The sequence below is a fragment of the Haemorhous mexicanus genome, chromosome 3 (assembly GCF_027477595.1).
Source record: "Haemorhous mexicanus isolate bHaeMex1 chromosome 3, bHaeMex1.pri, whole genome shotgun sequence".
Lineage (NCBI taxonomy): Eukaryota > Metazoa > Chordata > Aves > Passeriformes > Fringillidae > Haemorhous > Haemorhous mexicanus.
The window spans coordinates 44,064,999-44,130,262 of NC_082343.1; the positions used below are offsets into that span (position 1 = coordinate 44,064,999).

At 41.6% G+C, this 65,264-nt stretch overlaps 3 protein-coding genes across 4 annotated transcripts in view; all 3 read left to right on the forward strand.

Moving 5' to 3' along the window:
• The window catches only part of ABCB10 (ATP binding cassette subfamily B member 10), a 23,293-nt gene extending 11,915 nt beyond the window's left edge, over nt 1–11,378 (forward strand). Inside the window, exons 5-13 of the mRNA XM_059841591.1 lie at nt 1–15; nt 757–892; nt 3,260–3,355; nt 5,793–6,002; nt 6,266–6,345; nt 7,971–8,151; nt 8,393–8,436; nt 9,945–9,979; nt 10,759–11,378. The exon at nt 1–15 is cut by the window's left edge and continues 132 nt beyond it. Of these exons, the coding sequence (XP_059697574.1) occupies nt 1–15; nt 757–892; nt 3,260–3,355; nt 5,793–6,002; nt 6,266–6,345; nt 7,971–8,151; nt 8,393–8,436; nt 9,945–9,979; nt 10,759–11,050 (1,089 nt within the window). The 3' untranslated portion in view covers nt 11,051–11,378. The remainder of the gene's footprint in view (nt 16–756; nt 893–3,259; nt 3,356–5,792; nt 6,003–6,265; nt 6,346–7,970; nt 8,152–8,392; nt 8,437–9,944; nt 9,980–10,758) is intronic.
• Nucleotides 11,379–14,253: 2,875 nt separating this feature from the next.
• Nucleotides 14,254–43,254, forward strand: NUP133 (nucleoporin 133). Of its 2 annotated transcripts, XM_059841590.1 has the most exons (27): nt 14,254–14,438; nt 15,523–15,641; nt 16,456–16,559; nt 17,029–17,136; nt 18,700–18,831; nt 19,230–19,292; nt 19,329–19,400; nt 20,025–20,180; nt 20,276–20,346; nt 20,922–21,069; nt 21,880–22,027; nt 22,683–22,840; nt 23,564–23,655; nt 25,941–26,104; nt 27,508–27,602; nt 27,719–27,943; nt 28,928–29,050; nt 29,521–29,620; nt 30,592–30,834; nt 32,020–32,153; nt 33,149–33,307; nt 34,698–34,833; nt 36,652–36,770; nt 38,251–38,331; nt 39,357–39,421; nt 41,800–41,888; nt 42,905–43,254. In XM_059841590.1, the coding sequence occupies exons 1-27, from the start codon at nt 14,254–14,256 to the stop codon at nt 43,039–43,041; spliced, it is 3,426 nt and encodes a 1,141-aa protein (XP_059697573.1). In that variant the 3' UTR covers nt 43,042–43,254. The 2 variants fall into 2 exon arrangements, with proteins under 2 accessions (XP_059697573.1, XP_059697572.1); XM_059841589.1 differs by having other exon boundaries at nt 19,230–19,400.
• A 3,853-nt stretch (nt 43,255–47,107) lies between these two features.
• Nucleotides 47,108–49,504, forward strand: ACTA1 (actin alpha 1, skeletal muscle). Its single transcript, XM_059841592.1, has 7 exons — nt 47,108–47,254; nt 47,335–47,477; nt 47,639–47,963; nt 48,106–48,267; nt 48,479–48,670; nt 48,790–48,971; nt 49,087–49,504. Exons 2-7 carry the CDS (start codon nt 47,349–47,351, stop codon nt 49,228–49,230), a joined length of 1,134 nt encoding a protein of 377 aa, XP_059697575.1. The 5' UTR covers nt 47,108–47,254; nt 47,335–47,348; the 3' UTR covers nt 49,231–49,504.
• The last annotated feature ends 15,760 nt before the right edge of the window (nt 49,505–65,264 follow it).

A 65,264-nucleotide genomic window follows, 5' to 3' on the forward strand; every position in this document is an offset into this window, starting at 1 on the left:
GGCTTCTTTGGAGCAGTAAGTATATTTAATGAAAGTAAGCAACCATGTTATGCAAAGTGTCAATTATTTTAAAACTCCTGATGATACTTAAAAATCTGTGAGTAAATGACTGAGAATAAATTGAACGTATATAAAACTGTGGGAAGACTGGACTTAAATAAGCCTAAATTGCTGTGAAACTGCATCTCAAGATAAAACAGTATGATAAAGTCATTATAAGCCTCAATTTCTGCACCACACCCCATAGCAGGGGACTACTTATCTGAGGCCACACCTTCTATTCAAGGAATTAAACCAGTGGAAACCTTCCCCTACCCTTAGCATTTAGAGGTTTGGCTCCCCAGTGAGAGGAGCATCAATCATCGGAAGGTGGGGAGTGCGCAGGTAGGGGAGGGAGGCTTGGATTTTTCCATAACTGTTTGTCTAATTGAATTCTAAAACTGGAACATAACTGCAGACTATCAATTCTTCCTTGGTAATGATGGTCAAGAATATTGTTTAGTTTTCCTTTCCAGTGTGGGGAAAAAAAAGCCAAAGAAGAGCTGCTTGCTTTTTGAACACTTGTTGGGTTAGCACAGTGCCATGGATGTCTGGCTGGCTTTACATTAGAATTGTTCAATTTACCTCAGTCCTCCAAAAGTCTAGATACCTATGGTGTGAGAGTTCTTTTCATTGCAAGGAAAGTTTTGAAACAACATTTTAGAAGATGAAATTTAAGATGTATGTGACAAAATCTGCCTTTTCCTTTTTCCTTAGACTGGCCTTTCTGGAAACTTAATTGTCCTCTCAGTGTTATACAAAGGAGGATTACTAATGGGCAGTGCCTACATGACAGTTGGTGAACTCTCCTCTTTCCTAATGTATGCTTTCTGGGTTGGCATAAGCATTGGAGGTATGGAACAGGAAATTAGATTTTCTTCACTTGAAAGCATTGCAGTCATTTTAGGGGTGGGAGGGAAGAAGGTTTTTAAAAATCTGTCTTTCTTAAAAAGTCTTCCAAATGAACTTTTCAAGAAATGTTTTTTTTTTCTGAAGACTTAATGAAAACAATAATCTTTATCTTAATATAAGCCTTCTTTTTCCCCAAAAGAAAGCTAACGATTTTCAATGTGCGCATGTGACAGTATATATTACTTTAATTTTTTTAAGGTCTAAATTAAGATACTTGCTGCATTGTGTAAAGCAGTAAAATATTTGGGTCTATGTTAAGCATATTCTATTTAGAAAGGCATGTAACATTTAGCTGTAATTCAGTATAGAGTCCTCAACTGGAAGAGTAAACAAAGTGCTAGCAGAATACAGCACTCAGTACTAAATTTCTGGTTTTCCTTACTCACTGACTCCTCCCAGAAGCCCATACTCTGTAATCTACTGGCCCAGCAACAAGCTGTTCATCTTTTTGTCAGAGCTGTCTTCATGGCAGCATACAGGCAAAAATGAAGATAAGTTGCTCAGAAGCTCTACAATTTACTGGAGCATTCTTCTTTAAAATGAACCTGTTCATTCTGATAGACTAGGAGGGCAATGCAGCTTTTTCTTTTTTAAGACTAGGCCTGATATCACAGGGAGCACAAAGATGTGCTTGAGGGCAAAATTTAACAAACCTGCTTCTTTGTATATCAAAATTCCAGTGGCACACATTCCAACTACCAGCCCCCTTTCTTCTCTGCTTATATCATTGAAGTTTGGTCAATGGAGAGATACCTGACACTTTGAAAACATGGGGCAAGCTAATATTAAATAAATGAAGATTAGAAGCACTGCTAAAAATATCATTGAATAATTTTCATTTGCTATAAAAAATATTTTTAAATTCTAGATCAGATTATTGTAGAATGTAGTTCTGGACAGAGCTCATTCTCATGGGGACTCTGAAGCAGAGGTGTCTTGCCACAAGAGGCCTGCCTTCCTAGATGCCTACAAGGCATATAAATCTTCCAAGTGCTAAGTCTGCTCTATATATGTCATCAATACGTATAGGAGTCTATGCAACCACTGTGAAGTTCACTGTGTAATCTGTGACTTTGCCCCTCTTTGTTGTAAGTTTGCTGTGTTTTCTTCCAAACACAGAACAAGGGTTATGAAAAATAGAAATGTTTTCTAATTGGTTTTTGCTGTCCATATTATATAATGTTTTGTTTATGAGTGGTTGTGGATTTGGACACTCAAACCTCAGTGTTCGAGTTCGATGTTGCTCTGTGAGGCTTATGCCTTCCCCTGCCATGTCCTGCTCTAGGATATGATTCTTTGGCTCTTTTTTCCAAGCAGACAGCTTCTCGCCATGGCTAGTGTTGCAAACTTTCCGATAGTTCTCAGCAGCAGCATGATGAAACACCCTGCCTACACTTACAGACTTGTGACCTTGAGCTGAGCTTCTTGCTCTGCAAAAGTAAACCAGTAAATCCATTATATAAATGGTTAGATATACATATTTTTATATGCACCTTCATTTTTCTGCCCTCCTGAAATAACTCTTAAGCACTTTCCAGGAATTCAAAGGTCATGAAATCGGTGTCTTTCTTTTGAAAGGTACTCAAAAATTTAAGAAATTGGACATCTTATATCTATGTACTAGTCCGTTTTTAGTTTTCTTAGTTTCTGTGCTTATATCAGCTGGAAAGGCCTTCAACCAAGCTACTTTCAAGATGATTCACACATCTGCTAAGAGCTGGGACCCAGAACTATGTGCAGGTGTTGTCCTTAGCTTTTGCTTTCTCCAGTACTGTTTGAAGTATTCTGGCATGGGAGACACATTTCTTTCCATTGTCCACTTTCCACACACCTTCTCAAGCATCACTTCAGCCTTAGGCTTTGTGCCCTCTCTCTGCTATGGCTGGCTCAGCCAGGCTCCCCTGTATAAGTGTAAACCGATCTGACAAAGAAGAGCATTCAGAATGCTCTGTTCTACTGAATGATCTGGGAATATAGCTGGTTGAATGCAAAGCCATTTTCCTAAAGTTGGATGCTGTTTTTCCTGACAGGTAAATGACAAAGGGCATACACAAGCTGAAGTGTATTAACATTTTCTTTTCTTCAGAGTGATTTGTTTTACAGATATAAAGAAGAATGGTGAGTAAGGGTTATTGGTAGCTCTCAAATGAGACTAGATAGGATTTAACATGTTTAACAGTGTCTGAATAAAAGATCCTCTACACATCTGATCTTTCAATGCTGCTGCTGAAAAGTATAATGCTAACTTTATCTCTTCTATGTCTTCCATTGCATATGTATGCATAATTCTGTTCTGCTCTTTGTTTAGGTCTAAGTTCCTTTTATTCTGAGCTAATGAAAGGACTAGGTGCTGGTGGACGTCTTTGGGAACTTATTGAAAGGAAGCCCCAACTTCCATTTAATGGTGGGTTCTTGTTTAAAGGCTGATTTTGTCTTATGGGTCAGCAATACTTTAGAAGGGTGTGTGTAACACTTAAAGGTAGCACTGACTTACATAATTTTCAAAGAAACTAAATGTAGTCATAATCCTTCTGATTTTACCTAAGTATGAAACAGATGATGAAAAATTTCTTTAATAAAAAATTTTAGAAGCCAAAAGCTTAGCTTAATTAATTACTTTCGTTTTAATTATTTTTTATTTCTTTAATTCAGAATATGATTTTGAATCATATTACTTTCTAATTTATGTGACTGAGGACATGGTCTATTCTAGCTTTTTGGAATTTCTTGTTGATGTCATCACTACTTTCTCTTGATTCAGCTTTAGAGTGAGAAGAGTAGAAAGAAAAATAAAGGAGAGGAGGGAGGAGCTCTTTGAGATGGCTGTATCTCATATTTCCACTGAACAGTTTACCATGCTCATCTCTAATGGCTAAGAAATGATCAGAGAAGCTTTCAAAACCAGGTGGTTTTCATTAAGAGTATTGCAAGCTTAAACATTTCATACTGATCCAGTGAAAATCAGCCCATAGTAAGACATGGTGATATGAATCCTAGCTTGCAAACACACAATTTGAGGCCTTTCAGCAACACATACTAAACTGAGTTTTTGAGTTGTTCTGCCATAGGAATCCGGGACTGAGGCATGACTGGGGAATAAAAGGAAGTAAAGGGTAGGGCTGATAGGGGGACTTCTGCTTCTTGGAATAATATGGATGTGCAGCTACAGCAGGTGTTGCTTTTGGCGTGATTTGCACATTTCTCCTTGCAGTAATACTACCCACATTTCTTCTTTGTTTGAGGGGGCAAGATTTTATTTTTGCAGAACTCCAGTTGTTGCTGATGACAGCAGATACCTTGGGAACAAATAATAATGTCTTTTTTCTTGTGTCTAGAATCCAAACAAGAGACAAGTACATAGCTTTCAGATATTTTTACAATGATATATAGAGGAAGGACTTGTGGTAGCAGACTTCCTGTATTGCAGTAGATTCAGTGTTTCAGGCCATGGATAGACTGTGCAATAACTGCAACTGAGACTTAAGATAAGTGATTGCTTGCTACTGTGGTAATAATAAGGATTATGCTGCTAATACAGGATTTAGCAAACACATTTCTTTTCTGAAAAGGAAGTTTAGAGGCTATTGTGGAAACATTACAGTGTGTATGTCCATCAGTTAAAGTCAAGAAAGGAATCTGGAATTGTATGCTTTTGCCTTTTCCATTCCAATGCTACTATCATGAAACTGAAAGCCTGGAGAAAAATGTAAACCTGGAAAAAAAGAGCAGAACTAGTGAAATCTTGATTGCTACTGATGGGTGTCTTTGTTTCCTATCCACAGTTACTGTTTAACCAAACATTTGCATGTGCTACCCTATGCTATGGCTGGTTGGGAGTTAGTTTGTACTGCATCTGAAAAGAATTAAGGGTTTGAGCTGTGCTTCTCCAGCACAAACAAACATGACTCTCTAGTACTGCCAGGTTTTACAAAGCTGGTGGGAACTTCATCTTTTGGGAATGCAGCCCCACTGTCCAATTAATTTGCTTTGTATGGATATATGTCACTGGGTTTTAACTGGGCTTGAAGAAATTTTGTTTCTTTGTTTAAACTATTTATCAGCTTTTTCTAGTAATGATATTAAGATACTTGTTTAAGTCAAATGGTGTGTTCCAGAAAGAAGCTGGTTTTATTTAACTTTGGTAGTTATTAATTCATGGTGGTTTCATTGATGGAAAATTTCACAAAGTGAAATTTTCGTTTCAGTGGACTGTTGCCCAAGAGTTAGGCCTCTGATTGGTATTTGAATTTATTAAATATGCCTTCTACTGAAAGGAGAAAATAAAACTAAAAATGGTCTGTAAGTGCAACAAACCTAGCAGCAGCTTTATGCCAGTGTCAGGAACTGCTCTTGTTTAGAGGAGGGTGCTTCAGGTGACTTTTGTGGCTTGGTGAAAGGGCAATAAATGATTTGCAATGTTTATCTTTTTGTGTTCTGTGGCAACAGGACTTTGGCCTTCACCAATGCCTTTTTATTTCATTGCTCCTAATTGACTTTAATTGTTTACAGTATGTTCACTAATTCAGATAATTGTATGAGAAGTGATTGTTGTTAGTGGTTAGGTATTAGCAAGATGAAAATTCTCCCTCTTGCTGTAGGTAGCCTACAGGTTTCATGCTGGTGAGCAACCTGAAGTTGCATTCAGGAATGATTGGTATACCACACTGATTCACTCATGGCTGAAATATAACCACCGTGGTCCTGAATTGTGGATTGCAGTTATCCATAGATTGAATGTGGAGACAGATACTTCTATTGAGTGTCTGTAAAGCAAGTTCTAGGAGGGCTGAGCTTATTTTTGTTTCTGTTCACATTTCTGTATTTCATTCTTTGTTATATAGAGGGAATCACATTAGGCAAAGACGTATTCAGAGGCGCTTTGGAATTCAAAGATGTTGAATTTGCATATCCAACACGTCCAGAAGTATCAATTTTCAAAGATTTCAGCCTTTCCATTCCAGCTGGCTCTGTTATGGCTCTCGTTGGCCCAAGTGGTACAGGGAAATCAACCATTGTATCCCTTCTGCTGCGGCTGTATGATCCTATCTCAGGTATGGTTTGTGTGTTGCTCTCATTTGCAACAATTCATGCTTTGCATCTCAGATAAACTTTATAAACAGTTGGGGTTCCTGTGCTTGAGGTCCATGTCTCCTTCTGGGGTGTACAGTTACCTTGTACTGGTGCCTGCATAGCTTTGCATTTCTGATCCACCAGTAGAGTGTGTGATTCCCCAGGGGTTGTCATTCTCAGCTGTTCCTTCAGACTCTTTCAGTATGTGTCAAAAACACGTGACTTCACTGTTTCCTAACTTAAGGTACTATCACCGTTGATGGCTTTGATATCCGTCAGTTAAATCCACTGTGGTTCAGGACAAAGATTGGAACAGTGAGTCAGGTAAGGAAGAAAAAAAAATCCAAGTGGATGAAATAATTTTGTGATCAACTAGCTTTTCCTCGCTTTCCTTCTTTTTAAAAAAGACATAATTTTGCTTCTCAGTGAAATCCCTCCATCTCACCATAACTGCTGTTGCACATGCTTTGTCCTAAAAAGAAGTGTTTAGAGCTAGTTCCAGTATTCTATAGTCTGTTTTTACATAATCACAGAGATCCAAAATGTTAGTTTAGAAGAAAAGTGTGCAGGTGGAGACTGGAAGGTAAATTGCTGTAAATTGTGTAGGTATGACCAACCTAATGCTTGCTATAATTTGTTGAAGAAAGTAACAAAAATCTTAACACTTAATTACCTTTTGTATTGTCACACAATCATGTTTACACAGCCATTTAAAAAACTGACCTTCTGTGCTCTGAGTAGTTTCCAGGAAACTATAATCTCCTTTAGGAAAGCATGAAAATACAGCACATGGTAGAATACATGGTAGAATACAGGTAGAATGCACTTTTATAGTGCCACCTTCCTAGCAACCTCCGGACTCTGGAAGTTAATGGTGTCTTAAAAATAAGCTATTTCATCAATTAATATGTTCATTCCCTCATCTCCCCAGACACTTCACAGTGCAATTAACTGTTAGGCTGATGTTCTGGTTAAAAGCATAAGAGTAAATGAGTATTTGTTGCATTTCAAAACAACTTCTTTATGTAATAATGCCACCAAAAGCTTTTGTGCAAAAATTATTTTCTTGTTGGCACATTATCATTTTCTTTTTGAAAGAGTCTATACCAGTAGCAGGTCAATACTAGTATTCAAAGAACATGACTCTACTTTTTAAACAGAGCTCACTTACTTTGTTTTAGACATTTTCCCATTGTACATCACTTGTCCTATCTCACAGTTCTCTGTTGCAAGCTTGAATACAAATTAAATGCACATAATGCCATAAAGTCTGTGTAGAGACTAAAAAAAGAATCATCATTGTTTCATATCATAGAATAGTTTGGGTTAGAAGGGACCTTTAAATGTTATCTAATCCAATCCCCCTGCATTGAGGAGGGACATCTTCAACTAGATGTGGTTGCTCAGAGCCCCATCCTTGAATGAGCCTGACTTGAATGTTTCCAAGGATGGGGCATCCACTACCTCTCTGGGAAACCTCTTCCAGTGTTTCCCAGAGAGTATTTCCCTTTAAGTCCTGAAACACCACAATCAGGTCCCTCTGGAGCCTTTTCTTCTCCAGGCTGAAGAGCCCCATCTCAGCCTTCCCTCACAGGACAGGTGCTCCATCCTTTCCATTTGATGATATGTGGCGAAGTAGGAAGGAAGGGCTTTTGATATTTGAATGTAGAGCTCTTCCTAAACTCTTCCTAAAATATTAGGAATTGAGAGTTATGTTTTGTCAGTTAAAAAAGCAACTTAATTTTTAATTGGTTTTCACTGTCCATTTTGGTGTTAGGGGAGGAGATTTTTTTATTAGTCTTTTATTCAATTAACTCTGGCTTACATATTATTTTTATGGATATTGTAAGTAGGGTCTTGTAAGTGGAATTTATGTTATTTGACATACTAGATAACACATGCATACAATTACAGATCTACCATATTAGTTATGTGTTTGCATTTGTCAGGAACCAATTCTCTTCTCCTGTTCTATTGCTGAAAATATTGCCTATGGTGCAGAGGATCCTTCTACTGTGACTGCAGAGGAGATTCAGAAAGTTGCCGAAATAGCTAATGCTGCTAGTTTTATCAGAGATTTTCCAAAAGGGTTTGACACTGTAGTTGGAGAAAAAGGAATTTTGCTTTCAGGTATGTCTTTATGTTGCTTATTTTAAAAATCTTGATGCTATTGAATGATGTAAAAATTCCATCATTTTTTGTTACCACTTTTTTCTCCAAGCTGTAGCCTGGCATAAGCATTAAGAGAATCCACCCCTCACCTCCATTCCCCACTAAAGTACATGGACCTAATTCTGCTCAGCCCAGGCATTCAGTTAAAATTACCTGACATCTCTTTTCCTATTTCAATTTACTGATTATTTTTCCCCAGGTGGACAAAAGCAACGAATTGCAATTGCTCGAGCTCTGCTCAAGGTAAGCCAGCACCCAAACAACTATTTAACTGCTTCTTGGGGGGAGGCAGGAAGGATTAACAAGGAAGAGGTATTTCAATGGGATAGGTAGGAAAATATTTTGAAAAGGGAAAACTTTATGGCAATGAAGTTTGAAAGGGCTGAGTGACTTAACTAATGACAACTTACTTAATGTCAGTGCTTCTCCCTATATTTTAGCCATGTTTTTTGATAGTTCTTGCCAAGACTGGTGCTAAATCATTGTAAAATGATCCATTTCCATAAGACGAGGTCAAGGATGAAGGAAGACTTTAAGAATGTGGTGCTATTAAATGCATGTATGACATGTCTCTGTTCAGATCTCTATCATTCATGGGTTAATTTTTCTGGGTTGCAGTTTGCTAGGACTTCAGATGCCTTGTCTTAGCTTTGAGGGGAGGTGGCCTGGATTTGGAACAAGGTGATATTTCAGGCACAATGTAGTGTCTGTAGTGTCGTGTTCCTTGAAGATTGGTGTGGGTCTAGCTTCAGGGCAGGTTCTGTGCTGCACAAATTTGAGGGGGCTTCTGAGGATCAGAACGACAGACAGTTTGGTTCAGGGACAGCCACTGGGCCTTGCAGGGAGGTGCTGATGCTCAGCTGGCAGTTTTGATCCTTGCTGAACACAGTTTACATTCATGTTAAGCCACAAAGGTGTCTGTAACATCCTGGCATGCCCAGTTCTGCTAGATTAATAGGAATTTCATTATACCTGTTCTCTTTTACCACAAATACTGAAAAGCTGACTGTATTTCAAGCCATGCATTTTATACAGTTCATGGGATTAAAGGCAATTTTATGGAAGTAAAAAGGATATAAAAAATAAATGAGTAGTTGATATACTGGATATCTGGGGGTGTAGTAGAGCCCTGTCTGTTCCTTTAAACTGATAAAGTTTAAAGCTGTTGATCAACTTTATAAAGGAAGTTTAGGTTATTTTCTGTAATTCAGTAGTGAATTCTTCTAAGGGATTTGAGTGCTGGCAATTTTATTTTTTTTATAATCTAACTGGGAGAAGTTCTTAAATGCTAGTTCTTAAGGACTATGTGTTTTACCTGCGAGTGAAATACTGCTTGTTGGTAGGGCTTTGTTTTATTCAGTTACTAAGACAGTTTTATATAGCAGACTGACTGCAAGCAGAGGGTAGCTGAGCCTCTGTGGAAGAGGCACATAAGGATGTAGAACTTTTGACCACAGCGCTGCTAAGAATGCCTTAAAAATCATCTCTCTCCTTTAGTTTGTATCTTTCAAATGGTTATCCAGGAATAGTATTCTGCTATTTTAGTTTGGAAAATTTGAAAAAGGAGGAGTCTTGTTTCTGTTTTGTCCTCTTAGCATTTAAATTTCTTAGAAATTATGCTTTGAATGACATTTTGATGAATTAAGTATTGTTACTTGGCATTTTAAGCTGTATTAATCGTATTCTGTATTGATATAAATATTCAGATTTTGTTTAATTGTTATCATAACTAATTCTACTTTCTTTTTCAGAATCCTAAAATTCTTCTGTTGGATGAAGCAACAAGGTAAGAAGAAAAAGAAACTTAGAAAATATGTACCTGTAAAACTCAGATTTGGGAACTCTTCTCTTCTCTTCTCTTCTCTTCTCTTCTCTTCTCTTCTCTTCTCTTCTCTTCTCTTCTCTTCTCTTCTCTTCTCTTCTCTCTTCTCTTCTCTCTTCTCTTCTCTTCTCTTCTCTTCTCTTCTCTTCTCTTCTCTTCTCTTCTCTTCTCTTCTCTTCTCTTCTCTTCTCTTCTCTTCTCTTCTCTTCTCTTCTCTTCTCTTCTCTCATTATACATTATCTAGCCCCTTATTGCTCTCTAGTCACAAAAAGGAATGTGCCTTCTAGAATGCATGACTTGTTTAGGAAACCTATAATAAAAGCTGTTTATGCAAAGTGAAAAGGAAGCCTGGTACATTGTGATTTTTTCATGGAGTTACATTCGTAATATGTAACATGATTTTGAAACATGTGCTTAAGGCTTTTTTGGATCTTTAGTTTAAACTTAGATCTTAGTGTAAAAGAGATAGGATTATTGTGTGGTATAACTGATTTTTTCCACCAACTTAATTTGGTGTTACTTCTCAATGCTTATTTTTGCATATGAGAATATGTCATGCCTTTAACTTGGATATGAGTACTGAGCATGTTTGTTAAATTTTCCTGCAGTTCCAGTGGTTCATCTTCACCACAAATAGAGAGGGTTTGCAGTTTTGGCAAAATAAGCCTCATGGATACAAAACCAACCTGCTTTACAATAACAAATATCCTCCTCTCTCCCATCCCCACCCCATTTGTTACTAGTGCTTTGGATGCTGAAAATGAGTATCTAGTGCAAGAAGCTCTGGACCGGCTGATGGAAGGGAGGACAGTCCTAATCATTGCTCATCGTCTGTCTACTATTCAAAATGCTGATTTTGTTGCAGTCCTTGGCCAGGGTAAAATTCTTGAATGTGGGAAACATGAGGAACTACTTGCAAATCCTAATGGACTTTTCAGGAAACTAATGCAGAAACAAGCTTTTCTTCAGAATAATGATACTTTTGCATTAGATTTACAATCCAGAGAAAAGGATATATTAAAAGAAAATGTATGAGACAATGTATGAATAATTACAAACTTCAAAGACTATAACTTATGTTTCAGTTATGTAAAGTAAATGTTATATTTTTCCAAAATGTACAAAATATTCTTTTGAAATTTAAATGTGTTTAAACTTTTTATTGAAAGCTTTTTAATAACTATTGTAACTTTTAAAAATATCTGTCACACTGAGATAATTTCAGGGCATAGATTTTTCTGCTTGTGTTACTTTGAGGCTGTCTAGAATCTTGTTTGCTGTAATGCACTGTATGAAGATGTGCTCCATTCTCAAGAAAGTTCAATATTTTAAAGGTAATTAAATTACAATCTTATCATTTTCATATCATTGTCTCTCTTTTTCCAAGGAACTTTAATGTTTTGTGCTTGTCATTAGTCTTAAAATGCTGGAATTCAAAAATGCATGACACTAACACACTCTGAAAGTTCTGACTTCCACTGCACTGTCCTTCCAGTTACTGTTTGTTCTGAAATGTGATTATGTGTTCTGAACTTGACTGTGATCCCCATCTACAGTTCCTGTAGAGAATTACATATTAAAACACATTTTAGAGAGGATGAAAGCACAAGTTGGAGGAAAGTTCTTTAATAAAACAAACAACCCAATGGAAAAAAAGGCAACCAAACAAAAAAACTGACTTTACAAAAGGACAAAGGAAGTGTATTACTATATGAAGTCACATAGGAAAATCTAAAATTTGCATGCATTTTCTTCCCTTTTCTATTTTCCCATTTCTTTAGTTTTACTTCCTTTCTAAGATGACATCTGAAAGAACATGCCCTCCCATGTATGTTTTTTCCTTTGTAAAGGCATATGTAAGTTTTGTATTGTTAATTGAAATTTCAGTGATAGAAATCATGAGTTTTGCCTAACCACTTTATTAGAAACAACTAGTAAAGAAACTTCTCAAAGACAACGAGTAAAATAGCAGCATTACGTTAATTTGAATAATTGCAGGAGGATATGTTTGGCAGTGAAGAGTTTTCCTCATGTTTCTGATTGAAGAGTCTCTTTCAATAGAATCTCTGGAGATGCAAAACCCCTCGAGGGGATTTTACAAAGCTAGAAACTTTCCAGGTCACATTAAAACTCATCCATGCTAGGAAAACTTGTTACTGGAAGACTTTATTGGCAATAGCTGAAATACCTAGTGCTGGGCAAGCTTAAAATGGCACCTGTTGGAATATAGTGAAACTATTAGAGAATGAAAATAACATTACATCCAGATGTGATTGTATCTTAAAATAAAATTTTCCTAGAAGTATATTGTACTAAAGATATGCAAAAAATAGTCCTGACCCAATGTTTCATTTCAGTGTCAACTATTAGTTAATGTATTTAGAGAGGTTTGCATCTTTAATCCTCACTCATGTAATTTCTCCTTACGTGAGATCCAACGAGCCCCTTTATCCCTGTATTTACACGGATTACAGGAATTACCTGCAGCTGAACTGAATGAGTGTTTCATGTCTGCTGTTCATTAGTTGTCCTGGCAGGTATTGCAGCCGATAGAGAAGTGGGAAAAGCTACGCAAAAGCTCTAGCCCACAGAAAGGCAAATGTTTGTCATAGCAGGTACATTGGTTAGCAGACTTTATTCGAGTTACAACCACTCAAAAAACTCCTTGGGATATTTATGGGACAGTCAAGAACTGGTTAAGTCTCTAACTGGTATCAGTTATTTCTGAGTAGAAAATGAGATTTGATTGTTGAATTGTGTCTCTCTCCTGGAGATGGAGCACTTTCACAGCTGGGACAGCTAAAGGACTAATTCCCTGAGGAAATGTAGCTGTGTAGGGATAGAGTTCAATCAAAAAACACAACTGCTCATGCTGCATCATTTTAAATATTATAGGAACGAGCTGCGAAGAGGAGCTTTCAGGTTTTCAAATAATTTGAATGTCACCAATAGTGAATGTTGGGAAATGTGGATGTCATCTTGAATTTTCTTCCAGATTTTTCTGTATTTCCTTGTTTGTGCATGCATTTCCTGGTTTGGTTTAGTTTGTTTTTCTTGATGAAGTGACAGTAACCTGATGATTTAGCATCACATGTATAATGAAGGCTATATAGAAGGATACTATCAATATAGTGATGCTCCACTAAATTTTAGTATTTCGCTTTTTGCATAAAAGCAAAGCCAAAGGAGCTTATTTGAATGAAAAAGACAAAGCACTGACACTGACAGGTGCCTCATACTTCAGTCCTGCTAGATGAACCATCTCAAGTTTATCTCATCTGCATTTGGGTTCAGTCATAGGGGACCATAATCCACATAGAAAGCCTAACAGCCTCGAATCTATTATCAAAGAACACATTTTGAAAAGTTATGTGATTTTTTTTTAATATTCCATTTTTACTTAATTTTATCCTGATTTTCTTTGTTGATAATATACATTCAACTAAACTTCTTCCCCAAGAGGGTACATACTTACCTTCTGAAAGCTTTTCCATGCCAACCTATGCCATTGAGCAATTAGTTCCCCTTGAAGGCTAAAATCTATTTTTATACCATAGAATAGCTGTAGTGCATGGTTGTTATTTACCATAGATGTGAAAGGTGCCAAGGTCTGCACGGAATATGGTTTTGTGTATTTATTTATTTAATTAGAAATTTGGGGACAAACACAGTTATGCATAGACTATTTTAAAGACAAGACAACTCCTACTGAAAAATGCGTCCTTCCAAATGGTCTTTGAACAGCTGCTTTTTGATCACATCCACCTGATTAGTACAAGCTAATCGCATGAACTGAGCGAGGAATAGTAGCTAAACCCACTCATGTGAATCCTCATGGGAACGCCCCAAGGACGGAGGATAGCTTCAGGAACACCTGAGCGAGAAGACCGTGGTTTAGTTTGGCGCTGAGGGCCGGCGGCGTTGAGGAGCAACCGCGATCGCCATTCCTCTCCTCACGGCCGGGCCGGGCGCCCTGCAGGCGCAGCCTCACCACCGCCGCGGGGTTTCCGCCGCTCCCTGGCAGGGGACGCGCCGCGCTCGGATCCTCTCGACTCCGTTCGGCTCCACCCGGAGCCGTTCGGCTCTGCCCAGCTCCTCCCGGTCACACTCGGCTCCGTTCGGCTCCTGCCGGTGGCGCGCGGCTCCCGACCGTTCCCGCGCGGCCCCGCCCCGCGGTGACGCGCTCAGCGGGCGCCTGGCGGGAGCGCGGTGCCGGCGCCGCTCTTGCATCCACAGCCATGTTCCCGTCGACTCCCGCCTCTCCGCGGACCCCGGGCGGGTCGGCCCGCAGGCCCCTGGGCAGCGCCGCCCCCAGCCCTCTCTCTCGGCCGGGCGGCAAGAAGGGCCTGCCCGTCGTGGCGGCGGCCGCCTCCCCGGTGCTGTTCTCGCCGGCGGCGCGGAGGAGCGGCTCCCTCTCGGCGCGGTGAGTCCCGCCCCTCGCCGCAGAGCCGGCCTCGCTGTTAGGTGCCCTAGCCAGTGTGAGGTATATTACAGTACTGTACATTAAAGCCGTACACATACGGCACCACGTGTTCGGCGTTATGGATACCCCTTATTATGTTTTGAATTCGCGGGTTCCTCAAATATGCCCATGTGTGATACTAGTATGATATATGAAAATTATAAGAACTTCCTTATTTATAAAGACGATAAAATAGTCAAAGTTCAGGCATTTCACACCCACCCCTCTCCCCAGCTTCTTCCCCTGTCTTCTCCCTTCCATAGGGATCAAAACTGAGATACGGCATAAGCCCCAGAGCAGTTTCAGGCTTCTTAATCTCTTTCTTGGGAGCAGCTATTTGTTGGTAATTGAGATAAAGAGGATTGCCCATGCTCAGTTTTGGGGAACTTTTGCTTCAAGTCTGCTTAGTAATTTTTGCTAACTGGGTGCAGGGTTTGTCCACTAGCTGTGAATCAACTTTTGCCATTTCACGCAGGGAGGTCTGAGACATCATTGTGAGGACAAATGAAAAGAGGGCATTAACTTGTAAAAGCAGAGAAATTTGCCCACCTCATTGTGTTCAAAAGACAACACAGACGTGTGCTCTTCCAGAGAGAGAAGGTGGGGAAAGATGCAAAGCAGCTTTTATAAGTGGTAGGAAATGCAGCCTCCACAGCAAGCTAAGGGTGGCAGAAGTGCTGTTGGATGCGAGCTGCCACAGCTATTTAAAGTGTTGCACAGTGTGTGCTGCCCTGCAGTGCCAGAGCTAGGGATGGAAGTAGTCCTTGCAGTCAAGGGAGAGCTTCCGATGAGCTTTTCCTGACGGAAGAGTTGTTGCTGGTGAAGTAATGCATATTCAAAGTCAGTTCTTTAAAAATAAAGAATTTGATGACAGCTTGATGGCTTGTAAGGAAGCCACCAAGTTACTGCTCTAGGTGGTGTTCCCAGAGAAAACATGTTTATTTTACATAAATCTGTTTCTAAATAAATACTCATGAAGTAAATTTCTGCTGAAACTGATGAATAAGCAATAACAAGTTAACTGTAACTTTTTGTTTTGTTTAAGAGCGACTCCTACCAGAGTTATCCAGCTTCCTACAGCAACTGAGACAATTAACTATGATGTTAAGGCTTTTGGATCCTCTCTGCCTGTTAAGGTTATGGAAGCCCTGAAGAAGGCTGATGGTAAGAATTGACATTATTTTTCCCCATGAAAATTGACAGGTGAGAGAATTCTTAATGTATTGTTCATGCCATTGACATGCTGACATAACAGAGGAAGCTAAAATGTCTGTGCCTTGCTTTGAATACAACCTGGTTATCTATGTAACAGTAATTATAATAATGCCCATGTGGGTGTGAATGCATGGAAATACCCTTCAGGTGCTGCTTATGCAATTTATTGTAAAAAACCAAGGGTATAAGGAAAGCTAATAATAGGTTTTTAGTAGCTTTTACTTATTGGCCCTTTCTTACCTTTTTTACTTTTCTTACCTTTTTTACTTTTTTGATTTTGTTCTGTTCTAGAGTGGATGCTTAATATTTTTCTTTATTTCAGTTCCCATTTGTTATCTCTTCCAAAAGCCCTAATGATACAAACCTTTCCCTGAGTTCAAAAAATTGGTCTCCTGAACAATTTTTTCTCTGTGGATAAGTTTTTCCTTTATAGTAGATACAAGAGGAACCAAATATGTATCTTAAAAATTATGTTAAAATTGTTGAGTGATTTACAAAGCTATTATAATCTGCTATAAATACATGGAAATGGGTTTTGGGGTTGTCTCTTCATTCTTAAAGGTTGAGGGTTTATTAAGTGGGTTTTTTAACTAGATGTAGTAATTTGATATGTTAATCAAATAGATGGAAATTCTAATATGAAAAGTAGTTTAATAGAAAATATTTCTTATTTTCATATAAGAATGAAAGTTTATTGGTTTAAACGTTACTCTGCAGTGTTTTAAAAATCTGAATGCTTTAAAGAAGTTACTTTTTTATGTAGCTGATGACCAGCTGAGTGTTCAAGTGGATGAAAGTGGATGGGCCTGGCTAGTTCATAAGGAGAGGCTGATTATTTGGAAGATTGGTCAATCTGCAGTAGCTAAGGTAACTAAAGAATCAAACTGGAAAGTCTGTATTTTATGCTATTTCAACTATGGTCATGCAGTTATGGGGTTGGAGGTTTTTTCCAGCTGGAGTTTGTCTGTTTTCCCCCAAAAGCAGCAGGATTGATATGAAGTCATGCTAACAACAGTAACTGAAACTCAAGCTTTTGAAAGAGCTTATAATTTTTATATACCTCTCTTCGGTTTTAATTGTCACCTTGGCAGTGTTGTGAGAAACACTCAGAAATAACTAAAGAAAACCAGTAATATGAAAATATGTTTTTAAGCCATTTGCTGGTTGTGACTACCTTGTTGAAATTGTTTCATGACATTTTTTTCCTTCCCTTACACTGTGTCTGGGTTAGTTGAAATGTCGTTTTTAGCAGGGTCAAAAAGTCCAAAGATTTTGTGGCAGAGGAATAAGTTCTTACAGACTCGTATTTATTATGACATCTCTTTCTTTCTTCCAGTTATCTCTGTGCAAGGAATTGCAGCTGCCGCCCAGTGACTTCCAGTGGAGTTCTAGTTTAGCAGCTATATCCTGTCTCAATTCTTCAGGCGAAGCACCTTCTCTTCAGGTGATCAAATTTTAAATTTTAGTGTTTAAAATCACCTTAAGAATAACTTTGAATATATCTTTTCTTGTCAAAAGGATATATTCAAATTATTTGAATACGTTTGGTGGTATGCTATCTATTCAAAAGGTCAGGATTGATAGTTGGCAGTAAATACTTTTGAAGTAAACAAACTTTGCTAGTCCTTTTAAATTGCACCATGTGCATCCTATAGGATCAGATTAAATGATAGTTTTTCTAAGGACTACTTGACATGCTTTCATAGCAAACAAAAAGGCAATAAGCTCAGAGGTGTTGTGTTAACAATCACCAGGGCAATCAAAATGGGGTCAGCCCAAGTGCAGTTTAAGTGCTGGCTGAAAACATGGTTCAGTGGATTAATTCCCAGTATCCATAGATGAGAGGCAAACCCCAACACCCTCCCTTGGCTGGTCTCTGTAAGGAATTTGACGCTGGAAGGACAGACTTAATCTGTCCTGACTGATTGGTTTCCTAAGTGGTTTTTTTTTCCTGAGTTACTGTATTAGAGGGTGAGGTTCGAAGATCAGTTCTTTTCTGAAAGTGTGTTAATGTGTCTGTTACTATCATTCATTAAAAGAACCTCTCATTTTCAGCTTAGATTTCAGTAAATATATGTGATGATCTGATAAAACTGGGTAAGAAGCTGTGCTTGGAAGTAAGCAGCAGCACAGAATATGTAATACAATCTTTTCTTTTGGTTTGTTGTTGTTTTATTCTTCCAGATGATAAAATGCAATCTTAGTATTTTGGGATTATCTCATGAAACCTGACATGTTCTGACTTACTTGAAGAGGAAGTAATACACCTAACTCTAAAACTTTATTGTATTTTTTGATTTCATCATTCTTTAACTTGTGAATTGAAAGTCAGTGTCTAGTAAAAAATTGGTTAGAAAACTCCAAGGAGCTCTATAACAACTCCCATCTACAGTTCTTCTACTGTTCTGTGATTTTTACATTTTTTTAAACAACCAGTAGATTAAGTGCAGTGCTTTTCTCTAAATGTCTACCTGAGCAGTCTCTTGCTTCACACTTTTAATTTGGTGTCTGTGATTTCCTGAGTTATGCTGTAGACCTATGCCTTTGAAGAGAAGAGATGCCATGTGATTTGTTATTTCTCTTAAAGACACTAGAGCAGTTTCTTTGCTAAATTATAATCTGCATTTGAAGCCTTCCATAATAGCTTTCAACTCTTGGCATCTGAAATTCTCCATAGGCCCTTTTCTGTTTTACAACTGTAAGTTTTGTTTGTATTTCAGCAGCAGACTCTGAATTACCAGGGACAAGAACCAGTAGAAAGTGTTCATTAGGAAAATAAATGTGTATAACATTCCCTGCACAAATTAAGTTGTGCTGCAGAATGTTTTTGTGATTCAGTTCCAGGTCTGTCAGTGTGCATCCATGTATATTTGCTACCCTCTTGTGTCTTTGTCACCCGCAGCCTTGATGTGTAAAATAACTTAAGTTAGAGCTGCAGTCTGATTTAATATTATTATTTTCATCATCATCATCTTGCCTGTTCTCTTAATTGCTTTTTCCCTTCAAGTCCCTGGCAATAATGGTTGCTACCAGTGAAGGTTCTGTGCGCTACTGGCCCAATCTTGCACATGAAGGATCCTTTACAGACACTTTCACAGACTTTGGAGGCTCTCTGTGCAGTTTCCTCACAGCAGTAAAGGTAAAACAGTATGATTTATATTAAAATACCAGTTTTATTCCTAATCTAAAAGTGGAAAAGTATGCTCAACTTTATTAGTCTTAAATCTGCAATAAATGTGGTGACGGTAACTATTTTTTGTCATTAGATTCCAAGGATTATGTGAGAGTTCTGTTGTTTAACTGTAATTGAATTTCATGGCTAAAAATGCTATAAAGCTAAGAAAATGAGTCTCTGCCAGTGCTAAGTACCCATGAGATGTTTGTCTTTTTCTGAGGATGTCTTGTGTCTTGTTCAGCGTTTACCCATATGAGCTGTCATAAAGCATTTTAGCTGACAGTAGAGTTTTCTAGAACGAGATTTAAATTTTTTTTAATGTAGTTGTCTTTTTTAATGTAGTTGCTTTCTCTTTTTGTTAGGGGGGAAGCTTTATTTTATCATCTTCCAGAGGTCAGCTAGTCCGGTTGATACCTGATGGTTCTGGCAAGATTCATCAACATGCCCTGCCACAGGGGCAGGGCATGTTTTCTGGAATTGGTAGAAAGGTTTCTTCTTTCCTGGGTATATTGTCTCCTGGAAGTGATGCAGTGGTAAGCTTGAGAAACATTCATCTTCTTTAATTTCTCTTTGTAATTTCTAGCCTGTGTTTAAGAAAGGAAAAAGAAAAGATTGTATAAAGATGTATGATGACAGAAAACACATGACTCACTCAGCTCATTTGTGTTACTTATATTTCTTTGAAATTCGAAATAAAACCAGAAACCAAATAAATCTGTATGTTTCTGAAGGCTAATGCTGGCTTACTCTTTAGCTCTGAATAAAAGGCAACTTTGGAATAGTAGTCCTTTCTGGGGAATACGCAATGGTTGCATGTCCTGCCCCTTTCTAGTGATAGCTCATTACTAATTGAAGAAACCACCCTGTAATTCTTCTTTTCTGATTTAGCACTGCCAATGGTTGATGACTGGCTTGACTTTTGTCAATGAACTCCACAGAAATTGGCCGGAAGTACAGTAAATGTTTTTAGTGTAGGTGTTCTTTTTTCTATAGAATTAGACTTCTCTTGGAAGTTACCATAATACTCTTCTTGAGTGCAACTTTTGTAGATTGCCCAAGGGAGTGACTCTTTGTGGACTGAGGGTGGTTTAGATTATTCTGTCCAAATATTCAGGCTTTTCTTTAACCTTTTTAGCTTTTTCATTTTTTCAATGCAGATTTCTAGTGTTCTTTGGGATAGAGAGAGATCAAGCTTTTACATGCTAACAAGCTCAAATCTAAACAAATGGGAGATTGATGATTCATCAGAACGTTACATTCTCAGCTGGGATATCAACAGGATCCTGAAAGAACATATTACAGATGCAATTTGGGTAAGAGCCAGCCCAGCTGGAAAGGGTTAGTGTGTTTGTTTTAATTGATAGCCTGTTTATATTCAGTTACACAACAGATGAATTTCTTTTTTTAGGGATCTGAAAGTAACTATGAAGATATTAAAGGAGGAGTAAATGTACAATACATGGATTTGCAACAGAATCGGTAAGGAGGTACACTTGCATCTGGTAAGACCTTTATTATTGAGATAAATCTGTTTCCTGCAAAACTTTCATGTAAGTAATTGCAATTTAATTTTACTGGGGTGGAACTGTTGATAAAATAAGCACTTTATATTAGGTAATTAGGTTATCCTATATTTCATGCTATCATCTTCTTAGCATTACAAATCTTTATCTGATAATAATTCCCTTTACTTTTTTTAGTGTCATTTTATCAGGATTGTGTATTTGTTTTGTCTTAATTTTACAAAGACAAAAGATAAGCAACTGTAACTTGTTCCAGCAGATGCAGAGAATTTAGTATCTCTTGCATTTGATTTAATTGCATGAAATTACAGCTGCCTTGGTTCAGTTTTGTACTGCAATATGAATACTGTTAATAAAGTAACTTGAAAGAACAAAAAGCATAGTTTTTCTTTCTAGAAGAATAAAAGATTAACCAATATCTAGTTGAGATTGTAGTTAGAAAACCTTTTTTTTATTTTTGATTGATAATTTTTGGGCAAGTAAAATATGTAATAATCATCTCTCAATGGTGTGATATCTGTTGTTGAATAGTGATGGGCTGGTCATACTCGCTGCAGCATGGCATCCTGGAGATCGTCCGTGTCTTGTCTACTACACTCTGATAACAGTAGAAGATAAAGGCTGTCAGATGTCTGATGATGTAGTTGTGGAGGTCACACAGTATAATCCAACTTTTCAGGTATGCTAGTGGAGGTTCTGATACCAATTTAAGATTAAGTTCAGTGTCAAGTTTTTTTGTCTGAAGGAAAATGAGTTTCCCTTGAAAGTATGTATTTGTAATACTCTGAGGAAAATGTGTACCAGCACCTCTTGATCTTTAATACTAGCTGTATGTAAAGTTTATGCTTTGCATTTTAAGTTATAAGATAAAACCCTCAAAAATAAGTGTAATCTGATTTATTTTAATTTTTATGCAGTCTTTGAAAGTTTCTACAAAGTGATTTTATCGTATGCTCTTGTAATCCATTTAGAACAGATCTCAAACTCTGAGACTCTTGTTGTGGGACAAGGAATTACGAGGTCTATTTTTTGGTCCTTGCTGGGCAGCTGGCTTGCTAGGAGGGGAGGACTCACTGGTTGTGTGTGGAGTACATTGTCTGTGCTGTGTCTTCTGGAAGCATAAACCTGGGCATTAGATTGCTTTGGTAAACTTCTTCCACTCTTCCCTCTCCCTCCACTGCCTGTAATGGCATCTTAAAGCTCAAAGGCGGAGGAAGAGTGTGAAAACTGTTCAATAATTGATCTGTTTCCTTATCTCTCCATGTGAAATTAGCAAAAATATAATGCATATGGAAGGGGGAAAAACCCAGGATCTACAATTTTAGGGCAAATTAGAAGTGATTTTGTTTGGTTTTTTAGGTTGTAAGTTACATCCATACCTCATTGTCTAAAAGTAAAACAAGTTCAGGCAGCATGGATTAGCATTTAAAATTTTATATGTTTAAGGGATTGATTACATATGTGATATTGTTTGTATTCAACATTTCAGTCAGAAGATGAAGTGTTGTGCTGCCTGGTAGTCCCAGATTACTTCAGCCATGCTGCTTACCTTTACAAGGAAGATGAAGTGTTTGCTTGTTCCACTGGAACTGGCAGAATTTCCTTACCACAGGAAAAAATCATATTTGGCATACAAGGTAACTTGCTGTGGAGGGAAATCACATTTTGTTGGTACCTCTTGATTCAATATTTTTACAGTATTTAGATATCTCGGAGAGCAGTTTTGTACTTTGCTCCTTTATTAAATGTTTCAAGGTGAGAATGTCTCTTGAGTGTATGGAGAAGTGCTGATGTGACAGCCAGTCACGTTGTTACTCTGTTTCAAATCAAAATGAAGCAATCTTGGTATATGAAAGGATGGGGGGCTTTTGCTTGTGGGGCTTTTTCCTTGGTTTTTCTCTTTCCTGACGTTCACTATGGGTTGATATTTTTCTTTGAAGTTAACTCAGTGCCAGATGTCTCTAGGTGTGTCATCCATGACCTTCAAAGTTGTTTTCCAGTACAGCAGGATTATCAGTCCTTACATAGAATTTGAATTAACTGAATCTTCAATTTTTTTCTTCGTTTCTTCTCTTTTCTTCCTTTTTTTTTTTTTTTTAACACTTGCAGTATCTGGAAGTCTACATCTAGAGTAGCAAATAGTTCCACAATTTTTCTAGGTCAGGTGCAGTTATCGATTACTGTTGGTTGATTAATGACAAAAGTCAATAATTGTCTATGAAACTCTTAGGTTTTGGCTTTTAAATAAAGTGGTAATTTTGTGCTTGCTTTTTTTCCCTCTCCTAATTTTAGGAGATAGTATATTAGGAGCAGGTTCCTGTAATAGCCTTCCCATCTTCTTTGCCAAAAAAAGTGGACTTGTCACTATCTTGTCCAGGGAAAATATTTCTGTGCTTCCTGAAGACCTTGAGGATGCCCTGTCCTCTTCTATTGCTGGACCAAGAAGTGAGGTAATGGTTGTTTGCTTGCCTGATTGAAAACAGGGTATAAATGGTCGTTTTTTATGTCACTTTTGAATTTTCACTGTGGAAATCCTTGCTTGTTTGTGTTTAAAACTTTTTTTTTTTTAGAGACTCAAACACTTGTAATGAAGGCATTTTCAAAACAAAAATTTTTACCTCTGCCAGTTCGAGTAGCTTTTTTTATTTTGTTTCACAGTTGAGGTTTCCATGAAATTTGCATTTTTTCCTTTTAGGTGTGTTGCTGTCAATCACTAGGCCTAGCACTATAATCAGTTGTTGCTATTAACTGGTATTTTAGTGCAAGTCCTTTTTGTGATTGAGCTGATGAAACTGTGTTTTTCTTAACAAACTAGTTTCTAGTTTAGTTTGTCTGCAGTTAAGCTGTTTTAGTGGGTGATAGTACTCAGGAATACCTTTTGAATCCTGTCAAAAATGGTTTGTTTGAATCTTCAAATAGTTATCATTAAAAATCAGATGGGTACAGTAAGTTGGTGTAAGTTCCTTTGCAGATGGTGTGAATTTTGGTCAAACCTCTGTGTGACTTTCATTATAATGTATCTTAGAGGTTTATGTTTGACATACTAAACACAACTACTTCCAGGAGTAATTTTATTTTAAATCTGTGGCGTTACTACTTTAAAAAATTGTTTTCATTTCATAATGAAGATTATTATTTGTCTTGCAGCTGAAGTTTTTATTTTGCATTTTCAGAGTCCTGCATTTGATGCAACTGGTAGGCTAGAAGTTATAGCTCAAGAAGATAAAACCAAATTATTGAAAGCTGCTTTTCTACAGTACTGCAGGTAGAAATTGCACTTCATTTTTGAGACACTGTTTGCTGAGGCGCTCTGATATTTGAGTAAGAGATTGTCTTGGTTAGGATATTCCTGTGCTATTTTAGTTGTAGCTTTTTTAATGACACACATCTTTATTAGGAGAGCATTAAATGGCTAGTGTAAAAGGGATATGTGCTAGAAGGGAGCAGACTTCTGTAATCTCAATCACTTGTCACTTCTCTGTGTAAATTCTATGGGTATGTTTGTGCCAGTGAAACAATTTTCAACTTGTCATTTTGACTTATTTATTCTTTAGTAAGTGGTGTTTTGTTGTTGAAAAAAATTTTTGTCCTCATTGTTATTGGCCTAGCTGTTTTCAGTAATACTTTTGAGTGTACTTGTGGCTATGAAGATTAACTGGTATGGCAGACTTTGGGCAGGATGATGATTTTTTTTTTCCAGATTGGCTGATGTGGAAGAATTAGTGGTTCAAATTACTCTATTTGTCAAACTATCCTGATTAAATCAGTTGGAGTGTGGGGAGGCATGTGATGTTCCTGAAAGGTTTGATGTTGAGATGAGTGATGTAAACAAAGGGGGAAAAGGAGAAAGAAGAAGATAAACAGATCTGTAGGCTTAGATTAATTATTTAATTATTAATTATTTAGAGGGGGCTGTTGTCAATATTTATGTATTTAAAAAGCAAAGCAAACAACCCACACACCCTCTTAGGACTAATCTCCTTAAAAAGTCTTAAAATTTGGAAAGAACAGGTTCATGATAAGAGGGTAGGAGTGCTTTTGCCATAGAACTTCCTGTGAGGTAAAAAATAATGAAGGGGATTAGTCACAGACACTAAAGGATACCAATACAAGATCTGTAAAGAGGCACAGAATTTACATGAATTCTGCATGTGTTCAGAAGTGCTGTTAAACAGAAGCTGCTGGATGTGGCAGGAATAGCTGTGGTCTGAGAGCACAGTTAACAAACAGTGTTATTGAGGATGTGTACAAAGGGGTTGGAAACAGAAGGAAGTGGGAGGTAGTAAGGAAAACAGTGTGAAACAATATAAAAGTTGGAAGTTATTTCAATAAAAATCTGGGTTATATTTATGAAACTAGCAGAAAATAATAATTTTATGTATATATTAGTTATTCTGATTTTTTTTTTTCTAGAAAAAAATAGTCTGGTAAAGTGAATGGAGCAGTATTCCACAGAGCAGATGTAGCAGAGGCCTGTCCAGATGGCCAGTGGCTTGATGCAGACCAAATAATGGAAGGTTGTGCAGCCACTGGAAGTGTAAAGTGTACCAGCTATGCTGTGAGCTCTGGCAGCTTTGTAGACATAGTGATCTTCAGAGGGGATAGGAAGTTCTGTGGAAAGATCAAGTTGACCCTTTTTGAGGGCACTTCATGATTGGAAGGACCTAATAAAGTCCCATGTAACTTCCTTAGAGACACATCGTGCTGCGTAGTAATGATGGGACTTTCTTTTTTAATAGAAGATTCAGTTTATTCCAGTTTTTCAAAAATATCCTTTGCTTTAGTTTACCTTTTCTGCAATTTCTTTATGCACTACTGGGTTGTTTTCTTTTTTTTTTAATTCATAGACATCTTGGTCATTTAGATGTTCAAAGTGAAAGTTTAATGAAAGATATAAATACTTCCAGTGTTGGACTGACAATATCCCTTCTCAGTCAGAATACTATAATTTTTTAGTCACAAAATCAAATCCCTGGGTTTTGTATATATTGCATAATTCTTACATAGAAGTACAACTTCATACCTTGAAGGTCTGTGTTTGGTTGCTTCTTGCTGTTTTACTTACTGATAGGAATAAGAGGATTCTTTGAAATGATAGGAAATAAAAATAATGCATTATATTTTCTGAAGCATTTTCCTGAGAGCTTTTATGAGCTTCTCCTCTATTGCCATTAGGGAGTGATTGAGAAAATTTTAAAGCAAGCAATAGAAATTTAGTGACTTAAGTACTAGATACATCTAGGCTTAGCTCTTTGTGATGAGTCTTTTCTCTTTAATAATTATAATGATAGAGGTAATAAAAAAGGTGTACCTTTACTCCTGGCTTGTGCTTTTTTGATTTATAAGTTGTGCAGCCTTCTTGCTTTTAAAGAATTGGAGTACCTTTTATCTACAGTTAGTTTAAAGAGAGTTCAAAAAATGCTTGATGTATATAATCTAAAGAACTTCACAAAAAGTGTATCAGAAAATCCTGTTAACTGAGGGGTTTTTTTTTTTTCTATGACCCTGTTGGTTGATTTTATTTAGCATACCTTGTTTAATTTATTTCAGGAAAGATATAGTCAATGCACAAAGCATGGTACTTGAGCTCTTTCCAAGTAATGCAGACCTGGAGTCTGATGCTGAGCTGGATAGAGCAGTGACTCAGATCAGTGTGGACTTAATGGATGATTACCCTGCCTCTGATCCAAGATGGGCTGAATCTGTACCTGAAGGTAAATATAACATGTTGGTTTCTGAGCTTTTTGGTTTGTAGTTTTGGTTGGTTTGTTTTGTTGGTTTTTTTTTGTTATTTGTTTTTGGTTGTTGTTGTTGTTTTTTCTGAAATAGTCTCTATAACATTCTAGGTAACGTTATACTTTAAGCTTTGCAAAGAAGGCATAAGGGTCCCTTGCCCTCTATCACTACTAGATATATTTCCAGAAAGACTTAAAAGATGCATCTTTTGATATTACCAGATAAGCTTGCAGTCTGCTGTGATTAGTTCTTGACTTCATGCAGTAAACACAAAGAGCAAGGAAAAAATATTCTGAGAAGTGTACCTTGTGCAAGGATCAGGTGGTGTTACTCTAGTATTTCCATGATTCCTTGTGTAGTTTTGAATCATTTTCCAAAAAACAGATGTGCTAAGAGAAAGAGCTTATTTGTTCATTCTTAGCTCTGTTGTAAGTGTGACTGCACAGCTTCTGTTCACCTTGGGTCCTGCGTAAACTGGTATTCCTCCTGGGCTTTGGTATTTATATCTGCCTGAAAGAGGACTAGAGAAAATTGGTTTATAGGTATTTGTTGTACATAAAGGATTAAAGCAGACATGTTTTCAGCAAGAAACTTTTTTGTTCATGTTTTGGTGTCTCTTACAAGTTTTAATTTGAATGTGGCCTCAAACCTCTAGGCAGTAGTTGCTAGTTAGAGAGTAGAGGCTTAATTTGAAAGTTCATGTAAATAGTTACAGATGGATGATGTTTTGTTGTTTGTGTCGGGCAGCCAGTTGGAAATTGTCAGGCATCACATTCTCACTATTTTCTGAATCAACTTTATTTTTAATTTGACAGCCTGTCTGTGCTTATTCCTGACTAAAGCCAGAAATGAAAATGGATAGCTTCTTGGAAATTATCTTGCTAAGTTTGCTCAGTGATAGCTCGTCCAAGTTTTTATCTTGATATTATAAGCATATTTAGTTTATACAAAAAATCTGGATGCAGAGTCAATTAGATCTGAATGCTTGCTAACACTGTAGCTTCTAGTAGCTGTGGTCTAATGCATAATAAATTTAGCAATAGCTAGTCCACCACGAGGATAAAAATACTAGTCTGGATCCTGCTAAAACTAGAATATGCTTGTGAGCTGCTATTTTAGCAGCATTATGAATTGAGTATTTCTGAATAGTACTGATCTAAAGATACTTTATTTCTTCTAAAAGCTTTTCTTCAGCCATGATAGAATTGAAAAAGATAGACTAAAAATAGCATGGTAAGCAGTATATAAATGTGTGTGCATATACGGTAAAAAGTACCAGTGTGGTACTGCTATAAAAATTGACAGATTAGTTTACCTCAGAGGCACAAAACGTCCAAAAATTGATATCAGGTGCTCTGACCTAAGATTTTACTTTTTTTAGAAGCAGCTGGTTTCAGCAACACATCTCTCATTCTTCTTCATCAGCTAGAGGATAAGACAAAAGCACACTCGTTCTTCATTGAGTTTCTTCATCAGGTAAGTCCTACTGTTCTTTTGGTATCAGCACACACAGTTTATTGCTTTGTCTTGATTCCTCTAGAACACTGTTTAAAGTGCATGGGGTGTTTTGTTTTGTTTTTCTTTAATAAAAGGTTGGTGTGTTTGAGCGTCTGGGCAGTTTTCCAGTGCGAGGGATGCCGATGGCCACCCGACTGTTGCTCTGTGAGCATGCAGAGAAACTGGCAGCAGCTATTGTTCTCAAGAATCATCACTCCAGGCTGCCTGAGCTGGTGAATGCTGCTATACTGATTGCATTGAACAAAAGGGAATGTGATGTTCCACCAAGCCTTACCCCTGCTGATGTGTTCTTTAGGGAGGTAAGAAACCTGTCATTCCTGAAGAACTGTAGAGCCTTGCATGTAGCAAATGTTACAGTGCTTTGAAATGCACTTGAAACTTTTCCCTGTAACTGTAAAAATCAATTCAACTTTACACAGCTACCCTTTCAATAGGGATAATGTGGTAGTATTTTCCTCACTTTGGTGTATGTACTTTTTTTGTGTCTGCAGCTGAAACTCAATTTCTGACAAATTTTATGTTGCAGAAGTAAAGTTACAATTTCCAACTACCCAACATGGGTAAGCAATGAAAAATTCTGACACATCAGAAGATGCATGCTAAATTATAACTTTTAAGGGATTAATTGAAGATTATGAAGCTTTCCAGACAGGAGAGCTGCTTTGATGAGCTGTCCTGGATGGAATTATATTAGTTCAGTCACTTATAATTTTTGTCCTCTCTAACATTAGTCAAGCTAAGTTAGTTCTCAGTTTATGCTGCGTTCCGGTCAAGTGCTTCGTCTTTATTTCTTTCTTCCTTCTTGAGAAGAACTATGCACAAAACATTTATTCTTAGGAAGTTTTTTACTGCAGAGAACAATAGTTGCTAAGGGAGAAAAATAAATATAAAAGAAAACAGAAATAATAGTCTGCTATTTTAAAGCAGATATGTTATCCAGTATGCTTTATGTAACAAAGATTCTGCTGCCAAATATTCCAGAAGATGATGGAGGAATATGCTTAATGGAAGTGTATGAAGTTGTTTTCAGAAATGAGGAATTTACCCTCTTTTTTACTTTCAGATTTAAGTCCAGAAAGAGGGTATTTTTGTAGTTTTAAGTATTGTATGAACCATAAGCTGGTTGTCAGTATGCGTTAGGGTAGGTGATGACTTTTAATGTTTTTGGCTATTTATGTGGTTTATACTGATGTACTTATTTTTCTATACAGCTCTTGGCTTTCAGGTATCAGCTGATAGTGGACATATTTGTGTTCAGTGTAACTTTTCTTTTTGTCTTCAAGGTATCCCAGATAGATTCCATCTTTGAATGCTTGTTAGAAGAGGAGGAGCAAATCCTGAAAGATATGCCTATTGAATCAATTGAGTGGGCCCAGATAGTTGTCAATGTGAACAACATCATTAAGGTACAGAACTGCCTTAACCAAGATGTTTCTGGGAGGGGAAGATAAGCATAAAGGGCATAGAGCAAATTGAGTGTAGCACTGACCTGTGCTACAGTAACCCGAGTTACTGACCTGTGAAGAAAAATGAATGTGCTTTTCACATGTCCAAATACAGCAGGAAGGAAAAGACAGCCTTGGGTGGAATTAGGGACATTCCTTTCCTCCTGAACCACTGTTCAAGATAATTTGAGAAGTTGCAGCTTTGTTGGAAGTTGTAAAGTCTTAAATAGGTAGCAAAGAGTGAAGACCTTGGGTTTGAGCCCTGAGGTTTCTTGCTCAGTCTATATGTCCCCGTCTGTCCAACTGAGAAAATAGTGTAGGAAAAATGTGGGTATTGAAGGAACATTTCAAAATTACAAAAGACAGCATCTTTAGTGGTCTGTGTATACTGAGGTAGGCTTTAAAATACTGACATCCTTACCTTTCAATAGGATATGCTACAAGCTGCCTGTCAGTATCGTCAGTCTAGAGCCTCTTTATATAAAACAGGAGAACTTCCAGAAAGAGAACCTGAATATATTCCATGGACAGGTGAGAAAATACTACTACAAGTTCATAATTTCAGTCTGGATTTTAAACTTTCTGTTAAAAGCTGCAACAGGGTTGTCAGTGAGAGTAAGTGAAAATGAAGTTTTTATTTGGGGAATGAAATGGGATGAATCAATGAGCTCTTAGTTTGTCTAGTACTGATGATGCTTTTTTAAAACTTGCATTGCAAATTTGGCAATAAAATCACAAATTTGGGAAAGAAAACTAATTTTAGAATTTTTATAGATTTTTTTTTTTTAATGCATTGGTTCTGTTTGGGAGATCTGTGGGGTACATAACATTAAAATAAATCATAAAATGTGATCCATAGCTGTTTTAAAAGGACTGACGATTCTCTCTTGCATAAATGTTGTTTTGTTTTGATGATTTAATAGTGTGAAAAACTATCAGAACAAATATTCTCAGAAGCAGGCACTTTCCAATTGATGCTTAAGCTTCCCTGTAACCTCTACATGTAAAACATGTTTAGTTGTTTAGTGCTTCTGAGACAGAAGTCTTGCAATCCATATTCCTCGTCACAAAAGCAGGACCCATGCAAATTCTTTTGATCTTATGTTTTGATGACTATATCAAAGTATTTAAATCAGGTTAACAGAAGTTGCCTTTTTCTTGTGTGTATTCTCTTACTTTGCTTAGAAATAGTGCAAGTGATTCTTTTCTGAAAAAAGAGCTGATGTTGGTAGTTGGCAGCATAGATCTGCATAGTTCAGGCTTTTAGCTTACCATGTCTTGGCCCAGTTTAATGCGTAAAAGTAGATGGGAGTAGTTGTTTATTGCTGGAGGTGGAGTGATGACGGTATTACTTTGATTATCAAAAGTAAAACATTTATTGTCTCTTTTTTTCCTTGTTGTTTTTTTTTTAATTATACATAGTAATGTTTTTCTTTCACTTTGCCACAGATTGCTGTGGTGTTGGATTATTGCTGTAATGTTCCCTGTGTTGTTTTCCCAAGCCTCCAGCAGCCTCCGTGCGTCGATAGCGCGGCAGCACGGCACCATCCTGAAGGTGGTGTATCCCCAGGTGGACAGCAACCTCCGCAGCGTGGTGGCCGAGCAGCTGGTGGCACTCCTGGATTGCTTTCTGGATGGCTACGTCACTCAGCTGAAGTCTGTGGATCGTCTGGCTGACCAGGAGCGGTACAGCAGCGTGGAAATGGAATATGTCCAGAAAAGAGCCGAGCTCTTGTCACCTCTCCGTGAGTGCTCTCCACATTCTTTAATGCAAAGATTAAGGGGTCCATTCAATGAGGAAGTGACACCAATTTGGAGTAAATAGCATCTGAGTATGAATTCTGCTTGCTTTACACAGTTGCTTTCAGAGTACAAATGGCTGGTCTATGATGTAATGAGATAATTACAAAATAAAAGCAGACTACAAGTTAGCATCCAGGACTGCGCTCCATGTGTGTTACTGTTGTTAGACATCTGGGTAATTGAATTTTTGTCTTCTGCTAACTTGTTGCATTTTTCTGGCAGTTATTTGTCTTGTACTGCCTGGTAGAAAGTAGCCCATAAATGGGTTCTAAATGTTTATATTGTTGCAGGCTGAGATAAACCTGTACTCCTGAAAGCTTGTCTGGTGTTTATCAGTGAATAGTTACATTTTGAAGCCAAATTATTTAATTATTGTGCCCATTGTTTAAGGTGTTGCATGTGGTTAAGTCCTGAATGAGTAAGGCATAGAAAAGTTCCCTTTTGAAATGGCTATAAGTTGGTGTAAGTGCATTTGAGTGGCTTTGGAAAGTTTAACTTCTTTTTTTGACTGAAGTAAATTATATAAGTAGAACAATCTAATGATAATTTTTGAGCATTCTTAGAAAAAGCTTCATAAAATTATCATTGCCCACATTCATGGGCTCTATTAGCTTATAAATACATTTTATATCATTATGTTCAATCTAAGGTTTGTATTTCCTTACAAACAGAACTAAGTCTTTTGCTGACTTACATATTTAACTGAACTGAGAGGAAGATTCTAAGTAGTTTTTCTTCAATGCAAGCCCAATTATCCTTATTTGTTCTGTTCTTTTTCAAAGCCTATGGCTTCTGCTTTTTTGCTTTGTGCATTTAAGTGGCTGTTATTGTAGATGTTAAGTCATGGGTGGAATTGCCTCCCCCAGTGTAAATAGCAGATGATGCTAACTTCCAGAAGAAACAGAAGACATGATGCCATTTAATATTCCCTTTTTCCCTCTTGCTGTGGGACAGAGATGGTAGGTCTGTGAATGTGCTGTGCATGGGAGATTTATGCAGGAGGGGAATGTTCCTTTGGGAATGTGCGAGTGTCTCCTCAATGACAACACTTAAAACTTGTTTTCATTTTTCTGGTTTCAGACATAGGTGAGATCATTTGATAAAACCTCTTTTTCTTGGTTACTTAGTTTCCCTGGGACAGTACCAGTTAGCAGCTGCTTTAGCAGAGAAGTACTGCGACTTTGATATCCTGGTGCAAATGTGTGAGCAGACAGACAACCAGGCCAGATTACAACGCTACATGACTCAGTTTGCAGATCAGGCAAGTCTCTTCTATTTCCTTTAGGTAGTGTTTTATAATAAGTTTGTACCGGAAATGTTGAAAAATATATTATTGCTTTCTGGGGTTTCCTTTCCTGTTTTTTTTAAATCCTAATGTAATTTTGTATACATACAGGGGTAATGTGGAAAATTGTAGTCGATATTCAGTGTAAAATATCCAGTGGAGAATTTTACATTGGGAAGACAAAGCTAGCCAGCAGAAATAAAGGTACTGCCTGTATGGATAGTGCCTTTTTATGGGACCTTTTTGTGCCCCAGACATGTTTTCTCATTCTTAGCATTTTGTGATTTCTTCACTCAGGTGCTGTTGTCGTTACACTGTTGTTTTATTAAACTAACATAACATAAAGTGGAGGATAATTTCCAAAAGAGATTAAATTGTTATCTGTATAAATAGAAAAGTAATTAATGTGTTAATATAAAAGTAGTTAGGAAGAGTAGGAAGGTAGGGCTGTTGCTTTGGGGTTTTTTGCATTGTCCTGCTACATATTTGTTGGACAGTTTTTCCACTGTCTGTTAAAATCTAGTGTAAAAATTAAGTGTGCTGAAGTATTAGAAACCTTAAGGAGAGATTGCTTGAAATGTGTGGGACTGGAACAAAAAGGTGTTAATTTGAGAATTAGTGAGATGAATTTGTTTAGCTTTCCACAACTATTGGGAAAAGAGAAATCCTGGAGTCTACATGTTTCCTAGTAAAGAGAGTACATAAAGTTTGTTTAAATAACAAAAAACAAGAGTATCAGTAATAAACAGAAATTATAGCAAACTTTTAAAATAGTGCTTCTTAAAATACTCAGCCTCAGACTCTGAGGGGGATTTTTATCAACACTGTAATTTCGTGTGTGTGTGTGTGTCTGCCTTTATCAAGCAGGTTCTTACTATTTTCTTACCAATTGTATTTTATAAAGCACTTAGAAGGCAAACCAGATATGAAATGTAACTTTTAAAATTTATTCATATTTCTCTTATGTTCAGAACTTCTCCGATTTCCTGTTCCGCTGGTATCTGGAAAAAGGAAAGCGAGGAAAGCTGTTATCTCAGCCCATTGCTCAGCATGGACAGCTGGCCAGTTTCTTGCAAGCACATGAACATCTGAGCTGGTTACATGACATCAATAGCCAGGATTTGCAAAAGGTGGGGTTTCTTAAATACAGCCAAATGGAAGTACCACACGTTGAACAGGTCAGGTACATATTCAAGTAGGTAATTTGCTGAGTTATGACTCTTCCCCATCAAAAGACAGCTTGTCCAGGTGAGTTAGGGGAAAGATTGCAGATAATTAATTTGGTACTTTTGGAGTACCAAAAGCCTCCCTTCAGGCACCATCTGGTATCTCATGTAAGCCACGGCACCATGTAATGGAAATCAGGACTGCTTTTCATCCCTGGCTGGTGGCTAGTACTTTTTACTGAGGAAGTTTGGTTTGGCTACACAGTCATGACTTTGATGGAATTGGGGATTTATACTGAAGATCAATAGCATTATAATATTGTCCAGCCAGGGAAAAATTGAAACTTCAAGACTAGCATCTTAAAGCTAAGGAATTTGGCGGTATCATGAAAGTAAAAAAGCTGTTGGTAACTTTAATCACTTACATTCATTGTTTAAAGTATTTTTAATAGCAAATGTGCATGTGGATAGATTAATGTGACATTGTTTTTAAACATGATTATTTGTTGCCTTCTGAGCTTTCCAGTTACATTCCCTCTTCTTGCTGGTTAGTCTTTCCTTCGTTCTGCTAGACTTAAAAATGCATTTAATTTAACAGTTAAAAGTATTTCAAATAACAAATGGCTTCTTTCAGTCCATGTGCACGTTTGTTAAGCATGAAAACCATGGAAATATTATCCTACTGCAAACTGTAGGTTCACAATGCCATATCCCTTTTAAACAAACAAAGTCCCACCCACCAACCCCAACCAAAACAAATAAAAACCACTCTGAGAATATTGTAATATTACATTTGTGTCACTTGAATTTTTCAATGTCATGGCAAAGCGCTTTGAAGAGGGGGTAAGGATTCTAAAATATACATTTAATTCTGTGTAGGTAGTTTATTTCTGAGTGCTCAGAAACTGTTCCTTTGTCTGATAAACAAATTCTTGCCTCTATAGTTGGTTACTGCAGAAGTTATACACAATTCTGTTTTTTCAAATTCTCACATTAACTGGTAAAACAATCTGCATGAAAAAGTGTTCTGTCAAAACATATTTGCCTGGCTTTTATTGCAAAGAATTGAATTAGATCCTAAAGATACGTGTGAGATTGCAGTTTATCCTTTGATAATGCTTTAGGTTTTTTTTATTAGCAATAAAAAGATTTTTTAAATATATTGTTGAAGGAGAGAGCATCTTGTTGGAGGGTGTAATGCAGAGTTTCACTGTGCAAACTGTACAGCTTTTAAAATTAAGTGTTATACTATTGCAAACAATAAATAGCTGTGAGACTTCTGATAAAATTCTTGTCTGTTAACCTTCTGATCCTAATTTACAAAACTGATTTCTAACATCTTTATTAATTTTAGGCTCACAGAACATTGCAGACTTTAGCAAATATGGAGACACGATATTTTGCAAAGAAGAAAACACTTCTTGGCTTGAGCAAATTAGCTGCACTAGCATCGGACTTCTCAGAAGACATACTACAAGAGAAAATAGAAGGTAAGAAATAGAAACAGGACAAAGTGAAGAAAAGACTTACTAAATTACTGAATCAAGAGTCCCATTAATTTTGGAGATTGTTGATTTTTTTATGTTGAGGGTGCTGACTTAGTGTGGTAAGGATAAACGGGCTGATGATTTTGCTCATTTTAGGAAGCACGAGGAAGATGGCGTGAGGCACTAATCTCAGTGTTCACTTTCATCTGTGAGTTAGGACTATGAGCGTGGCAAATCTGTACCTTTCCACTTTTTCTACTTATACGTATAATATTGGCAAAAATAACAAGCTGCACCTCTACTTTGGGAAGTGGCTGAAAGTTGTCAGCCATTCACACTGAATGTATTTTAATGAAAAATGAAATCTGCATTTTATATTTCAGATGGAAGGTAAAAATTAATTCTTAGAGCCCATTTATAGAATGGCTTTCACTTCTGATTTCTTCTCAAGTCCTGAGGCTGTTAGGCTTTACAAGGAAATCCTGTAACTGTGCTGTAGTGCAGTAACACGGTTGCAAATATATACAGTTGTGATCAAGAAGTGCTTTCTCAGGGTTTTGCTCTCTATCTAGGAAGGTTACCAGTGTCTCGCTGTACTCTATCTCAAATTATGTGAACAGGAGAAGTACAAATATCTGTCCTGCTTCATTACCAAATGCAGTGGTTCCACTGCTCTGCCATTGCTATCCCTTTGGAGAATATTGTTTGTGCAGTCCATGTGCTGTGAGTTTGAGAAAAAGCAATTTTGCAGTACTGGTTGAAGGATTCTGGCCACCAGGGGGAAGCTTTGGAATACGACTCAGGGTCGCTGTTCAAGCTTACTTCTGTTTATCTGCATATTTATCCATCTATGTAATGAATAGTTTTTAAATCCTGTTGAAAAAGCCTGGTAATAATTAGGTTAACTAAGTAGGCTTTAAAAATTATTTTTAGCACATAATAATAATGTATTATTTGCCTTTTAAGTTGTATAGCATTGCATGAAATCTTGAAGTTTAAATCTGCTTTTTACCACTGTAAAAATGCCTGTGCTAATGTGAAAAATCTCTCCTTTAGATAGGAAAATTTTGAAATGACAAATGAGACAATCAAAGCCTTATTTCAATGGACTTGAGGACTCTCAAAATTTGTTCTGGACTGCATTCTGCTACACATTTCTGTGTGGCACATGATGTAGTTGTTAAAACTTAAACTCTTTGTGTATCGCTTTCCTATTGATAAAGAGAGACTAATTATTTTTGCCACATTTTGCTTATTCCTTTAAACAGATAAAATGCTCCACAGAATTATTTTCCCTATTCTCACATGTAGTGGAAGTTGGTGGAAAGGGCAGTTGGTTGATACTATTCCATTTGTGGAATAATGTGTTGTTGATATTATTCCATTTTGGATGTCTCAGAGTAGCAAGTTTCTCATCCTAAAGCAGCTCACACTGGCAAGTATAAAACAGTCAAAAATTGAACAGTTCATGAGATGGAACATGTCCATTCCACAGCTCCCTCAAGTTGCGACCAGCTCATTTTCCTGTGCAGTGCAACAGCTTCCATCCAATCCTCTGTATTACTTTTGAAGTTTTGGGGCAAAATTAGAGTTATGCATTTTCATTACACTGGGAACATGAGTGGAAAGTAAGATCTGGGAAGGCATATTGAAGTGGAAGTATTTCTGTGCTCTGGGAATGTGGATGGGAGTCCAAAGAGAGTGCTTCATAAACACTTGTAGGCTTGAATAATATTGTGGCTTGACAGTTTCTGTTGTGCCACAAAATTTATTATTACATTTTAGTAACATGAAACATTCATTTCCTTAAATGACTACAAGAAATATCAGAGCAGGAGCGCTTTTTGTTACATCAGGAGACACTTCCCGAACAACTCCTGGCAGAGAAACAGTTGAACCTCAACGATATGCCAGTGCTGTCTGCATCTCAGCTCATTGATGTAAGTGTCCCATGCTGTCTTCATTACACAGGTAAACTTCCAGTATGCTTTCTGCCCCTTTGTGGTGAAATAAATGAGAAAGTCACAACTGCCTTTATCCCTTATATAACTTGCTAAGCACCTAAAGATCTGATGTATGAATTAGTTTGACTTCACTTGGTTTCTACCAGCAAACATCAGAATGATGGGTTTAGTCCTAGTTTTTTCTGTTGAATATGTGCTTTGGAGTGCTGCTGCAAGAAAAAGCAAATCAGATCAGTGGCAGAAGTTGATTTACTGGTCTAAACCAGTTTTTGGATGTGAGACAGTTTTTACCTTCCTTTACATTCTTGATAGAGCAGAACTTTGAAGGCAGAATGAACAAACAATTCTACCTTAGTGGAGAAGGATGCTGCAAGATAGAAAAAGAAAGTCCTAGAAGCAGGAAGAGGCTTTTGGTCACCTGTTGCAAAGAGGCACTGAAATCTTTCTACTTTTATTTTCTTTTACAAAAATCCAACCCATAATGAAACAAAAATTAGAACTGTTCCAGTACAGGGATAAGTAATAGTGCTGACTCCTTTTTCACACTCCTTTCTGGGATTAGCCAGGAACCAGTAGCCTTACTGATTCTGCCTTGTTTGCCACATTTTTTTGCCATCCAGTAATGCGCACAAAAAATACTCCACGAAGAACAGCAATACGTTGTAAAAGAAGTCACTGATGTCTGGGTGTCAATTTTTCTGTATTTTTCTGTAATCCTGTGGAAAATCAAAAGCTAGCATGTAAACAAGCATGTTTGTTTACATTTTGGTCATTTTCTTAGAACTGTGCTAATAGCAGATTATGAAGTCCTTACCTGTGTCTTTCAGTAAGGCTATCTGTGGGATTAGGGAAGGGTAGGAAGTGTCAGTCAGGACTTGGCAAGTGCTGGCACCCCAACAGTTTTCCTTCTGAATTCTCTCTTATTGTCAAACTAGTGTTAATACTTGCTGCTTGCAATGCAAAAATGAAACTCAGTGTAAATTAAGAGAGTGTTAATGTTAATTTTTCTTTGAAGTACTAATTTATAGTTGGGTGATATGAAATACTGAGGGGAACTTGTTGTTTTTAAGGGGTGAAAGGCAGCACATGTGCTGAAGTACTGCTTTGAGCTTAATTACCGAAATAATTCGGAGAGCTTATTTGTGGAACTGAGCTCTGCCTACAGTAGTCCAGGAATGTTACAGCCTTAAATGGCACTTAAATTTGAAACCCAGCAGCCTTGTATCCAATATCATTTGTCCACAGACCATTGTCACGTAGGTGGAATGCTGCTCTAAAACCTTAAGTATATTCCTTACTATAAAAATACTAGCGGTTGAATCAAGACATATTTTCATGAGAAGGTCATGTAAGTAGAGAATATGTGGTGGTCTTCCCACAGTGGGTTGTCCCTGATACCAGTTATGTTAGTTTGTAGGCTAAAAATAATTCTCCGTGTTAATCTCTGATTTCATAGTTGTTCATATGTGATGAGAACAGAAGAGCCAATGAATACGACTTCAAGAAAGCACTTGATCTGCTGGAATATATTGATGAGGTAGGAAAACTTTTTGAAGGATTTCTAGCCTAGAGACCTTTTTATTATTATTTAAGCTAGGGTAGTTAATTAACATATTAGCTTAGTGTATAGTAATTAAGGCAACCCCTGATGTGTTTTTTGTTTGTTTTTAAGTCGCTGGAGACATAATGTCAAGTGTAGTTTAGATAATTTAAGAAAAATTACACTCTTCATCTTCACTTCCCATTTATAGTCTATAGTTTCTTTTCAGAGCCTTGCTTCCCTACAGGCTATCTCCAAACAGACAAAGATCAACTGTTTTTAGTAGTTTAGTTCTTGTGTCTTCCCTCTTGACAGTTTTACTGATTGTCATGAGGTAATGTGGGATAGTCAACATTTTCTAACTTGTAAATAGCTTTGAACCACTGATTTGTCATATGCTTTTTTCCAATTGTATTTTTTTTTCCTTCTCAATGAAATAAATGTTGCTCTAAACCCATGCAATTTCAAATTTTTTCCCACGGATATTAAAATTCCTAACAACTTGTGTAGAACCATTCAGCACAAATCAGAGGTGGTGGTTTCTGTGCAATGAAGACACTGCCCTTTTCAAATCAAATGTATATCTTTGAAAACATTAGTAAATGTTTTCATATAACATGTATCTTAATGTGGACACCAGTGCATGTTAGTTAGCTTGGCCATACCGAAAAAAGAGCTTTTACTCCACTCATCATTTAGCACATGGTAAAATAAAATTTGCCTTGAATATAATGTTTTACAAATTGGTAATTTTGTGCGCTTTTACAACCTCTGTTAGTTGGCTGTCGGCAGTCAAGTGATGCCGTACAAAGTCTGAATCCATGATTTCATATGGAAACAAACAGTGTTTGATGTTTCAACAGTCCAATCAGATTATCTGTTAAAACAGCATATGTTAAAAATTGTGTTTGGTGATTGAAGAATCTAATTCATGGTGCAGTCTATGTGACAGAGTGATTATTTCATTGTAAAAAACCCTAGAACTTTAATATGCCTGTCTTTTCTCCTTTTATGAATTGAAGGAAGAAGAAGTGGATGTAAATGATCTTAAACTTAAAATTCTCTGTAAGGCTCTCCAAAGAGATGGGTAAGTATAAATATAAGTTCCTGCACACAGCTTTTCCAGAATTATATTTTAGTGTATTATTCTCTAATTCACCAAAAATATTTAATTTCACAGAATAAGGTTAGTAAAGTATAATGTGTCTGATCAGAACGTGTTCTTATTTGTAAAGTGAAACCACAGCAAAAAAAAAAAATCTGCAGTATTTTGTTGGTTTATCTCACTGGCAACCTACTGTGCAGTCCTGGCACCTGATGCAGAAATGAACCCATGCAGCTTTTGTTCTTGAACCCTTTCCTAAAGTAAAAGAAGTGACCAATGCTGAACTTTTTTAACCTTTTTTTTTTTCCCTATGAAGCATCTTAATTAGAAGCTTTTTAATAAGATAACACAGGCAGAGGTCACTCCTGCAAGCTTTTATTTCGCTCGGGTTTTGCCATTGAACCACACTGGCAATTTCATTACCTTTTTGAGTTAAAACTGCATTCTTGGCTGTAAGAGATCAAAGCCTAAATGGTGCTTAGAAGAGCCACTCTTGTGGATGTTGAAAACCAAATACAGGCAGAATCCAGTTGGTCACAGAGATCTTCTCATCAGACAGTGGTACTGTTCTTTCCCAGGTTAAATAACAGAAATGGCATTTCCTCCCTTTCCTTTCCAACTCTCAGAAGTCTTCCTACTGTCCTAACTCCCACCTATGTTCCAAGAGGAAGCTAAGGAAGAAAAGATGAGGAGAGAATACATTCCAAATGCACTGTGCCATTTGTGATTAAAATGGAAATAAGCAGCATTTGGATTCACACTTATGCATAGGATAGATTCCAAAAGGCAGTGGTATCTAGGAAATAATTCCTAATTGCATGGCTAAGTTATGTCCATATATAACACAAATCATAAGCAGAGAAAGGCTCACACTATTCCAAGTGTTTTCCATTCCTGTAATTTTAAAGACAGAAGAGTTCAAAAGTGCTGCATGGCACCAATCCAGTTACTGGTTTATGATCTCTCTACCCTGGACAAGCAGGGGAGTTTGAATGTTATATTTTAACAGTTCAGACACGTACAATGGTGACAAGATTTTGGCCACTCTGGCAGCTAACCAGAGGCAATTTGAGATGCAGACTTTACCCTGAATAGTGGGTAGAAAACTTGATGTCCCAGCTGAGTTTCCAGTCCAGCGAGGCTCACAAAGGCTTACAGAGAGGTGGTGTTAACTTTCACCTGTGTGCAAAAGTAAACATTCGAGATGTGACAGCACCTACTTTTGAGGATGGCCTGTGGTTTCTAACTTGAGGGCTACAGATGGTGATGGGGTTCTTGGGTAGGATGGAGAGCCTTGCTGAGTGGGCTTCTAATGCTCTGCTTATGTCCTCACTATCCTCCTCTGTGCCCAAGGGGAGAACATCCCCCTTCCCTCCCTCCTTTCCTCACATTCTTCCCAGTGGAATTAAAGATGTAATCCTAGACATTTAGGAGCTGAAGAGACATCCAGGGTAAAACCAGTGAAGTACAGAGGATTTGTCAATAATAGCTTCTGGATCCAGGTTCAGATCTGTTACAAGCACGTCCCACAGGCCTGTGGTAATTTAGGGAGTGATATGAGAACCAGTTTTGTCTGACAGCTTAGCACATGGAACAGGAAATTTTAACAACTGAAAGGTTAGAATCACAGCAAAACAAGTTAGGTTGGTGTTGAATTTAAACTGGAGCATAGAAAGCTCTGCAAGGATGAAAAATTGTCATTTAAAACAATCTTCCTCTTAGAAAAATCTCTTTGGGATTTTTTTTTATCACAGATGAGATTGGTATTCATAAGTCTTTATGTTTAATCACAAAGTAGATAAACTATTTGTTTTGTGATTGTGTGTGTTGTTACAGGTCTGCAACTTAGATCTTGCCATTTTCCCCCTTTTATTTTCTCAGTGTTTGATATTTGTTTTGTTTTGATTTTTTTTCACATTAGAGAATTGCTTCTTTTGCTTTCTTCTACCAAAAAAAAAAAAATCTACACTTTCATCACCTCAATTGTAGAATATAATTACTGAGAATAGGTAGTGCTTATCTCAATGGATAATACTTTTATATTATCAAAGAAAAATTGTTGCTTGGTTGAGATTTTTAATGGTTTAAAAATAGGAAACATTTCTGTTCTCCTCCTAACTAGACTACATTATAGTAGAGCAGTTTTGTTCCAGTTTTACTGGAATAATTACTAATTAACACAAGGTAGAAAAAACCTCTCGCTTTAAGCTATAACCAAGCACATAATGCTTCCATATGGACGTGTATTAATCACCTTTGATAATTTATCTAATTTTTCCTGTGGTTTGGGGTTTTTTCTTGTTAGTGTTCCTATTATTTTATCTGTGAATTCTTTCCCAAAATTATTCTTTGACTTGCAGATGGTCCTGTTCAGATGGTAGAGATGATCCAATTGAAGCATCTAAAGATAGTATATTTGTGAAAATACTACAAAAGCTGTTGAAAGAAGGTAAAGTGTACTTAAATATAATTGAATGTCTTGAAATTTATGTTTCAAAAGCTGCTTAAGATCAGTATGTAAAAAGTAGCATTATTAAATTCTCAGAGTAATAAAAAATTCATTCCACTAGGCAGTTAAAATCATTTGGAGCTAATTTTATCTCTGTAAACTGTTCAGGGAGATAAGAGATGAGCAGATTTTTTGGTTGTAATATTAGTATCTTTAAGATATTTGCTCAGTAGAGCACTCTACAGATTTTTAGCAGTTGCTTACTGTACAGTAAAGTAGGTCTTCTGGGGGTAAATATGTCTCTCCTGTAAGATACAGGACAGTAACTAATTGACTGTCACGCAGTAGAACTTAATCTATTTTAGCCAATTTTTTTTTCTTTTGTTTTTTCTCTCCAAAAGCCAAAACAAAAAAAATGCACCTCCCATTCTCCACTTAAAGCTGACTATAGGAAGTTATGGCCCTGGAATTTACAGCTGGAGGAGGGGGGGAAAGAAGGGGAGCAATGGGGAGTCAAAGCCTATTTCAAATATTACTGCATAGAAACTTTTTGCAGAACACATAAGGCTTCATGTGAAAAGCACAAAACTTAAGTACTTAAGAAAAGTTCCTGTTTTGTATGTTCAATCCTGTCAATTCCCTTGTATTTTTAAGACTTGCACAGCCTGTGCTGGAACTGTTGCAACTGATATATAGTTATTGTATGACTGAGCTTTCTTTTCTCTTGCCTTTTTTTTATAATTTCTTTTTAGTTTTGATGAAGTGCTATGTAAAGACTTGGATTTTCAGTTTAATCATTGAATTACTGAACTCTGGATTAAAAAAAAAAATTAACTCTGTTTTATGGGCTACTTAAGCTTTATTGTATTTCTTGATGTGTATAATAGAATCAGAGCTTCCCAATTCCAAAAGAGTAATTTAGCTGTGAGGCAGGCAGGGTGTTTACTTAAAAAGTATATTAACTGCTAATGCAAAGTACTTTAATCAGAGATGTAATAAATTGTTTTGTTTTGTAGGAGTTCAGTTAAGTGAGTATTTACCAGAGGTGAAGGACTTGCTTCAAGCAAATGAACTCGGCAACTTGAAATACAACTCTTACTTTGAATTTGTGTTAAAAGCAAACTATGAACTCTATGTTCAGGGACAAGCATGATTCTCACTGGGATTTTAAAATATTTTTTCTAAAGAACTCTTGAATTCATGATTACTTTTTTATATTCCGTTTGGTTTTTTGCTAAAGTTTTGTGGTAAAGTCTGTATGAGTAATATACTTGGTCTTTGACATTGATGCTGTAGTTAGGGGATGCAGAGTTGTGTTTTCAGGCGAAATAAAAATAAAGTTTTCATTTTCTGTGCCTTTCATAAACTTGCTGGTTTGTTCTGTATCTTGATTAGAACATGTCCTGTCTGAGACTCAAGAATACATACAGGGTGAAAATCACACAAAGGGTGAAAATCAGAGACCCACTGCAGAGGGTGGAAACTTGTGTTGTCACTGCTGGGGCTGTGATTTCAGTCAGAGAAAATACTGAACACATTGATGCTGGGTGACTGTGTACATTACTTAAGAAGCAACAGGTTATTCTATCAGATAACTCCACTCTTTCTTTTTACAATACTTCTTGCCTAGTAGAAACTAGGTAATTTCAGTTTTGCATTTTTGTTATTTGCACAAAAAGGATAATTGGTTTGTCACTGATCACTTAGCTTGTCTGTGACAGAAAGGAATAAAGTGCAGATCTCATTCAAAGCCTTCTGGCCCAGTAAATACTCCATTCTTTCAGTTCAGATCTGTTAAACTTTTTCCAGGCATTTCAGCATTGTATCCATTTAACTTCCCTTTAAGCTATTTCTAGCATACATGTAAAATGGGATTAGCAGCTCACCATGCAGTCATTCACAGCAACTGCTTGTGCCTAGGCTCAGAAGAAACCTCGAAAGTGTTTATGAAAGTGTGGGAGTACAGCATGATCTTCCTTACTCCCATGACTTGGTCTCTACTGGTAGGCACTACTAATTTCCTTTTTTCCTTTTGAACCCCAGTGCCCCAGTCAGTTATCTCTGACATAGGAATAATTAAAAAAAAAATCTCAATTATTCTGATTAACAGCAGAATTTAGTCTTTCAATAAAAGTTACTCCAATCTGATGTGTTGCACCTTTCTTTTGCATGTAGCTCAAGAGCCAGAAACTGCAGAGCAACTTGCACGCCCTTATGTTTTACTTGTCTGGCTCCATGCCTGCTGCAACAACTTGATCTAACAGCTGAGAAGGTCAGAAGTTAAATTGGTTGAAGAGAATCCAGTTTCTAGTTTTAAAAGCACAGCTCCCCTTCCGAGGCTTCCCCTCCTCCCTGTACTAATACAGTAAGCTGGGCTGAGAGTCTGAACATGTTTGGAAGAATAGATTTATGTAGAGAGGTTCAAACTAATATGGGAAAGAAATGCACTAGCAGTCATCTTCTAAGATTGTTCTGAGCAGCGAACTTTGCTCTTCTGCAGTCTTGCATGGCTGGGAAGTGTGAGCATAACTCCCAGCTCCGGCTTCAAAGGAGTAGCTCGTTTAAAGCCTTGGAGGAATTCCACGTGTTTGCCTGAATGTCACTTTGAGGGTGGTTTCACATCGATAAACTTAGCAGGGTTTTGGGAGAAAGGGACTAATGGAAGAAGTGATTGCTTGCCCCTGCCAAGACTCCTGAATTTTGCTTGAAGAGCAATCTCTTTGACTGTCCACTATATATCGCTCTGGGGATATCCCATATCTTCCTAGACTTTTGGCCAGATCTCTGTGTTCTGTCAGGAGTGGCAGGGCAAGCCCTGGAAAGCTTGCTCCAGGTGGAAGTGGTTCTGATCACCCTTATCCATTGTTTCAAAGTGCCTGGGTTCCCTGCTGGATCATGTTTAACATGGTTGGTATAAAAGTATTATCCAGGTTTTTGGGAAAGGATGAGCTGTGTAGGGTTTTGAACTGTTTTGCTCGACTGCTGGATTGGGAGGCGCTTGGCGTTTATACAACAGCTTTCCATCTGACTATTGCCAAAACAGAAGGCTACTTACAATGAGTTTACTTAAACAAAGCCTCATTAAAATAACTTCCATGTCTAAACAGATGTTTAATGTTCTTGTACTAGTAATGTTGAACTGGTTCTCTGTTCTGTTGGAAAGTTTGAAGAGTCTGGGACTCAGGGTTATTCCTCCTCTCTGTCCTCTGCTTCATTATGTAATAAATTGTGCTGGTGCAGAACTCGTGTCTCAGATTACTGCTCCAGGAGGATGCCTTCATTTACCACTGCATATGGAAGGTGGCAAATGCCACAGCTCTAGCTTGTTTCTAAGTGTAACAAAAACAAACTTGTGACAAAAAGTTGAGGGTTAAAACTGCCTGAGGGGGATGGAAAGCGCTTCTTGAATAAGGATATACGTTGTTTCTTAAATAGTTATTTTCTCAGTAACGGAGAGCACGCAAAGTACAGGAGGTAGACATTTGTATCCTTTGTTGTCACGGAGCAGCAGGAAAGTTTTTTAGTTGTCATTTTTGATCAGTTTCAGAAGCTATGCATGGTGGATAGTGAGTTCTTTGTGCCCTGTACTGGAAACTAACTCCAACTTGAGACAAAAACCACATTCATTTAGTGAATCCAGATAAACATCAGACCTACCTGTAGAAAATGATATTTTACTCAGAAGCGGGAGAATTTACCATTGCCATTTGGGTACTCTGCTGTAAACTAGATTAGGGTAGAGAGAAAGTAAAAGGGAACAGAAGGGATAGAGTGGGTTTATGCTTGCATCATGTTTCATTGCAGGATTAAGGATGTTTATCTTTCAGCGACGTTCGGGTTTCTGTTACTTGATTTCTGATTCAACACAACCAGCCATATTTTGGAAACCACAATGAAGCACTACAGTTCTGTAAATAGATTTGGTGGTTGTGATGCCTTTAAGTGCTTTCAGGCTTCCGATTTTTGTGATGACAGAAGTGAAGAATAATACAAGTTGAGGAACAGGGCAAGAGAAGAGCACATTTTAATAACAACTTGACAGGAATTCAAAATCTATACCAGAAGGAATTAAATGACTGCCAGAGGTAAAGAAGAATGCTGCCAACCTGAAGGATGCAGAAGTTAAACAGGGGAAAAGAAAAGTTGTCTGCATCTCTGTTATGTGTCTGCTCTGCCTTGCAGTGGAGGAAATCACCTGCAGAAATACCTTCACTCGCGGGAGACTCCTCACAGCACAGTGCTTCCAGCCTACTATTCCTCTTCCTTCTTGCCTGACTCCCTAAATTTTCAAAGGATTTACACTTGACTGACTGTGTCTTCAGAGAGGATCATGAAGGTTGATTTGCATCAACATGGTGTCAGGGCTGCAAATCTGCTTGCATTACTGCCTCTTCTTTCCCTTGGAAACCAAGTGTCTGTAAAATCTTCCAAGTGTCCCACATGGAATCTCTGCCTAAATACCCATGGCTGAAGGAGATGAACTGTTCCTTTTCACTTGCATAGTATCTTCAGCTCGTCAGGGATGACTCACCTGTGAGACCACACTCATTTTGGAAAGGGTGAGCCACAGGGATGGCTGAAGGGTTCCCATGTAGCCTGGCCAAGCTCAGCGGCCAGCAATGGGCACTCGTAATGGCACCAGCATTCACCACTACGTCAGGCTTCTGGGATCAGACCAGGATTAATCCTTTACCGGGCTTCTCTTCAGGCATTTGTCTGACAGATGTTGTCCCGTGCATTTATTTTCCATTTTTAAATCACAGCAAAGAAACCATGCACGGCTTTAACTTCATGTGTAAAATTGTGAGTTTTGCATGGGCTGTCGCCGTGTGCCCTGCAAACCAGGGATTTACCTTGTCACTTCTCTCCCAGTTCCCTTTCTCCCCCTGGGCTCACCTACAGCTGTGGGATAGACCCGGGAGAGACGCGTTTCCCTTCGCAGCCCCGAGCCTTGGCACGTGGTGGCCGCGGAGCCGATGCCGCTCTCCTCCTGCCCCGCTGAGCCCCGCGGCGCTCCCGGCCGCCCCCACCTGCTTTGCCCTTAACGGGGCCGGTGCTGCCGGGGGATTATTTCGGCCCCGGCTGCGGGCGGTGGCGGGGGGGGCTCGGCAGACGCGCCTTATACGGCCGGGCCCGGCTCACCTGGGCCGGGGCCAGGAGCGCCTTCTTTGGGCACCGCCGGGCCGGGGCCGCGCCGGGCCCGACACCAAATATGGGGACGGCCGGGGCCGCATTCCTGGGGGCCGGTCGCTGCCGCCGCCCGCCGTGATAAAAGGCTCGGCGGCGGCCGCGGCGGCCACGAGTGACCCGGCGAGGAGCGGGAGCCTCTCTCTCTGCCCGACGCGCGCAGCCCGCAGCCAGCCCAGGTAAGCCCCGGCCCCGCCGCCACCGCCCGCGGCTGCCGGCCGGCCGTGAGGCTCAGCCCCGCTGCCCTGTGCCCCCGCAGACACAGCCGAGACCATGTGTGACGAGGACGAGACCACCGCGCTCGTGTGCGACAACGGCTCCGGCCTGGTGAAGGCTGGCTTCGCCGGGGACGATGCCCCCAGGGCTGTGTTCCCCTCCATCGTTGGCCGCCCCCGCCATCAGGTACGGCGCACTCCCCCTCCGAGCCTCCCCGCACGCCCTGCCACAGCCGTGGCTGCGGATCCCTGCTGCCTTCCAGCCCTCCGCATCCTCCCGTCCTGCTGGGGAGCCCCGTGCTGCTGCCCGTGGAGAGGTTGCTGAGCCCCCTCTTTCCTCCCCTGCAGGGCGTCATGGTGGGTATGGGTCAGAAGGACTCCTACGTAGGAGATGAAGCCCAGAGCAAGAGAGGTATCCTGACCCTGAAGTACCCAATTGAACACGGCATCATCACAAACTGGGACGACATGGAGAAGATCTGGCACCACACCTTCTACAATGAGCTGCGTGTCGCCCCAGAGGAGCACCCCACTCTGCTCACTGAGGCCCCCCTTAACCCCAAAGCCAACCGTGAAAAGATGACCCAAATCATGTTTGAGACCTTCAACGTCCCTGCCATGTATGTGGCCATCCAGGCTGTGCTGTCCCTGTACGCCTCTGGCCGTACCACTGGTGAGTGCAAAGTCCTGCTGGCTCCTCTTCCCCGAGCAAGGACGCCCAGGACTGGTCCCCTACCTCTGACAAGCACTCTGCCCCCCAGGGCAGGACTCTCTGTGGGCCACATCTCTCATATGACTGCTTCTTGTCTCCCCAGGTATCGTGCTGGACTCCGGTGATGGTGTGACACACAACGTCCCCATCTATGAAGGGTATGCTCTGCCCCACGCCATCATGCGCTTGGATCTGGCCGGCCGGGACCTCACAGACTACCTGATGAAGATCCTGACTGAGCGTGGCTATTCCTTTGTCACCACAGGTAAGCACCATTCCCTCCTCCAAAAAGTTCCCTCTCGCTTCCAACCTTCTCATTTCTAGAGATGCTTTCACCCCGTTGCAAGCCCCAGAAACAGTTCCTGGGGGGAGCTTATGTGTGGCTGGGCTCTGGAGTCCCAGAGAGCTATGGAGGCAGCTCAAGTGCTCCCTGTTCCTCCTCTGCAAACACTGATGCCTTTGCTCCCCCCTGACAGCTGAACGTGAGATTGTCCGTGACATCAAGGAGAAGCTGTGCTATGTGGCACTGGACTTTGAGAACGAGATGGCCACCGCTGCCTCTTCCTCCTCCCTCGAGAAGAGCTACGAGCTGCCTGACGGGCAGGTCATCACCATCGGCAATGAGCGTTTCCGCTGCCCAGAAACCCTCTTCCAGCCTTCCTTCATCGGTGCGTGCCCCCCTCCCTCTCTCTTCCCTCGGCAGCTCTCCCCTCTCTCCAGAGCCACCCCGCAGAGCTCTCGCTTTGCACTTAACCTGTGCCTGCCTGTTTCCCCCTGCTGCCCTCAGGCATGGAGTCCGCAGGTATCCATGAGACCACCTACAACAGCATCATGAAGTGCGACATCGACATCAGGAAGGACCTGTACGCCAACAACGTCATGTCCGGGGGTACCACCATGTACCCAGGTATCGCTGACCGCATGCAGAAGGAGATCACAGCCCTGGCCCCCAGCACGATGAAGATCAAGGTAAGGCTGGAGCACGAAGCTCCTGGGAGCAGCTGCATGGGGCCGAGCACAGCCCCGTGCCTGCCCCCGCAGCAGAGTCCTGTGTACTGATCCCAGCTCTCTTGGTGTTTTCCAGATCATTGCCCCGCCTGAGCGTAAGTACTCTGTCTGGATCGGTGGCTCCATCCTGGCCTCCCTGTCCACCTTCCAGCAGATGTGGATCACAAAGCAGGAATATGATGAAGCTGGCCCATCCATTGTCCACCGTAAATGCTTCTAAACATGTTTACATGATCACTTTGCCAACCACGCTCAGGATGACGACCTTCAAGGTTGCAGGCAGCCGAGGGCCTGCAACAGCCATGTAACTTTCTATTTTGTAACAATTTCTGGTTACTGTTGCTGCAAAGCTCCATGTGACACAGTGTATGTAAAGTGTACATAAATTAATTTATTTTACCTCGTTTTGTTTGTTTTTAAAACCAATGCCCTGTGGAAGGAAACAAAAAACTTCAAGAAGCATTAAATCATCAGTCATTCTGTCACACCCCTAATGCTGTCGTTTGTCTTCATTTGCTTGGGTTCTTCCATCACTTGCGGACTTGGCGTGGGGGCGGTGGGCAGAGGGGCTGAAGTCCCAGATAGGAAGGGGACTGGGGAGGGGACAGGACTCCAGCCAGAGGAGCCAGCTCTGTGACTGCCTTGGGCTGCAGGCTGCTCGGCGGCGCTGAGGGCAGTGCAGCATCACACCCCGGCACTCTGCAGTGTGCCAGTCCCAGGCGGGAAAGGGTTACCTGCAGCCTTTGCTTGCAAAACATTTCTTTTGGCTCAGCCTGCCAAAAAAGTAGCCCTGGCATGCTCCCGAGGAAGGCAAGGCTGGGGCTGAGGGCAGGTGGCGGGTGCAGGTTAAATAAAGAGCTTTCCACTCCACTTATGGGAAGCCCACCTGCCATGGTGCTGTCCCCGGGGTGCTGAGGGCAGCCAGGGCCACTTCCTCACCCTGCCTGACTCGCTTGCCCTTGCCAGTGGTCAGGCACGGGGAGCTGCCTGCTGAGGAACCACCCCCTCTTCTGCCTCCTCGAACCACCCCTCCCGGGATCACGTCCTGTACTCAGGAACTCCCCAGGAGCCCGAAGGAAAATCCCAGGGACTTCCCCTTGCCGAGGGCCTTTGCCTGCCCTGAGATGATTTTCAGATGAACTTCCAGCCCAGGAAAGTTTTTTTGCTCTGCTGTGGCTAAGGGTGCATTTGTTTTGCATTCTGGCTGGTTTTACTTGCACTAAAGTGAGACCATTACATGAGTTCGCACTCATGTAACACTTTTGTTTAGGACTATCCCAAAGCAAAAACCTGTGGGAGGAGCAGCCCTGGTCCTTCCTTGGGACCTGAGAGCAGGGAGGGCCACAGGGCAGCCCTAAGGGCTCTCAATGACTGGGGAGGGACTGGAAACTGGTTGTTTCTCAAAAACCAGTTGCTTCTCAAAAAGCAAACATGAATTTTTGTTGCCATTTGTGTAATGGCACACACTCCCTCTGTCAGCTCCCTGCTGGGATTTTGGGAGGTGCTTAGCCTTAAGTCCTCAGTACTTGACCCCTGACCTCAGGTTCACTTGTGGCTTAGGTGATGTTATGAGATGGATTTTAGGACCTGCTTCTGCTACTTAACTAAAAGACTGTTTTAAAAGCACAGACAAAATTAGCTTAGAATAGTAGCGACATGAGTTAGACAGCATTCTCAGACTCCACTTTTTCACCTATAATATTAATTTTTGTCCCTAAACCCACGATGGAACAGGCTGATTTTTGAAAGGGGGAGTGATGCTGAGCCAGCCACTCACCTCCAGCCTGATCAAAATCAAAGGGATCAGGAGATGCTTACTCCTCCTGAACGAAGGCCTATATTTTGCAGTGCCAAACTTGGGTTTAGGACCCCTCATGAGCACAACTGTGGGCAGGGCAGAAATGAGTCCCTCAGCAGTCACACCACCTTGCACTGAGAGGCTGATGCTGCCACTGCCTCGTCATTATCTGCTGCCTCTAACAGCAGCATTTGGTCTCACTCTAACACACAGCATCAGGTATTCTCAACAGCCTCTGTGCCAGTTTCATTCAGATGAAGATAAATGACCTAAAGTACATTCTAACAGCTGAAAAGAAGTGACTGGTTTGCTGGTTTTGTTGCTTAATCAGTGAACAGGGATACCGTGAGTCTTCAGCCCATGAAACCACCCTGTTCAGGTTTTAATTTCAAACTGAAATGCTCTCTTTATCCTGAAAGCAGCCTTTTATTTGGGCTTGGGGTTTTCCTTAATATTTTTAGCAACTGAAGACAGATTGTTTGGAACCAGGTGAGTTGGATTTTCATATGGCTCACAAGCCCCATTGTTGGGAAGGTGCTTTGGGGAATTTTGGTTGTGTGCCGTGGTCTGGGTTTGGCCTTTATTGTGCAGTTGTCAGGAATTTCATTGCCCTCCCTGTGCCTGTAACAGAGCTGTTGGCAGCAGGCAGAGGATCCCCAGGACCCAAAGGATCCCCAAGACCAGCATCCTCTGTTTTGAGAAAGGCAGAGCGAGAAATGGGGCATCAGAGGAGTAAAAGGGGATAGAAGGAAGGATGCAGGACACTCACATACTGTGGGAAGGAGAGTAACAAAGGGGAATGGCTCTTCCCTGCACCAAAAACATCCTCTGGGGCTGCAGCTCACTGCTTGCTCCACTGCCATCTGGGTCAGGGGCTGGACCAGTGCTGGGCAGCCCTACATAACTTCAGTCTACATACAGTGGGCAATGCAAGAAGATGCCCTTGGTTCAAATATCACCAAGGGATGGAAAATCTCGAGAGAGGAATAGTCCTTGAAAGGACAAAAATGATGTGGTGCTGTTTAAATGAGCTTGGGAGGCGCAGTCATGGCTGGGTTTTGATGTAAGCTTCCCCCAGATCTGCAGATGCCTGGGCCGTTACCTGAATTATATCAGGAGCTAAGGGAAAACCTGGGTTCTGAGGGAAAGTCTTGAGGGAGCCTCTGAACAAAAGAGCACAGGAAATCCTGGAGAAGATGAGCACACTGGAGGGGTTTCCTAATTTTATTTTGATACAGATTTTTCTGAAGTGGAAATCTGCATTTGCACAGAGAGCAGAATGTGGCCCAGGATAGGCTACCCTCTCACAAAGGGGATGGCTTTGTGCACAGGGAACTGGCACCCAATGCTTCTCCCCTTGGGTTCCAAAACTGCAGAAATAAAAACACACAGTATTTTCTGGGCTTGGGTTTGCTGGGAGGAACTGAACACCCCCTCGGACATGCCATCAGTGCAGCCCCACTGTGTACTCTGTTGTCTGTGTGCCTCTCATGGACATTTGTCCAGTAATATTTATTAAAAGAGTTTTACTAAAGGGACACTTGCAAATTATCACTGCTTTTAACAGGAAACTCCTAAAGTGAGGCATTAAAACAAAGACCTTCAAAGATTCAAACAATTTTATTTTATAGGAAAATTTTGTGCTGTTTCTATTTCATTAATCCACAGGAAGAAATAATTGAACATTTCTTGTTAGGGCATATTTGTTTGTTTATTTATTTTGAACCAAACAGGCATTTTTTCTTTAAAAAAAACAAAACAAAACAAAACAAAAAAAAAAAAAAAACCAAAAAAAAAAAACAAAAAAAGAGCTGTGCAGTTGTATAGATTTCCATGGCTCATCTCCTGGGGCTGGAAAATGGAGTGCACAAGGGTGACTGTAACCTATTGATCAGCCAGTGGATAACTGCAGGCAGTGCTGGTGTGCAGGGATCCCAAGTGGGACAGATGCCAGTCAGCGTGGGCTGCTTTAGCCACAGGACCATTGGAAGTGTCCCCCAGCCCTGAGAGCTTTCCTGGGAATTGCTGTGGCTTTGGGAATCCCCTTCAGACCCTCATGGCCACAAAGTATTTTGGAGGGACCAAAACGTTCTGGCTGCAGGCTATGGGAAGCAGTTGCATTTGCAGCTTGCTTAGACTCTGTTTTTCATGTGTCCTGGATCTGAAATACAAAGCAGCTCCTGATTGCTCCGCGGCACGGAAAGCTGGAGCGTTGCTGGCTCCCACTCGGGCTGTGGGCTCTGTGTTATGGGGGTGAGCAAATGTTGGGGAAATCTTTCACTTCCCCCCTCCAGGGCACCCTGTCAGCCTTGGAACTACGCTGCCCAGTGCAGAGCTGGGGCCAGCAGTGAGCAAAGCCCCCTCCGTGCTGACTCCGGGCAGCTCACCCTGTGTGCTCGCAGGGACCACGGCCAAACCCCGTCTGCTCTCGGCTGCTCAAGGCCACGCTCTGAAAATAAAGCTGCAGCTTGGAGGCAGTTCTGGTGTTGATGTTCAGGGAGTGCCACAGGCAGCCCGGGAATGAGCCTCTATGTAACCCCACCTCAGGGAGCTGCATATATATAGATCCCTGGAAGCAGTTTTCTTCCTTGGCACATCGCTCCCACCCATAACTCGCTCCAAACAAACACTCCCCGCTCCCCTGTGCCCTCACTGCTTGGCTTCCAGCAGCTTCTCTCTCTTCCAGGGTAAACAAGGCTTTAAAGTTGAGAAATCTACTGCTGGAGGGAGGAGGGAAAAGGGGGAAGATGGCCTTGTAAGAAGATGCTGGCACTTGCTTGGAGATGAGCAGCCCAAACTCAGCATCAGCAGGCATCAATCAGCCCTTGAGCCTGGCTCACAGAGGCACGGGGACCTGGGCTGTGTTTGCGCTTTACCTGGCTCACAGAGACACAGGGATCTGGGCTGTGATTGCCCTTGACCTGGCTCACAGGGGCACGGGGACCTGGGCTGTGTTTGCCCTTGACCTGGCTCTCAGAGACACAGGGACCTGGGCTGTGATTACCCTTGACTTGGCTCACAGGGGCATGGGGACCTGGGCTGTGATTACCCTTGACCTGGCTCACAGGGGCACGGGGACCTGGGCTGTGATTGCAGTGGAGCTCACGCCCTGTCACACTCCTGCTGGTTTGTCCTCTCTCCAAAGCAAAAGTGCTGTAAGGCTTCAGGTGCAGGTGTGTAAGGAGATCTCTGTATGGGTGGAGCTCTGTTCTTTTCCCAGGGGAAGAGCTGTCCTGGTGCAGGCAGGCAGGGACAAGGATTCTCCCACGGGCAGAGTGATGGTGGTCACAGGAGAGTCACCCTTCAGCTCACAGCGCTGGTTCCTCAAACCCCCAGACACAGACAATATCTAATGGATTTGAGTGCAAAATAAAGGGATTTACACTGCTGTTTGGGGTGGCCAGTGCTGAGCTGTGGGTGCTGCATGGCTAGGTCAGAGCTGGGAAGGGGAAGGGGCCATGCAAGAAGCACAGCACTGCCAGCTGTGCTGAGGGAGCAGAGAGTGTCAGAGCAGTCCTGCTCTTCCCAAACCTCCCTGTGCCTTCCTGCAGAGGGAAGGAAGGAGATCTGAAGCAGATCAACACAAAAGAAGCCCACAAGGGTTTCCCAGGGCAACTATACCTGCTTCTGTAAGGCTTTTAAATTCCCTTTAGCAAGAATAATCACAAAAAATAGTTACAATAACAGAGGCATAGGAGTATACCCAGTTTGAGTCTGGTGGCGTTGAACAACGCTGTCACTGGGCTACCTGCCTGCAGAGCACAGCCAAAGGGCACCGTGGGGAGCTCTGCCTGCCCTGCACCACATTCTGTGCTGAAAATTAGTAGGTCCAGGTGCTAAAGCTGCCCACTTTCTTGCCACAAGTTTTTCAGAGTGGTCTGGGGGGACTGAGGCACTTTTCCAAAGGCAGGGTATTGTCTCTACAGGGATTTCTTGTCCTGGAAGCCCTTATCCTCAACACATGAAAAATTAAAAAAAAAATCTACTAAGAGCTACCAAAAATTCCTTATCCCAATCATTTTATAGTGATGTAGTGATGGTGTTATTCCTACTTAATCCCAGCAGCACTGCAGCAGGTGACAGGCCATGTTTCTGTGACTGCAGGAACCAAGCAGTTCACATTGAAAAGTTGATTTGCTTTCTCCTTTCTCCTTTCCCATACCAAATCTTCATCACAATTTCCTCTGTGACCATGAGCAAGTCAACATTCAGAGCGCTGTGTGTTGCCAGCAATGTGGCTTTCCTATTTCCCATCTCAAAGGAAGATAAAGAAGAATAGCTAATGCCCATAAAGGGTTTTGAGATGTTGTCATAGAAGGTGATTGGAGAATGCGAAATACTTGTGATCCTAAATTTAGCTCTGAAAGTCATACAGACCAGTTTCCTGGCACAAATACCAGAGAAAGTCTTGAAATCTGAACATTTTCCAATTACAGCCACAAACTGGAGGCTGCAGCAGCCACAGGTGGTTCTGGGAATCTCTGGCTGTGCCTCCTGCAAGTCCTTTGCCTTGCTGAGAGCCCAGACCTCCCACTTCCTCCCAAGCTGCTCCCACCAGCAACCCAAAACACCAGCAGTTTCTGTCCTCCTTTGGGTGTGGTGCTTCTCTATTAGACCTCCAACAGCCCTTTGTGATAAGATTATTTTTCAAATCTAATAGAAGTGACAAATTTAGGAGAATTACAGTGTCCAAACCAGTCTACTCAGGGACTATTTGCAAAATCCTTCTTGGGATAAATCTTTCCGGAGAAACATGGTGGTTGATTTTAGATCTTCTACTTTGAGATGTATTCCTTCCTTCTTTCCTTAATTTTTGCTAGTCCACTGAAGACAGCCCATCCTGGCTGGCCAGGACTGCATGGCCAAGGTGTTCTGATTCCTTTGTTCACATTTGATGGGTTATATGCCAGACAGGTTAATAAGATTGGTTCTGCTTAGACAGCAAAATATGGTATTAAGTGGAACTTGGAGCTAAATTCCAAAGTCAATTTTAAAAGGGTGTAATTTAATCCTTGAACTACTTATCTTCTGCTGACTCGTTGCTTTATCTTTTTCAGTGCCTGCTGCACAAGTGCCTGAGTGGAGAAGCAATTGTTTGACAGAAAGTTGATGTAACCCCTGTCACAAAACCTTGACCAGAATCCAGACACCAGGTGTGGCTCTGCCCAGACTGGAGGTGCTTGGTTTCTTCACCAGTTGCAGCTTCCTGTGGCAAAGGCTGCAGCAGGACAGTGGGCAGCCCGGGGAGTGCACCTGCTGAATGTGCATCACCGTTTAAAAATAAAAAGGGGAGAGAAAAGAATAACATGGAAAATATTGCAAGGTCAGCAGATGGCAGGGGAAGGGCTCGTGCCTGGGCAGGGGAGATTGGGCAAGGACAGGACAAATACTGGGATGGAGGCATAGCCACGTAAAGAGGAGGTGTCTGGGATGTTCTGCAGCACAGAAGTAATGGAGAAGGCTCCGGGTACTGCAGTGACATTACACTCAGTATTCATTTCTACTGTTTGTGTGTGGTAGATTGGCTCTATTTCAGCATTGCAGCAAAGTTTCAGCCTGTGTACACAGTCTCAGACACCCTCTGCTGCAGTGCAAACGTGCTGGAGTTGATTCAGCCCCACTGAAGCTGAGGAGGACCTTCAGATTTAGTTAATTTTTAAGTGTTTGAATAGTCGGGGGTCAGATCAAGTGAAAAAGCCATAGCAATAAAAGGAATCACAAGAGGAAGCAGAAAGGAGAAAGAAGGAATAATTAATTTTGCAGCTGTAGGTCCAGAGAAACCTGGCTTGGCTTGAGGCATGGAATATATAAGATGTATGCATTGAATCAGTTGCCTGTTCTGCAGAGATTTTATTGCTCATTTCATCATTCACATTAATTTTTCTCCATTTTCTACGGAAGAATCTGTCTGAATTAAGGATCAGTTGAGCAAATGAGGGTATAGAAGAAAACTGAAGAGCAGTAAGACCCAAGTCTGGACCACAGGTGTTCTGTAGGAGTTGTAGTTTTGACAAATAAGATACATGGGTGGGGAAAAAAAAGCATTAAGAGAGAAAATGTTTTATGACATAATTGTTATGCCATGGACTTTGTGCTGGGAAAGAGTGCTGAGCTGCAGAGCTGGGAGCAATGGTAGGCTCAAACTCCAAGGAGGTGTTTTCCTTTCTGACTCTGGTTTATCTCTGACCAGCACAACGGAGTGGCTTTGGAATAGTTTTGGAGAAAGAAGCATGAATACACTGACTGCACTTGGGAAGGGTGTTTTTATATGGGAGGTGTAACTGTAAGGAGGGTTTGGTATTGCTAAATGAATATTTAAAGCAAGTGTCTGATAAGTTCTTCACTAGCAGTTTGACTTGTGAGTCATGTTGCACAGTCCCCAGCCATGCCCCTCTCTATTTATAAAGTCATGCCTTGCTAAATCTGACTCTCTAAATGAGCCCTTCAAGTTGTGGAGGGGATTCTAGTGGCACAGTGTGGGAACCAGGGAACAATTTGGAGGGGTAAGGGAAGTTAGAAAGGACACCACAAATCACTGCATGCTGATTGCCCTCTGAAGACCAGATCAAATGGGCTGCTAGGCTTTTTCACCATGAAAAAGTCCAGGAGGCAGGGGTGGATGGCTTCAGTCTGCTGAGCACGAGGTGGAGGAAGAAGAGTAGGGTGAAGGTTCATCTGAGCCCCTGCAGGTGTTGCAGGATGTGTGGAGGAGCAGGAGGAGGTCACTCCAGGGAAGCAAGCCAACAAACCCAACAGCCAGTGCTTTTCTCCTGTGCACAGTGCCTGGAGGGAGGCTGGGGAGCTGCTGGAGCTGCTCCCTGCCTCAGCTAGAAGTGGAGTGGAGCCTCAGGGGGTCCCTGCTGGCATCTGCCCTGGAGCCCTTTCCAGGTCACTGCCCCTCAGCTGGCTGTGGCTGTGGGGTGCCTCGGTGCTGACAGGGCTGAGATGTGCAGGACAGGAGGGATGCATCTCCAGAGCTGCATCCTCCTCCCCAGCTGGCTGGAGCTGCAATAAAGTGTGTTTCCAAATGCTGACAACATACTGGTTATCAAGTAGGTGCAGGACAGGGGAGATGAGGCAAAAGGACATGAGGAATGCATGGAAATTGTACTGGGAAGCACAGCAGGGGTGCCAATAAAGGTAGAAGGAAGAGTCCTGACCTGCTTTGCCTATCTCTTCACAAACAACAGGCAAGGAGGGACAAACACATGCAAATTGCTTTTAAAGAGTGGTTTGGATGAATGCATGATTTAATTTTTTCCCTGCCAGTCCTTTTTCCATAGTGGTCATCTGCAAATGACTGGTACATCAGAGATGAGGGCTGAGTGTGGGACACGGGTACATCCTGAGCCTGCCTTTGCAGAAGTGGGGCCCCATCACATGTAATGATTACCTGGGGAGACAAATGCCATCACTCCCAATGTCCCCCCCTTCCTTCTTCTTCCTCCCACTTTCTACACTGACATGATGCCATATGGTCTGGAATATCACTTTGGTCAGCTGGGGTCACCTCTCCTGGACTCCCATTCTCCCCCAACTTCCTCACCAGTATGACAGTACCAAAAGCAGAAAAGGCCTTGGCTCTGTGTAAGCCCTGCTCAGCAATAACAAAAACATCTCCACATTATCAACCCTGTTTTCTGCACAAATCCAAAACACAGTCCCATACCGGCCACTGTGGAGAAAATTAACTTTAACCTCAGCCAAACCCAGCACCTTGGGAAGCAGATCGGTGGGGTTACAGCACCCCCTGTTTCTGAGACTTTAGTGACTGAAGGAACTGGTTTTATTCCTGCTCCCCTCTTTCTGTGTGCAGGAGCTAATTGTTTTCTGCTGGACGAGGTTTGGCTCTGAAGGACTTCACAGGAAGCCAGTTTATTTCCTGTCCAGCTCAGCAGGGCAGCACTGCCATAGTGTTCATTCACCTATCCTGAGTGCCCTCCTCCAAAGAGGGTTTGGAGCAGACAATGGGGCTGAGCACACCAGGGGGACAGCATCTGGAAGCAGTCTCACAGGGCTCTACACAAATGAATGAGTGTTTCATCCTACTGAGCCAGAGGAATATGTTTCTCTGGTCTGGCAAGGCATGGGGAGCAGGATTGTGGGGTTCACAAGGGTGCCCCCACAGCTGTGGGAGTGCCAGGAGCACAGGCCAGAGCCCCAGACTCCCAGTCTCCTCTCTCAGGAGTAAAGCTAGCCACCTCAGCAGCCACTGCTAGCAAAATGCCCTGCTCAGTAATCTTCTCCTATGAGCTTGGCTCAGTGAAGCTTTTATAGTTCTGTGTCCCCCAAGCTTCTCACAGTGTCCATCATCTCCGACCCAGGGCAAGCGGGGCAGCGGGTGAATGTCGGTGCTGGGGCAGGATGTGACAAGCTCCACAACCAGTTCCTTTTCTGCATCACCCTTGGCTCCCTTCAGTGGCAAAATCAGCACATAATTTTCCAGAAGCAGCCTGGCTGATGCTTACAGTGATGCTCCTGGACATGGATGGCTCACTTTGTGTGGGGTGGCAGGGAGAAGGGGGTCAGGGCACCAGGGTGGATTTTTGCAGGGAGAAGTCTGGTTCACAGGAGGCTCAGGCTGGATTCCCACCAGCAGGCTGGGGAGATGAAAGCCAGCCTAACACTGCTCTCCAGAGCCAACAGGTTCCCCGTGCTGAGTGGGTAATTCATTATAAACAATACATGCAGATGTCAGCACTCTCTGGAGGAGCAGCTCACAGGTTCTCCTCAAGAGCATCCATTTGTCAAAACCATTCTCAAGATAATTTCTGGTGCCTCAGAGGGATGCTGTGTTTCAAGCTGGGGATTTTTCCACTGGGCACAGGTTTTGCTTGCTCCCCATCCTCTGAGAACTGAAATCTGAGGGCCAAGCCATGCGACAGCAGAACTGAGGTACCCTTCTTGTAGGGATGCTGCAGGATCCACAGCTGCTTTTTGATTGCAGCTGGCCTTTTTGGTGACTGTCCTTGTGAGGAGGCTGCTTTGCCAGAGGATGGAGAGCACTAGAGGGGACAAACAGGTGCCCGGAGACAAATATATTAAAATTTTGCTGAACAGCTGGATTTCCTCCCAGGAAGTGATGAGGAAACCCTTAAGACACGATGGGTGATTTTACAGAATGCTGTGCGATGTGAGGGGCTGCAGATACACACCCTGCTGCCCGCCAAGGGAGGCTGGTACTTTACCTACCCTGGAGGAGGCTTGGGCTGGCGGCTGTGTGTCCCCTGCTGGCCATGCAGCAGGGCCGGGGGGTGCAGGACAATGCCAGACAGGCCAGGATGGCTTCACAGCGGTGCTGACAGGGCTGAGCCCCTGCCGCAGGGCTGTCCCGCCGCCTCGGCCACCAGCGGGTCACCGGCATGCGCCTCACCCTCCCCGGGGTGTCCTGATGCTCCTTGCCTAGCAGCAGCATTCCTTGCAGCTCCCTCAGGCAGAGCCGGGGGGATGCCGAGGTTATTTACACAGACACAGAAAGTCCTTTTCCAAAAGGAAAACTGCAAAGCTGGTGAGCGGTCGGCAGCGCTTAGCACGTATGTGTGCGCTCAGGCTGCTGGCCGGGGCTGCTACCAAGGCGAGGGAAGGGGCACGATAAGACTTTAATCTCCCTCCTCGCTGGGGGATAAACGAACCCTGGCTGCGTGGCATTTCCCAGCCCGGTAGCCAAAAGGCTGATCCCTAGCTGCCGAGAGCTGCTCTCAGGGGGTTTGCACATCTGCAGACTCCGAGGGGTTAAAAATAGATCCCACCCCGCTGATGGCACATTTTATGTCCATTTAAAGGTGTGCCATGCATTTCCATCCTCCGTGAGACCTGAGCAAATGCCTTCATGCTGCTGACATTTTGTTCAAGGCTCTTTCTCTCTGCTAAGCCCACGGCTGCCCGGGCTGGCTCCCCCACTCTGAGCGCTATTTCGGGGGGCTGCCTTTGCCCCCGGCCGCCCTGCTCTGAACGAGCAGCTGCAGTGTGAGCGCTGGCATGCCTGCGGTGCTCCTGCCGCAGTCCTGCCCCGACACACAGCCAGCAGATAGTAGGTTTGTACTTCTGAGCAAGACAGGGAGCTGCTCCCTAAACGAGTAAAATGTTTTTAATTATTTTGTTATAACAAAGAGAATAGCTGTTAGAAAAGCACCAACCATCCTTTCTGCCACTCGCTCGTGTTGGCCGCGTTGGGATGGCTGTGCTGCCTTTCGGGGTGGACATCCCAGCCGCGTTCCTCTGGCACACGTGGTCCTCCAAGCGTCCTCCACGTGTGCTATAGGGAACATCTGGGGCTGGATCTCTGTTCTCCAGCCACCGCAGCTCCAATGAGCCCCAGCCCTGGCCCGGCCCCTTTGGAGCTGCAGGGGTGAGCTCCCGCAGTGCCCCCCTAACCACCGCCTTCAGGGTCTGACCCCAGGTATGCCGGGCATGCTGCCACCCTGGTCAGGGAATTTCCCACCCGGGGCTCCTGGGGCCAAGGAGGCTGCTTAGGGTGTGGATGGGGTCATTGTAGCACACAACCGGGCACCTGAGCATATTTGGAAGAAGGAAAAGCAAAGAGGAGCTGCTGCCTGCTCTGTGGGGTCTGGCGTTGATGTGGTGGCACTGGTCTGCAGCCTTTGAGGTGTGTGCCACTGCTGCTTTGGCAGGGAGAGGGGAGCAGGGAGCAAGGCAGGAGCCCATGGCAGGGGGGTACCAGCAGGCTTCCTTCCCAGAGTGATGCTGGCAGGAGCCATGTGCTGCTCGAACTTGAAAAGGGGATTTCTCCGCTGGCATCCGCCAGCTCACGCACAGACCAGGCCACCACCTCATGCCATATGAAACCCAAGAAAGCTTGGATAATCTCCAAAGGGTGGATGAAATTCCCATATCAAGCAAGCTTCGCTGTAGCTCTGCTGAAGTCCAGGGAAGTTTGCCTTTGTGGGAGGACCTGGGTGCTTTTATAAGGGGCTCCATTCCTCCCCCAGGAGCCCCCAGCCAGTCAGCGTGGCTGAGACCATATTAGGGATGCCTCTCCCTGAGCCAGAGCTGCTGATTTCCACCAGGTTCCCCCCAGGAAGGCTCCCTGCAAGGTTCCCCCTGCACTGTCCTAAAGAGGCACTGAAGGCAGCATCTTTGGCATGAGAGACAGGGACAATGGGACCCCACTGCTCATCCTCCAAGCCAGCACTTGTCCCAAATGGGTAAAAGTGAGGAAAAGCCAAGGGGGAGCTGTCAGCCTATGCCCAGCCTACTGCTTTTGATTTTCCAGCTTGCCTTTGCCTTCCTCACCACCATTTCCCATTTTTTTTCTGCTGTCCCTGTGTAATTTTGGAAGCAGTTTAGAAACTCAGCTCAGCAGCTGAGCCTTACCCCTGTTCAGAGCTGAACCCTCAATGTGACTGGCTTTATTTCGGATGAAATTTTGCACCAAGGGGCTGGGACTACTGCTCACCTGCAGGAGGGCAGGTAAACCCCTCTCAGGAGCTCCCTGCATAGTTTTCCTCTTGTTCCCATCGGGGCATCCTCCTCCACGCCATGTGCTTATCAGGATCTGGGGCATCCTTTGGGACTGCTTCTGTAGGTGATCTGGGAAAGGACTTCAAAACCATTAGTTTTTCTGAACTGGTGCTGGAGGTGCTTCAGAAAAAAATGAGGTAGCTGTGGCAACCTTCAGTGACTAACCTCAAAGCACATGGTCATGGCACTGGGATCCGTGGAAGGAGTTTATGTTTGGATGAGGGTTTTTTTTGTGTTGAAGACCCACTTGTTTCCAGGGCAGGAACAATGAGATTAGGTTGCAGAGATTTCACAAACTGACAGTGAAATTAGCCCAGAGCAAGCACTGAGCAGCCAATAATTTCTCGTGTTTAAAACCAGATTTGGTAATATGAACTTGAGCCAACCTTGCAAATTCTGTGAAGCTTTTTCAGGCATTAAATTATTCTCTACAGATCATTTGCTATTACCCATCAATTTACTGCTTGGGAAACTGATCCATCACCATGCAGGCTGCTGTGAGATGCAGGACTGGCACTGGGCCACCATATGGGCAATTGTGAAGCATGGGTTCCTATGCCATAGGAGCAGCTTCTGTCCCCACCACCCAGAGGCTGACTCTAGCCCAGCAGCAATGGTCTGAAGGACTGATCTTACAGAATTCATCATTTCAGCAGCACTCCCTTGCTGCTGTGAGATAGGGAGCAGGTTCCAGCACAGGTGTCTCTGTTTTGCCCCCAGATTTATGTTCTCTCAGTGACAGATGGGCTCTCAGACACGTTACATGATGGAGATTTTGAATCCCTTGCCTGTGGCAAATGCTGTACCAGCCTCTGGGATGTCATCCCAAAAGAAGGAGAGGAAGAAGGAGAGGAAAAGAGAGGAAGATCCTGTCCAGTGGCCAGGTGGCTGCCCCAGAGCTCCAGAAGGAAGGGAGTATGAGCCAAGGGCAGCTTTGGGCAGCCAGTTGAGCTTGAGATGAGACTGAAGGAAAGTGTGTGGGCACAGGTACTTCTCCATCACTTGTCTCTGCCTGAGTGTGTGCACTCAGGCTGCCTCCTGCCCTGACTCGTGGGGGTGGCATCCTGCAGGTGTTACTGAGACCAGGAACTCTGCAATGTCTTGCACACTGCAAGTGACTGTGTTGGACTCTGCCACTTGGAGCATGGTGCAGGTCTGCCTTGATGACTTTTTTGGGAGCGAGATCCATCCACAGGGCCAACTGCCTCAATTCCTGTTTACCTTTTCTTTCAGGGGAACTTCATAAATGACACGAGTTATTCCTGACACATTCAAAACCCAGGCATTTTCAGACTGGGTTTCTTTGTTTTGAATCAGTCTTTTAAGCACGGTGAAGGAGAGCTGAATGCAGGTGCCCTCAGTGGCCCCAAGCCTTTAGCAGAGCCCTTAGTTTGGAGGGAATACATGTGGATTTTTAGAGAGCAGCCAACTCTGGATTTACTCGCCCTTCACTAGCCTCTTGGAGAAAAGAGATGTAGTGAGCAGTCACCTCCACATGTGCCCACACCCCACTGCTTGTAAGGAGCTGTGGGAAACCCACACCCATCATGAAAAACACTCAGGCTGTAGCTGAGAGTGGGATGTCCTGCACTGCCCGTGGAGCTGCACAGCTGGAAGCTAGCTCCCTGCCTCGGCCATGGGACAGGCAGAGCTGAGCAGGACATAAAAAGGGACAGGTGGGAAATGTCTCCCAATTCTCCTGCCTCTTACTCAGCTGGCATGTAAACTCGGGTTTTTCTCAGACTGAGTGGGCAGCTTGCAAATGTGCTGCTGGGGGCAGTGCCTTGACAAGCGCCCCGTTAGTGCAGGCTGTAAGATCTGCTCCCTTGCTAGGAACTGTTCACTTGACCAGCCTACAGTGGTGTGCTACCTTGCAATCTTAAGGGGCCAGGTAAAATAGAGGGGGAAAAAAGAGCTGACACCAGTACGGACTTCATTCTTTGCTACTGTGACAATTGAAAATTGGGAGCTGAGCTGTGTGAGCAGCCAGCCTCCCTGGGTGCCCAGTCCAAGATTCAGGGCTGCAGAAGCCAGAAGGCACTCGGGGGTGGGAAATGCCTCTCCCTGCTCCTGGCCACATTCCTAGCACACAACCCAAGGAGCTACATCTCTCTTTTCATCTCTTAGCAAGGTGGACCTTTGACAAGACTCAGAGGAGTTGCTAAGGTGGCTGTGAACTCTGCTGCTGTGGGTGCTTGGAGGCACAGCCAAAAGATTCAAGCAACAGCAAAAAGATTCAAGCTGCCCCAAGAAAAAATGTGAGACTTGCACAAATAACAGGATTTGTGATCAGAGCTGCCAGAGAGGTGTTGCAGGGCTTCCCCAGCAGGTTGCAACTCACAACAGCTGTGGTCAAGTTTCCCAGAACTCTGGATACCAGGATCAAGCAGTTCTGGGAGACTACTGCAGCCGTGTGCACTACTGCTGACTGTCCCTAAGAGCATTTGAACCAACTCTTCTGATCCTTCTCCCATGACAGTGTTACCCTGGGGGCAGCTGGTGTAGGCCTAAAAGGGATAAAAGCCCATGAAACCAAAGAACCTGGACTTGCAGGATTAGCCAGGCTATTGTGAGCAGCGTGATGGGTTTGCTTTGTGAAGTGACTGGGACAGCTACCCCCAATATTTGGCAAAGATACACTGATCTAGGTGAAAGCAGAGTTCACATGTCTAAAAAAATTGTGGTTTTCCCTCTCTGGCAAAATTTTCTTGCTGATTTGGAGTTTATGCTGTTAAATACTTTAAAAAATGCATTTCTTTTTAAGAAGCAACTTATTTGTTTCCCCTGGTTTCTTTCTCCTCCAGACTTTACCCAAGCAAACTCAGCAGCCCAGTTTCAGACTCTGACAGCTCCTGATTTGGCTGGAAGCCAAGACATCTTTCAGATCCAGTCTGTGGATCTGAAAGATGTGTTGACATGTAATTTTTCCACTCCTACTGCAAATGAACTGTCCACTTATTGCCTGGATCTAGGGA

Bases quoted from the DNA above. Each gene is read 5' to 3' on its own strand.
- ACTA1 (XM_059841592.1), top strand. From the start codon at position 47,349: ATGTGTGACGAGGACGAGACCACCGCGCTCGTGTGCGACAACGGCTCC. The intron at 48,268-48,478 runs GTAAGCACCATT...CCCCCCTGACAG, and splicing joins CTATTCCTTTGTCACCACAG to CTGAACGTGAGATTGTCCGT. The intron at 48,671-48,789 runs GTGCGTGCCCCC...TGCTGCCCTCAG, and splicing joins CTTCCAGCCTTCCTTCATCG to GCATGGAGTCCGCAGGTATC.
- NUP133 (XM_059841589.1), top strand. From the start codon at position 14,254: ATGTTCCCGTCGACTCCCGCCTCTCCGCGGACCCCGGGCGGGTCGGCC. The intron at 26,105-27,507 runs GTAAATATAACA...TACTTTTTTTAG, and splicing joins GGCTGAATCTGTACCTGAAG to AAGCAGCTGGTTTCAGCAAC. The intron at 27,944-28,927 runs GTAAGAAACCTG...TTTGTCTTCAAG, and splicing joins CTGATGTGTTCTTTAGGGAG to GTATCCCAGATAGATTCCAT.